Genomic DNA, 60,948 nt, shown 5'->3' on the forward strand with positions numbered 1-60,948 from the left:
AGCCCACCGCCGCCTCCCCCTCCTCCGGCTGTGGTGAAGGAGCCAGTGTAGGAGTCCGCCAGGCCGCTGCCGTCTGCGGTCCGTCCGTTCTTAGCTGCGTGAAGGTCGGAGGTCATCGTGTAGGTCTTCTTGATCGGAGTGTTGCTGCCGGTCTTACCGGGTGTCGCCGAATCCCTGACGGGGCTGGTGCTGCCAAACTTGTTACAGGTAGCAGTTAACATAGCCAGAGGACTGGAGCCATAACGTGCGTCTTCCTGTGGAGGAGGAGGAGGAGACGAGAGAGAGAGAAAATGAGACTGTCTGTCTGCAGGAAATGGCTGCTCACTGCTCACTGCTGCTGCTGCTGCTTCTGTCAGTGTCAACTCTAATAAAAAACTTATGTCTGACTGCCACCGCTGGCTTTTTTTTTCTTTTCTTTCTGCTCTCTCTGTTTTCAAAGTGGTCAGAGCAATTTAAGGCATCGAATGTTTACGCTTGCGAGGGTTCTGCTCTGCTCAGCAGAGAGACGGCATTCCCCCTCCATCTTTTGTTTCACTTAAACCGCTGTCTACGAGCCGCTCTTAATGGTGCGTTCATGTATGTGTTAAAGTTGGATAAAAGTGCGCGTGCACGCGCGGAAGATGAAGCACGAGGAACTGGAAGACAAACAACTTCTTTTTCTCATTAGAGGAAGTGGAAGCTGTTGGTCCGCTGTGTCAGGACGGCCTTATCATCGTCTCTTGTTTATCGTCTTACACGTTTAGATGTGACCATCGTCCATGATTACGATCATGCTGATTGTCAATTTAATGTATGCTGATGTATTTCCACAAACATTTTAGACCTTTTAGAAAACAAAGCATAGTCTGCTCAGCGAATCTGTATGAAACAAAGTTGAATTATGTTATTTTACTTGTATTATTCTCTTCTAGACATCTCCCATTTTTTTACGTAGCAGGTAACAAACCCTGCAGCACGTCATTCGCCTGTTACTGCTCACTTACATGTAAAATAACATCCACACAACATTTATTCAAATAACATCTAAATATCATTCAGTACGTCTGCCTGTTCATTTTCTTGAATATCTTTATCACATACTTGTTTTTCTCTCCATGCACAGAGGCATTTAGAGGTCAACTCCGTCTCAGACCTCAGAGTGAACCTTTTGCATCCTCATACACATTGTTTTTATCACAGAATTATGTTTACAGTCCCTGCGTTGGCCTCGGCTTCCATTCAGAGTCAATAGGAGATCCATTTTTTTGTTAAAACATAATTTAGAAGTGAATGCATGAGCTCTATATTAATGGAAATGTAAATACTATCAGCAAGGATGAGCAGGAGGAAGGTAAACCTGTTGTGGTGCAGCTTTACTTTACCATGGCGAACCTTCACAAACAGTAAAAGTTTATAAACAGTCATATATCCCCCAAATACCCTTAAAATGTTTCCTCATACAACTTACTTTCTATAATAAGGTTTTTTTTTAGTAACATTTGCATCATTTGTACATTTTTCTGTAATAATAATAATAATAAAGAAGAAGAATCTACTTACAAACACATTCCCTACCTCCAGAATAGATGCGGCCATCCCTGAGAAACAAAATCCTAAGGAAGCTGAGGGGGAGCGGGGAGAAGCGCAGCTCTGAGTCCCGGGACAGTTTGGAAGAAGAAGAAGTTGAGCTGAGCAGCGGGGAAGTGTTTTCAGGAGCTCACAGGGAACCCGCCCCCTAATTACAGGCTCTCTGGGCTCTTTGAAGACTCGCTAAGAAGCAATAAAAACCCAGAGATGGAGGAGAATGGACAGAGATTGGTGGATAAAGAGGGGGACATCCCACCTCCTTTAGTGGGTTACTCATCAATCACCATGTGTGGACATTATTTCAATTTCACTGACTTTATCTATTTTTTTTTTTTTTTGTTGCTTTTTTTTCCACCGGGATTAGTTCAGTGGAGTCTGAGGCTATAAGATATTTAACAGACGGATTCCTCCAATAACATCACAGAAAATGGACGTTTTTATTCACGATGGTAATGCAAATACAAATTGAAGCAATGTCAAAACATAATAATAATAAGCCCGGGCCTATAGTAGCCTGCCACATACATAGATAAATAAATAAATAAAATAAATAAAAAAAATCAGCTGACCGAGTCTGTGGTTTCCTTTCCGAGATTTTATTATTCTGGTTTCAACCCTCTCTGTTTCCAATATTCTGGAGCGCAGTTAACTGCCTCTCTCGACATTAATTGTGATGGTTAAAGCGAAGAAGGGAAGGATCCAGTCATCACATAAAATAAAGAAGAGATTATCGCGTCAAATAAAATGAGTTCATAAGGCGAAATGAAGAGAGAGAGAGAGAGAGAGAGAGAGAGAGAGAGAGAGAGAGAGAGGGAAAACAAGGCTTGTTTCCTATAAGAAAAAGAGTGAAATAAAACAAAAGAAAAGAGGAAGAAATGAACTGAATCAAAAACAGAAAGTTTGACATTATTGCAAAAAGTTCTAAAAGTTGCAAGTATATTTAAAAAAAAAAAAAAAAATCCTGATCATGATTATAATTAATGTTCAAGTCTGGAGTTCATTTTATTTCGGTAGAAAATATAAATAATAACACATTTTTCATATGTAAGTGCTCATGCATGCAAAAGAAACCACTTTTAAACACTTTTTTTATTGACTCATTCATTAAACTCAAACAATATAGATCATTATTCGTCTATTTATTGTAAAACAAAGCAGATACGTTCAGAAATGCAAAATTACATGCATGCATTTAATTATGAATTCATAATGAACCAGTTCATTTGAATAATATTTGTCCTTATGTGGCATAAAAACTAGTGTCAGTAGAGAAAATGCATAATTCTGTTCCATTTTAAAGGTAAACTATTATTAATGAAGATGTTTTTAGTAGTTGAATATGTATTTAATGACCAAAACTTTAATGTTATTGATGAAAAGCTATGTTTATGAAAGTGTCATTCAAGCTTATTTTATTTATTGGTTTTAAAAAATGTCACAAAAAAAAAGAGTCAACTTTCAGTCTGAAGACAGATTCTCAGCGCCCTTTTGTGGGCGTCTCGTTTTTTTTTTTTCTCTGAAGGAGAGCACAGAAGATTAAAATTGTTGTCAAAAATAAACATATAATTTCTGTCCTTATTTTCTCCTCAATTACAGGGCATGGTCAGAGCTGGGCTTGTCGCTCTGCAGAGTCTGGCCCTCACATGAACACAGCGGCTATATTTGGCAGTCTGTTCTCCAACTGACCTTCATTGCTTTATTTTCTTTATTCCAGGAGGGGTGTGAGCTGAAGAACAAAGGCTGCAGCAACACACAGTCACAGTTTACGCCGACTGACACACACACACACGCACACACACACACACACACACACACACACACACACACACACACACACACACACACACACACACACACACACACGGTTGTGCTCTCGCAAGACGTGTAAACCTGTCAGCTTCACCTCAAACTCAGGCCAACATGTTACAGAACACCTGCCTTGTGTTGTCTATCTAACTCTATTCAGTGTAATGTTTTGTGCAGGAATACTCTTAGAAATAAGGGTTCCAAAAGTGTCCTTCTACAAGGGCTGAGGTTCTACATGGAACCATTTGCTTCTGAAAAACCCTTTCCCGCAGAAAGGGTTTTCCAAGGGTTCTAATGGTTCCAGTTAGAACCATGTTGATCCAGAGAACACTTTAAAACCCCTTTCCTGAATAAAGGGTTTTAATAGTGTTAAAACACTAGGAGCTAAAAAGGGTTCTCCTATGAGGACAAGCCGAAGAACCGTATATGGTTCTACTTAGCACTTATATTTCTAAGAGTGTAGATAAACCTGCAAATTCAAAAGTGACCACAGAGAAGCTTAATCTTAAAAAAGAAAGCCTTAACATTTACCAAGGTGGTAACTGCATTTTTGCAAAAAGAAGCTCCTTATATGATTAAACACAATATTCAAAGCAGCATAAGGGAAAAACCAGAAAAGATATATGTATAATGCATGTTCCTCAGTATAAAATAGCAGCTATATTTTAAACAAACTTCCTGACAGAACCCATGTTTGATGCTCTGCTAACCAACACACTCTCTGTCAGTGCAGGATATATCTATCTTTGCAGCAAAGAAACTGATTAAGACACATTTAGGGCATTCAAAAAAAAGACTCCCTGTCACACAGATGGATGTAAACAGATCAACTGCAACTCAACTCATCGCTTTCATTTCCCATAGAAGACGCCTTTTTTTTTTTTCTTCGTCGAAACGAGACGACAACTTTGCACGGAAAAAAGTTGACCACTGGTGAATGACATGGAGACAGTGTCTGTTAGCGGCTTAGGCTTATACTGTATTGCGTAATGAGAAATGAATCCTGAAATAGAGAGAACAGATAATCAACACATAGAAGAAAATGCTTTATCTGGTAACAGGTGATCCACAACTGAGTTTCTTTCTTTCATATAAATGTAGATATTTTGATGTTACATGCGTAGTATGTGTCCTGAATGAAAAAAAACCAGTCTGTGTGTTTATCTAACAGTTTTCTTTACAACCTCTCCAGTCGTCTTACGCTCACATTCACGCTCATACAGCAAAAAATCCATGCATCTATTTTCTATCGCACATCATTCACGCCCATTCACATGCTGCCAGCGCCGCCACCATGGTTTGTGAGTCGTGCCAAGAGACACTTCGGCATGCAGACTGCAGGAGCCAGGGATTGAGCCTCCGACCTTTTGGTTTGAAAGACAACTCGCTTTATGAGTCACGATGAGAGTCGCTGCCTTATTCTGATTTCTGCGTCTATTCTAACAAGGTTTGATTTTCAGGTGCACTATATACCGTTCAAAAGTTTGGGCTCACCTATACTATTTGTTTGTGTGTTTTACCATTAAAAGTCACACTTTTATTCATCAAAAGAGTTGCAAAATGAATAGAAAATAAAGTCAAGACATTGATAAGGTTAGAAATAATGATTTTTAGAACCAGCAAAACTGTTTTCAACTGTTTTGTGCATCATTGCACAAGGGTTTTCTAATCATCCAATAGTCTTCTAACACGATTAGCAAACACAATGTACCATTAGAACACTGGAAATGGGCCTCTATACACCTATGTACATATTCCATTAAAAACCAGGCATTTGCAGCTAGAACAGTCGTTTACCACATTAACAATGTATAGAGTGTATTTCTGATTCATTTAATATTGTATTCATTGAAAAAAAAAGTGCTTTTCCTTCAAAAATAAGAACATTTCTAAGTGACCCCAAACTTTTGAACAATAGTATATATGTAAGTTGAGTCCATTCGTTAACCCTCCAACTCACTCTGGTGTCATAACTCATCTCACTGACGGATTATCAGCTTAATACTGATGCAAACGCGTTGTACTGCATACTGTTGAAGGAGCAGTTGCATACATTTAACATTTAAACTACTAGGTTTACCAAATAAAAAAACAACCCGTAACTACCAATACGTGATGTGATAGCAGTCATATGGACAATAACTAAATGAAACATATAATCAGGCCTGCATGGGGAACATAATGGTGCCCACCCAACGCCACGAGGTTCATCAAGCTCCCAGTGCCTACTGTACGTACCCAAAGAACGCACACCACACGGGGCAGAAAATAGTAAATAGAGCAGAGAAAGCTTTTTGAAGAGGCTGTTAAGAGCTTAACGCGTTCCCTAATTATAGATCTCACTTGCGCTCTTTTGAAGGGAACTGTAAATGGGAGTCAAAGATTCTAGATTACTACAAGTCTCGTAAAAATGAGGAAAAGTGGCCCACGGTCGACCGCTTTTTGCAAAAAATATGGGCGCTCTTTCACCCAAACCCCTCTCATTTCAGTCGAATGTAAAACATAAAGCATTAATGACGACCGAGAAGAAAAGGAACGGTCGCGTCTAAAGGCGCACATCGGTGACAGAACATGTGCCAAATGACAGAGGGAGGAAATGCCTCAGGGAAGTGTGAAAAGGTTGCCACGTATAGAACACGTGGATCTGTAGAGATGTAGGGTTAGATACGCGATAATGCACTCTGAGAAATAACAGTGCTAAGTAGAACCATATAAGGTTCTTCGGCTTGTCCTCATAGGAGAACCCCTTTTGGCTCCTTTTGGAGGGTTCCACCAAGAACCCTCTTAAATACGAAAGTCACATATCTGTACTTTTTTACATTTCACAGCAACTTGTACTTTTACTCCACTACATTTCCTCTTAACTATCTTTGTTACTCGTTACTACCAAATAAAATCAGAAGAAGAAGAGTTGGTATTATGGTCTGCATTTATATAGAGCTTGCAACCTTTGGCTCAAGGTCACATATAGACTAGCAGAGCCAGGAATCGAACCCACAACCTTCCAGTTGAAAGACAACACAACTAATCCTCACTTTTTAAAAAATACTTTTACTTCTAATTACTTAAGTACATTTCATATTAGACAAGGATATCATACTTTACCCTTTAAGGTACACACCAAGAAAAAAGCAAAGGAAAAATTATTTCTTTGCGGTTTTTTATTGTTTTATTTTACTTACTTATGATGACAATAATGAAAATCAATATTGTTATTATTTTAATATTTTTTAATTATACCCTACAATATTTCAGATACAGGCCTCTATTAAACGGTTGAGATGTCTGTTCATAATAAACCTGGTTTGCATAATTCATAAAGTACAACGTTCAGAACAAGTGACATTAAGTGTTAGTGAGTTCATGCATTTTTTCAATGAGATATAGTGACTTAAAGTGAGGTCGACCAAATGGTTGAGTAGAGCCTTAAAGGGTTAAAACACTTTATTCAGGAAAGGGGTTTTAAAGGGTTCTCTGGGTCAAAATGGTTCTTACTGGAACCATTAGTGTTACTAAGAACCCTTGAAAAGCCCTTTCTTTGGGAAAGGGTTTTTCAGAAGCACATGGTTCCAGGTAGAACCTCAGCCCTTGTAGAAGAACCCTTATTTCTAAGAGTGTATAGCAGGCAGCTTTCCTGAAACAGTAGAAACAACTTTTACCAGATAGTTTGTGTTGTTTCTAATCCAACAGCACAGAAACAAGCAGACTTAAATTGTCTATATATTGACATTACATGGCTGCTTCTACGTTCTATCTTGCTTTTTGGGCCTCAATAGCCTTCTGTTTTCTACATTTGCTTTAAATTGGCCTCTTGGTAGCGTTAGGCCATTACAGCGACCGAGTAAGTGTGTATAATTGTGGATCAATGGAATATCTCGCCGTAATGCATTTCCCTTGACATTCCCCTCTGGGCTGCAGCCCTCAGAAAATTAACAATGTTAATAATACGGCGACGGAGGGGGAAAATCTGAAATGATTAGATGTGTTTTACTTTGCTGCTGATGGAAATGTGGTTGAGAGGGAATCAGGGTCAGGGACAGACTCGCTCTGCAGCATGACTCGGTGCTATTTTTCCAGGCTGTGTGGTCAAAGATTCAGGGGAGCTTGTCAACGGAAAACGAGCGAGAAAGAAAATAGGGGAAGAGAGAGAGAAAGGCAGGAACATATAGACGAGAGAGCTGCAGAGTGGTGGGTCGTATCATGTACATTTGCACCAGATAGCCTTTTTTAAATCACATCAAGAATGATAAAAAAAAAAATAATAAAATAAAACGACCTGCTCGGCTATTTTTGGTGCATGTTGGTGGTTTTTGAGTAATCTAAGCAACAACAGGGTGCATTTCAGAACATGCTTAGTCACCATACAAGAAACTTACTAAATTTAAAGGTGCATTATGTAATAAATCTAAAGCAACTGGCCATAAAATCCTCCTAATATGTCACAGAGACTCAGGAATAATGTTCATATAACAAACTGAACTCACCGACAACAACAGTACAGACAAAATATTTGCATTAAAAAAAATATTTTGCAGACTGCAAATCATGTTTATGATTTGAAATCATGGTTTGGCATGTGGCGCCACCTACCACCGTCTACCAATGATTGCACTCAGTAGAGTCTCAGCTGCCCGAGCAACCGCGGGTTGCCAGTTACGTCAGAAAACGAAAACGAAAAGACCTTTTGAATTTGACTGTAGTAACCGTTTTTGGCCACATTCTTACATATGGCACCTTTAAAAAAAAAAAATACATATATATATATTATTACTGAGACGTTCTAATGTTGCACATTGAGATTATTATCAAATTTTTTGGGAAACAACATACTGAAAATACTCTTTATATACTTGTACAGGGCTTTACATACAAGCATCAGCTCCAGAAAAACACTGAAGTCCATCCACTCCCAAACAAACCCCAGTTCACCGCCTTCATGTTGTATACAAGCCAGCGTCTGTCCTGTAATCTCCCAGTCTGTCAGGGAGCCCTGTGGCCACCTAATGACCCCGACAGGCGTCACGCGCGCAATTGCTCAGGACGGTGCGCAATGACGGCAATGACAAGTCTACCTTCAATATCTCTTTATACATACTTTGTGAAATGACAGGGACTTTTGGAGGATTACTGTGCTTTTGACTGGACACTTCAGGCTTGAGACAGGGCTGGATGTTTTAATTGGACAGAATAAATTCACAATCACACCAGGAAGGAGTTGATTTTAGACTTAAATCAACTCCTTAAATGATTTTAGACTTTTTAGACTTAAAATAAAACACCAACACCACACAAATCATCAGGCAGACTTAACATAATCTCAGCTACATTTAATTGTGAGATCATATTGGTTGAAGTTATTGGTTTCAGAGCTTTTTAAAAAAGAAAATGTTATTTTTACAGTCAGGTTTGCGATCTTTGTGATTTTTAATTTCATTTTGAAGACTTGGATTTGACTTTAAGGACTTAAAAGTTCACTGTATACCAGTAATACTTTGCAGCACGTTGTCAAATTGTAATATGGTGTTTCAAAAAGAGAACCTAGTCCAAATTTCCTTTTTCCAGACTACTTTGTTGTTTCTTCTCCATTGTTTAATTTAATATTTTGTCTGAAACTATGATATAACAATTAAGTTTTTACATTTCCTATTGAGCAAGAACAGGTTTTTTTCCAAGTCTCTGGTTTAGTTATGGTGCAAAAACCGCAAAACACGGTGCCGTTCAGCAATATTGCAAAAATAATTATTGCAGATTCAACCTCCTCCAATACAGCTATGGAGGCCTTTTGTCCCCAGGTCCTGGGGGCAAACTGGGGCAATGTCAGCGAGCAATCGAGGCCAGCAAAAGGCAGCACGAGTGGCCTCGGAATCAGAATCAATCACAATCTGGTGAGTGGATCGTCCAGGAAAGGAAAAGTCTACCTTCTGGTGGAGTTTAAATACGATTAATTGCTGCCGAAATAGAGAAACAAAAAAAACAATACGTCTTTAATCCACGATCAAATAAAAGATTAAGTTGTCATTTTTTATCATTCACACTGTGTCCGGATGCTTCCTGGATTATCTCTTGTATCAATTATGTAGGTTTTCTTGCTGTTTTTCCTCTCTTTCTCCGTTTCTGTGAACACCGTCATGGGCAGAAGGTGCTGAGGTGAGCTGGACCACAGACAGCAGACCACCACCCTTCTGTCCTCCCCTCCTCTGGTTTAGACATATTTAGTCACTGCCCCCAGACTCTTGACAGCAGCTGGTGCTGAGGTTTGGGTGGGAGCTCATTACTCCTTTACAAAAAGAAGGGGAGGGTTTTTTTTTTTTTTTTTAAAGGAGTAAATTGAGGTTTTCTTTTTTGGTTACTTTATTTCTTACGGCAGATCCCCACTCCACGCGCTGTGTGATCTGTTCCATGTGTCGTGTGCCACCAGCAGCCTCGTGTCTCGTCCTCTCGCTCTGGAAACAACTAATCATCTCCTTGATTTGACGCAACTGCCGCCATCCTGTTCTGTGTAGAGAGATACAATTAAAATCCTTCTTTTTCTTTTTTTTTTCTTTGCCATTTTCCACAGCACGTGAAACACATTCTAGGTTGTAGTCATTCATAAAAATGACAATGTATACACGCTGTGTTTTACAGGATTGATTTAATTCATCCCATATAATACCCTCTTGCACACCGTGTCTTTACTAGAGCTGCAACTAACGATTATTTTTGTTATCGGTTAATCTGTCGATTATTTTTCTCGAATAATCGTTTGGTTCACTGTTAAAATGTAAAAAAAAAAAAACATTGATCAGTGTTTGTCAAACCTGGAAATGACGATGTCTTGTTCTGTCCACAAACCAAAATGATTCAGTTTTAGTGATTTCTTTGTTATATGGAGCAAAGAAATGAAGAGAATATTCACATTTAACCCTTTAAGGTACTACTCAACTATTTGGTCGACCACACTTTAAGTCACTATGTCTCATTGGGACTTTCGAAGGTTTCGAAGACTATTTTGTTGACATGTTATCGTTTCTGAGGAGTTGTTGTACAGAATTATGTAACTTAATTCAACAGAAATTAGTCTTATAAGGGTCAAATACATTTGTTCAAAACTCTGCTCTACCAAACAGTTGACTTGTCATTTTATGGTAAAGGTAGAGAAGTTAGCTAATGTTGGTGAAATTAGGGGGAAAAAAGGGTTAGTGTTGTTAAAATGATTGCTTTAATTTACTGATCAAGAAATTGCACAGACTGTACCTGGAATATTGTAGGGTCTAATTTTGTATATATATATATATATATATTGATTGTTGTGAATAAAAAATGCAAAGAAATTATTTTTACTTTACTTTTTTCTTGGTGCGTACCTAAAAGGTTTAAGAAACTGAAACAATCAGAAATCTTGTTTTGATCATTAAAAAAAGCACCAAACCGATTATCAATTATCAAAATAGTTGACGATTAATTCCGTTTCAGCTCTGATCTTTATCGTCTTTCTTTTTTTTAGTTCTGCGGTTCCAGCCACTTGCGACACAAAGCCTCCATCATCTCCCCGGCTCTTTTACTCCTCACAGAGAATCATTCAAAAGTTCACATTTGATGTCTTAGTGCCATAACGATGTGGTTTTTCAAGGGGGGGGGGGGGGAAGGAGGACGACGAGACGACTGGAACTATCGTTTATTTATGAAAGACATATTGCACGGCAGGAGAGGGGTAATGTCTTAAAGTGGGTCAAAGGAGTAAACGTTCGCCTGGCTGTGTTCTCTAGACGGGCGACCAAGAGTATCGGGTGTCCCCGTCTATTGAGTGATTGTGTGGAACAGAAGCGAAGTGTTCTCGACTCGCGTTTCCTCTCCTGCGGAGGAGGACTGATGTGACGGACTTCCTGGTGATACTGATCAAGAAGATGGCTTAAAGGTTAGAGAGGACAGGAGTTGCGGATTAACGCCGGACACACAGAATGTCCGACCTAGTGCTTGACATGATGGAAAAAAAGTTACAGATTTTGGATGCTGGAGCTGGAAAAAAAAGGCTGACAGAAAACAGTGAAAGGAGTGGGCAGGGCATAGAATACATAAATAGAATGACATTATAGGTAAAATAAGCAGGTCTTACCTAAAGGGGACCTTATTACTTATAACCTAAAAAACCCCTAAAATCAAAACAAAAAAGGCCAAGCCGCACCATATGTGTGCAAGAGGAAGCTCATGACTTCTCTTCTTCAGACCACCCAATGTTTTACCCACACACACTCTGCTGAAAAACACTGAGACTGGAGCAGGTTTCAATTGACCAGACTTTCACGTTGTTATTCCACAACGTCTTGGAACTCCATGTTTAATGCTCGCAGTTAATCTGTTATTTTATTATCGGGGAGAAACACCAAACCTCACAAGTAAAACAGGAAAGAAATAAAGGTACTGTAGGAACGTAGGGTTTCGCTGGTCAAGAAACTTTCATCAGGAAGCGAGATTGTGATTTTTTTTTTTCTCCTCAGTTTCGTCTCAGAGATAAACAAAGTCTCCACACGGACTCGTGGAGTGCAAATGTCGAGTTTCTCCCAAAGCTCATGGCACTTTGACTGAAAATAAAGAAGAGACCTTCCTTCCCCCACTTTGCCTGAAGCCACAGCATGTGGTCTACTCTGTTGCTGCTCTAAAAATGGCAGGCGGGCGGCCTCGGGAGAAGCCCAGAACAGCCTCCACCGTAATGGCCGCGTGGGTGTGGCCCCTCGTAGATGGCTTTTGAGGGGGCCCCTCCCGGACGCCCGCACCCCTTGCCAGCGCCCAAGGGCTCCAGGCTGCCTGACCAGAGACACCGCGATGCGTCCCACGCTGAACCCAGGCAGAGCCAGGCTAGGGTGGGCTGGGCTGGGCTGGGCTGGGCTGGGCTAGGTCAGGAACCAGGACAGGATGCACGGCGGGTTTTTTTTTATTGCAGGTTCCTGCACTCCTGCCCTCTGCTGGGGTCACAGAGAATTAAGGCAACACAAGGTTGTCTGTGGGAAGAAAAAAAAAGATTTTAAAAGTATTGTATTTTTGTTTTTCATGTATTATTGATCTATTTATCTGTACCTTAGTATTTCTTGACGTAATAGTGATACTCTCAAATACAAAAGTGAGGTTAAAATATGAAAAAAAACACGAGTTATGTAACACAATATGACATTTATGGATACGCTTATACTGTATATTGTCATAAAACAGTATCAAAGTGTTCTTTTTCCATTATAGTCTACTTTTTAATGTTATATTATATATAGCAACATGACTTGCTTGTAATGGCCGATTACTCATTTGACCACAGTCACATTTGAAGTAAAAATACAGAATAAAAGAGGAGACACTTCACATAAAACACAGACAGTCATAGGTGCCTGGCAAAGACTGACGCCAAAACATGAGACGCCAAAACATGAGACGCCAAAATGAGCCGGTAATCTGTCTTCACTGGCAATTTTTTGCGCTTGTTTTTAATGTGGTGAAGAAAAAGGCTTTAATCCCGTAAAAAGATCTCTGACAGGTCAAACAAACACAATGCGATTCCACGTATGTATCCTGTGGAGGAGAAGCCTGTCATTGACAGAAACATACAGCAGTAACAGCAGCAGCACAACTCACAGTCAAGTGTTGAATGAGGCTTTTGTCGTGTCTGTATAAAATGACTTGGTCATAAATGTTTAAAATTTGAAATTGTGGTTTGTTTCATTATATTACACTTATTAACTCTTTAACCCTTTTTTTTTTGTTTATTTTAAGCATCAAGGGGCCAGAAAAGGCCAATTTTTCCAGAATAACTTTCTTTATTTAGAATTAACCGCATATTAAAATAGCGTATTAACAATTTAAAAAGTTTTATTTAGAAAAAAGAAACACTGTAGTTGTACACAGACACCAGATTTTGAGTGTTAAATTTGAAATTTTAACAATATAACACATATTTAAAATATCATTTGTTTGACTTTTTGTCTCAATGTGGAACCATGTACAGATTTTTCCCACACTCTTAGAAATAAGGGTTCCAAAAGGGCTGAGGTTCTACCTGGAACCATTTGCTCAAGTGTGTTAGGGTTTGCCAGTTTATTATTATTTTATACTGACACCAATAAAATAAAACAGCTCTCTCTCTCTTCCCTAACTAAGGGTTCCAAAAGGGTCCTTCTAGAAGGGCTGAGGTTCTACCTGGAACCATTTGCTTCAGAAAAACCCTTTCCTGAAGAAAGGGTTTTTTCAAGGGTTCTTGGTAACACTAATGGTTCCAGTAAGAACCATTTTGATCCCGAGAACCCTTTAAAAGCCCTTTCCTGAATAAAGGGTTTTAAAAGGGTTCTTGGTGGAACCCTCCAAAAGGGTTCCAAGCAGAACCTTTAGAAAAAGGTTCTACCCCGATCCAAAAAAGTTCTCCTATGAGGAGAAGCCGAAGAACCTTATATGGTTCTACTTAGCACTCACTCTATCTCCTCTCTGGTGACAAAGACGCTGATTTGCCAGGCTTGCTGAAACAGCGTGAGGGAAATGACCATAATAACCATATGTTGATTTTTGACGTGCAATTTCTCAGCTTTCAGATAAAGTTGCAATTTCTCAGCTTTCAGATAAAGTTGCAATTTCTCAGCTTTCAGATAAAGTTGCAATTTCTTCCAAAGGTACAAAACATTGTGTAATTATGGTAATGCAAACGCTTGGTGTTAAAGGGTCTTAATTAATACATGCTATGTTATTTTTATTTAATCAGCAGGACAGGGTTTTTTTCTTCTTCTAACAGACTCGGATATTATTCCTGCACCTGTATTATTACTTGAACAAGATGCATTATAAGACAAAATGTCACTGTTTCCACTGGCTGATCTCATGCCAGTAAATACTGAAGTTATCTACAAATATATACATTGGTAATGCAAGACTTTTGCAATATGACACTAATAACTTGCAGGTTTATAAGAACATATATACAAAAGTGGATGAAGAGACTGTGTTTTAGCGGGTAAAATCGATAACATCTTGTGTTGCTCAGTTCTCACCTCACACCCAGAAGTCTGTGACTTTTTAAATTAGGCTCCAGCAGCAGCAGCAGCAGCAGCAGCAGCAGCAGCAGCTCTCTTTGAAAGTCTCTGCACATCTGTACGGCAGTGGCCCGGGGGGGGATGGCGGTGAAGGATGGTTGTCGGTGCCTTAAATAAAACGGTTAGGGATCGATTATCTTTCCTCGTGACGTGAACTCCCGGTGTCATTTAGTCCACTTTTCAACAGCCACGATGCGCTTGAGTGAAGTGAATAATCCTGCAGGGGGGGTAAAAAAAAAAGGCAAATGCGACAGTGACAGTGAGGGAAAATAAATATATTTAGCAATAACAAAAAAGCACGAATCGGGATAAAATAACATTTAATAACACACTTCAGTTGCCACTCCTTAAAGTAACAACTCTCAGACGAGTTGACGACTGAGTCATCTTAGGAACTTTAAATTTAGCAGACTTCTTTAAACACCTAGGAACTCGCCCATTTTACAGTTTCACTGGTTAAAATGTTAAAAAAAGGGCTGTATTTTTGGTTGATATCTGATGAGACGCATGTTTCTACAAACACCGTAAACACTGTCAGTGCTATAATTACTAATGATGAACGAGGGCTAAATTAAATAGACAATTACGTATGTACGAGAAACTATTTAGAAAACCGCTATGGATAAAAACCAATACGTTGGCACCTTTTTTACTTCTTAAATTACAAATACTGATTCATCCAATGTTTGAGTCTCCTCTTGACGACACATTTTAGCCTATTTGTCTCATTTGATGTCGCTTAAAATAAAAATAAAAACCTCCCATGTTGAAAACCCGTGGCCTTCATTATACTGTGGTCATCTACCATCATGCCATAAAGGATTTTTCTGTCAAAATAAACATTTTCGACACAGCCTGGATGCCACACCACACTTTGATCTTCAAATACACTCTAAGAAATAAAAGTGCTAAGTAGAACCATATAATGTTCTTCGGCTTGTCCTCATAGGAGAACTCTTTTAGAGGGTTCCACCAAGAACCCTTTTAAAACCTGTTTGTTCAGGAAAGGGCTTTTAAAGGGTTCTCTGGATCAAAATGGTTCTTACTGGAACCATTAGTGTTACCAAGAACCCTTGAAAAAAACCCTTTCTTCGTGACAGGGTTTTTCAGAAGCAAATGGTTCCAGGTAAATCCTCAGCCCTTGTAGAAGAACCCTTTCCGAACCCTTATTTCTAAGAGTGAAGGATTCTAATAAACATGATGGCATGGTCACAGCTGACAGGAGCAGCTGAAGTAGCAACGGTGGCCTGATAAACACAATCCCAGACTCAAATACGTTCCTAATACCCATAAGGTCTGTCTCTTTGGGAGATGAGTGGAGCCGTGTCACCATAGACAGTGTTTTGCTGGGACAGTGGTTACAACTCAGTGATGTTGACACTACTACAATAAAGAAAGTAAATGTTTTTAAATAGATGTGGCCTTAGAACTATTTTCTACTTAAAGGAACACTTCACCGATTTACATTTAGCTATTTAGCTATTACTAGATGAGGGTTAGTTTTTTTGAAGAATTCTGCTTCCCAACCTCAGTTCCCCCTAGGTCGAAAAACATTGGTCCGAGCCTTGAAACTGCTAACGCTAATTCTGCACTTTTTAGACCCACCCGTAGGGGGACGGGACCTCATTCCCAGAATGCAAACAGTGTCCGCCATCTTTGCTAACAGTTACGCTAACAGCTAACAGGACCAAGTGTCACTGGTGGGCACGTAACAAAAAAAAAAAAGAATGAAGATATGTCTCAACTCAGGGGAAAACTGAGGTTCAGAAGCACAATTTCCCAAAAATTCTAGCCCTATTCTAGTAACACAAAGTCAAATGCAAAACGGTGAAGTATTCCTTTAACCAAGTCAGTTGCCACAAATATATGTATATAGAAGTGAAGCTCTGGTGTGTCCTTGTGTCCAATAGGACAGAGGATGGTGGGACTGGGAAGACAACGAGACTGATGCATTCTGGATGTTGAGGTTTTTCCTACCTAATAGGTGAGGGAATCTTCTACTCTTAGAAATAAACGTGCTAGGTAGAACCATATAAGGTTCTTCGGCTCGTCCTCATAGGAGAACCCTTTTTGGCTCCAGATAGAACCTTTTTATAAAGGGTTTTAAAGGGTTCTCTGGATCAAAATGGTTCTTAATGGAACCATTAGTGTTACCAAGAACCCTTGAAAAGCTCTTTCTTCAAGAAAGGGATTTTCAGAAGCAAACGGTTCCAGGTAGAACCTCCGCTTTTGTAGAAGGACCCTTTTGGAACCCTTATTTCTAAGAGTGAAGCCATTCTATGAGATACACAATCAAGTTCTATTCGATGTCCACGTTCCAAGGAGAATTTCTTTTCATAAGAAGGCCTGAGCTGCTATTTTAAATGCAATGTGAAGTGGTTCTAGTGGAGCCAGAAACAACACCCCGAAAAATGAACAACATAATAATACAGCTGACATCCACTAACCATGTGTAAAACATCACTGCGCGGGTTAAGCCGTGCATGTAAAAGCGCACATGTGACGGTAATACGAGCCGATCTGTGATACGGTGAGTGATAACAGGGCGAAGTCAGACACTCACCTCCTGTTTTAAATCAGCAGGAAGGGGATTGGAAGAAGGGGATCGCGCTCGCTAGGTTTGCCTTTTTTATTGCTTCTCCCCTTTGGTTTTAAACAGATCTGCCTGTTTGTGGAAGTGTGGCTCGCGGTCGGCTCCTCAGCTGGCGAGGCAGCGGTGTTTAATTGCTCTTTGTTGTGGCAGATTGGAGGGGTGGGGGGGGGTGGAGGGGGGGGGAACTCTGTGGTCGTTGCTTCACAATGGCGCGTTGGTTTGCCAACACACACACGTGCACATGCACCTATTATGTGCTATGCATACTATGCACACAAAAGCATAGATCAGCATGCAAACCTAGATGCATTCAAGTGCGGCCAGAGTCGTATATATATTTTTTTTACTTACCATTCACTTTACCTAATCGCTTTATAACTGCACGACTTAGCGATGTAACAATACTCGTTTTATCAGGGATTAACTAAGTGTTGGGGGGGGGGGGGGATAAAGGGAGGGAATTACAGGGAGCATAAACAGAAGCAGCATGCTTTGTATATTTGTGCTGTTCTGTGAACGGCCAAGCGTATAATTATCACATTTCCAGGGAAGAGCTGCTGAATAATGGGTCATGGTGGGTGTAGTTGTAGGGCAGTGGTGTGGTGTGGTGCCCTCCCTTCATTCAGCCCCTCCCGATGTTTGTGTAGGGGGGGGGGGTTTAAGTGAAGAGAGGAACCTGAAAACATCTGATTTACAGTTGTCTCTGCGCGAGCTAAGCTGTTCTTAATCATCACAATGAACTAATGTTTGAATAGCGAGCGGCAATTACACGTCGCTCTCAACCAAGATCACATTGTAGCGTGGATACTCCCCCCCCCACCCCCCCAATCCTTAATGTGCTCATAACAAATTACACTGTAAATCACATGACTTAAACGCACTTCTAATTTCCTCTATCTTCACTCGTCTCGGGACAGAAAAAACTGTCTTTCTTCGCCTTGTTTACTTTCCCCCCCCCCGCAGCCCCTGCACGTGTGTGTTTACCCAAATCTAAATCTTGCTTTTGTGCTCAACTGTGGTGACATTTGTGTATTTCTGTGTAGTTTACTCCTACAATTGGTGGAATGATGTGCTCCTCTGCTCTCCTCCTCCTCCTCCTCCTCCTCCTCCTCCTCCTCCCCCTCCGGGAGGTTCTTTTCCACTGATGCACTTACTGTAAAGTGTTCCCTCTGCCTCCATCGCTGACCACATCAACTTGGCCAATCACTGATGACTCATTATACACACATAAACAGAACAAAGCACAAACAGTCATCTCAGAGTTACAGCATACGTTTACACATGCAGCACAGCAGCGTCCCTCGGTTTGTGTGTGTTTTTTTTTCTTTTTCAACCTACCACCCCCCCTCCTCTCTTTCTGCCCTCAGTGTTTCTCTACACACACACACACACACACACACACACACACACACACACACACACAGAATGGATGTGGGCAGAATGAACAGAAACGCTACGCCACTGTAATTTTTGGAAATGAAAATGGAAACTGGCACCAATTAGGGAAACCAATAAAGCAACCTCAGTTCCACAGGTCTGCCAAGTGGTCGAGGGGATTCGACGAGAGAGGATAGAGTTACATCCAAACCTTTAGGTTTGACATCCAGATAACATCATCCCATTTTATAGCGTCGACGCAATGACATTTTTCTTGCTACTACTAAAGCGAGACGTTCTATGGAAGCACTTTTGCTGATTTGTTCCACTGAAGATGAGCTTTTCTCTCTTGTTGTTGTTTTATTCTCTTACTATCTCACACATCACAAGACAAACTCAGTCAGTCAGCCCTTTATTACGTAATCACTCACCGTTTTCCAGATTTAAAATACTAACACTAATACTAAGAGCAGGATAAAACAATACACGTGTTCTGTTTTTGGGAATTAATTTCGTCAGCATGTTTTGATTTAGTTAAACACTTACTAATTGCAAACCCCTCACGGCCGCTGTGAGTAATTGGTTCCTGCACAGGGTTGTCTGTAAAGAAAGGAGAGGGGAAGGAGGCAGATGGGGAGGTGGGGGGTTGGCAGGAATGTCGAATCCCTGCCACTGTTAGACACAAAGTAATAGGGTAATGATTCCCGTGGCCCTCTGGTGCTGATGTGGTGTTGAAAGAGGGCGACCTGGGCTTCAGGGGAAGCCACTAAACACTGACTCATTCACTCGCAGGCACTCGTGGGCTATGTGGCCCCCTCGGGAATCACATGACATCAGGTCGACACGTGCACACAGGTATGGGCTTTTTAAAACACTCATTAATCACTATTTAAAGGGGACATATTATGCAAAATCAACTTTTTAATCATTTAAATCCTTATATTTGGGACTCTGGAGGTCCTATCAGTCAGCAAAGTGTGAAAAAAAAAAGAGGACTCACTCGTGTTTTTGTGGTCCTTCTCAGTCTAAGCACAGGAGATAAAACACGCGAACACTGGGACGTGACAATGCGCTAAATTCCTGGAAGTGTTGTCTCGCGGAGCTCCGCTTTGTCTGTAAAACATGCAAGAGCACAGGTGAGGGCAATGGTATCCAAAAACCTGGAAGTCCGCGAATAGTTCTAATAGTTCTTGGCTCCACAGTGCAGCACAGAGTTCTACACAAACTACCAGCCTCAGAGGATTTATCTGTCCAGTGGATACATGTTATATATGATGACAATGTGCCTGCTAGAGCCTGCAAATGATCACTTTTCCAAATGCTAACTGCTGTTAGCTCCCAGTAGCCTCTGTGGCTGATGTCATTTCCCATCTCTTAAGTTACGTTTTACTTTTTCTTAAGGTGGACTTTTAAGGTGGACCTAAAGAGATACGACTAAACAGAGCGTTCTGAACAGGGCTGTTTTGGCAGGGTGGTTGAACTGCTGTGGTGCCTCATCCTTAAGGTATTTTGACCAAAGCATGTCACAGACATGTTCATTAAGACACCAGGGAGCTAGGTTAACTTGGAGAAATAGGGTATAATATGACCCCTTTAACTTAAAACAGCATAAAAACACACAAGAAGATAGAAATAGAACAATTAATAACACTTGAACAGATTGGTTAATACTTTCCCCAACTGAATAACATGCATTAATGTCTGTATCCTGATTTTATTGCCTTGAAATTCTGATTTTTCCTAATTTATTTGCAGTATTTTCCCCCCCAAATGCCACATATTTGTTATTTTATCATCATTCTATCGTCGTTTTATATCTAACTGCAGAGAACTGAGCTGTCTTAGCCTGCATCATTCACACACGCGTGCTTACAGTAAGTATGCGAAAACATGGCGAGATATTGAATAGGACATAGTACAGTATATATGCATGACTTCCACACCAATGAAAATGAATCTCAGCACTTTTCATCAGATAAAAGGAGTCAAATTTAAGGATTGTGTTGAACTACACATCCATATGGACGTGGTTATAACTATATCACTATTTCCACAGAGACGTTGAATATGATGCATGAATATGCACATTCACAAACAAACCCTCTGTGTTGTCCTGTTATGAAATGAATCACGCACATTTACGAAAACAATTTGACTCCAGACAGTAGCTTGTTTTTCAAAAGGGGGAAAAAAAAGTCACCAAAACCAGTGGCTCTCTGTGAGGAGAAGCATTTAGCTGACATTTTTGCTTCCTTTATTGCTGATTTTTCTTTCCTCCTGGGCTGTCACTCCTCTCTTCACTCATCCCGTTCTATACATCCACTCTTTCCTGTCTCTCTTTTTTTTTTGTGCCGTCTTTCCATCATCCCCACCCTCCCTCTCTCCATCCCTACCACCCTTCCTCTCGCAGTCTCGCTCTGGCCTCGCCGTCGTCTCCCTCTCCCTCTCCTTCTCAGTTGGACTCATGTGGGACTGATTGAGCTCGAGGATCCAGGACCTCATCAAAGGCTGAGTGTGGTTGAATGCGAGCAAGCCACTGAGGCTCCAATCTCGCACTGGTTAATGAGCCTCCTCTCCCTCCCTCCTCCCTTCCTCAGCCCCCTCCTCAGCCCCGGCATACCTCCAGCGGCAAGCTCAAACGATACAACCAGCCCCCCCCACCCTCTTTCTTCTCTTTTTCCTTTTTACTCCTCCTTGCTTCCTCCTTCCCCGAGCTCCTCCACACTCCAGCAGTCTCATATAACACATCTCTCTCCTTTTTGACGCTACCTCTTTCCGCTCCTTCATTGCCAACGCAGCTTCCTCCTGTCCTCTATAATTCATCTATATTTCAGCGTTTCAATCCCCCAAATTTCTTCCCTCTCTCTTTCGTCCCCCAGTCCCTGAGCTCTCTGTCAGCCACAGTCCCTCCTCAGGCTCGACTCCAAACCGAGGCTGGCGTCTGTCTCTCTGTGTCCGACCCCCTCCTCTTACCGCCACCACCACCGCATTGATGATACATACACCCTCTCACTCTCTATAGCTGTGGACCGTCATTTTAATCACTGCACACACTCAGGCGCACTCCAGCCACACTTTGTGCAAGTGCACACAAACGTGTGTGTGTGTGTGTGTGTGTGTGTGTGTGTGTGTGCAGCTGTGCACAGGTGGGCAACTTGTACGCTGCTAAATTTATCCACATGTGCTTGTAAACACACACACACACCAGCATGAATAATTTATCATTTCCGTGTTCACTTTTGTTGTTGTGAAGCAAGAAAAGCAGGACACAGAAAAAGTTCACAAAGTCAGAGGGTCAAAGCGACCACTTTTCATTCTTTTCCAGATGTTTTTCTTTGTTTTGGTCATTAAAATTCAACAATGACATTTAAAACCTTTGTAGGAAACCACTTTAAAGGTGTGCAAAAGCGTCTGGCTGTACATGATTTAAATTCTAAAAGCACGAAAGGCGCCGTGAGTGAATAAAAACACATAAACGAAAGGGATTTCCTTTTCATTATTAAAATGATAAAATATTTTAATTAGCAAAGGTTTCACCTGAAAGAATCAGGTTTGCTTGTACTTCACTGCACACTGTTGCAAAAATAATCTCATTATGTTGAATGAAAGGTAAGATTTTGCAACTTTCTGCCAGTGAAACTATTTAATGGTGCAATTTATGGCATTTCTGTAGACAAATTATTATTTTATTATGTGTTTTGTGCATTCATTTAATTTACAATTCCCCTGTACACTCTTAGAAATAAGGGTTCCAAAAGGGTCCTTCTACAAGGGCTGAGGTACCTATTTGCTTCTGAAAAACCCTTTCCCGAAGAAAGGATTTTTCAAGGGTTCTTGGTAACACTAATGGTTCCAGTAAGAACCATTTTGATCCAGAGAACCCTTTAAAACCTCTTTCCTGACTAAAGGGTTTTAAAAGGGTTCTTGGTGGAACCCTCCAAAAAGGTTCTACCTGGAGCCAAAAAGGGTTCTCCTATGAGGACAAAGAGGAACCTTATATGGTTCTACTGAGCACTTTTATTTCTAAGTGTAACTGTAAACCGTATGAGAGGCTCAGAAACAGCTGCTATGCTTGTGATACACTGTAAATTAAATGCAGTACACATACTGAAGTAAATGCTAGAATATGAAGATTAAAAAGCAGTATTTCTTCGCACAAACACACATCACTTTAAGGTTTTTACCATTATAATGTATGTGTTTTTACTATATTTTTCTCTTTTTTAATTTCAGTACATATCCACGTATTGTATCCTGATTTACAACAAAACGGCTCGGTGTGGGGAAAAAACCTGAGGCAACAAACAGTTGAACGCGAGTTGCCACAAGGCCGTGAAAAAAAAATTCCCTGCGTATCATAACTATGCACCAATGAGTTGTGATCTAAGTAAATCAAAATGCGAGGTGTCATTTTCACTCTGTGACTGCGGTTAGGTTGTTGTTGTAGAGAAATACGTCAAACTTGCCGCACACTATCGGTTTGGTGTTTGAGACACACGGTCGTCTTTCTGCAGGAAGCCAATTTCACACACACAACATCCAAGAGTGTCACATTGTAGGCGACTTCAGTCAACTCCTTAAAAACGAGTTAGCTTTAGCTGAAATAGCGTCAAGAAAGAATATATGGTTCAGTGTACCACCAATTTGCACCGTTATTCCTACTTTCACATTTTATTTACAGCACGCTGCGTCATCTGCATTTGTTTAACTGTTTGCTTGTTGCCAGTCAGTGCCCATGTATCATCACCTTCGCACTCTGCCTCACACTATTTTTGGCCCGTCTCCCGTCTTTGTTGTGTGCGGTTGTCTGGATGAGGCAGAGGGAGAGGGCTGGGGTTGGTGGTGGTGGTGGTGGGGGGAAGACCAGCAGTCAGACCACTGCATCTGCTTCCAATTCCTCCCTGTAGACCTCCCCTTCCATCTCTCGTCTCCTCTGCACTCCCCTCCTCTCCTCATGTCCACCAAATTGCCCATTAGACTCGATATCTATCTGCCCACCTGCTTGCGGTGTGTGGCAGCTAGCTAAGACGGCGTGGCAACTAGCTAAGATGGAGTGGCAGCTAGCTAAGACGGAGTGGAAGCTAGCTAAGACGGCATCGGAGCTAGCTAAGACGGCATGGCAACTAGCTAAGATGGAGTGGAAGCTAGCTAAGACGGACTGGAAGCTAGCTAAGACGGTGTGGAAGCTAGCTAAGATGGAGTGGCAGCTAGCTAAGACGGAGTGGAAGCTAGCTAAGACGGCATCGGAGCTAGCTAAGACGGCATGGCAACTAGCTAAGATGGAGTGGCAGCTAGCTAAAACGGAGTGGAAGCTAGCTAAGACGGGACCGTACCTATGTTCCCCGGGTCCTATGTTCCCCGCTTTGTATGTGACCGGGGAACATAGGACCCTTTCTCTAACCCTAACCCTAACCCTACCCATTTTCAAAAAAGGGTCCTATGTTCCCCTGTCACATATAAAGTGGGGAACATAGGACCTTTTTTGGAAAAACGGGGAACATAGGACCCGGGGAACATAGGTACGACCCCACTAAGACGGCGTGGCAGCTAGCTAAGACTTTATCTATCCTCCAGCTCACGCCAATCACACCAGTGGAGACCACTTCAAACATTTCATGCTACTGTACATCTACTGTCTGACAGCTACGTACACATCATTGATACGTTCTTGTATCTTGTATTTATTTGTCAGAATAACGCTACGTTCATCGCGCAGCTGAAAAAACACAGCTCGTCAACGTTGCACCGTTACATCTGGTTTTACCCAAAGGTACACTAGCGTTCAAAAGTTTGGGGTCACTTAGAAATGTCCTTCTTTTTCTTTAAGGAAAAGTGCTTTTTTTCAATGAATATAACACTAAATTAATCAGAAATACACTCTATACATTGTTAATGTGGTAAACGACTATTCTAGCTGTGTTTGAAGGCTATTGGATGATTAGAAAACCCTTGTGCAATTAAAAAAAAATAGTTTTCAGCTGTGCTAACATCATTGCACAAGGGTTTTCTAATCATCCAATAGCGATTAGCAAACACAATGTACCATTAGAACACCAGAAATAGGCCTCTATACACCTATGTACATATTCCATTAAAAACCATTTGCAGCTAGAATAGTCGTTTACCACATTAACAATGTATAGAGTGTATTTCTGATATATATATATTCATTGAAAAAAAGTGCTTTTCCTTCAAAAATAAGGAAATTTCTAAGTGACCTCAAACTTTTGAATGGCAGTATATATATACAATATGTTCCCAGTGCTTTGTTTAAACATTTACTCTAAGGGACATTTGAAAAATTCAAACGTTCCTCTGTTCCAAGTAAAACCGACTGATCATTTTAACACATTTCAAAACCCGAGACAGCGATCAGAAAAGACGGTTGAACGACGCGGTCAGATGCTTTAGCTAAACATTGTCATTGCCGTCTGCAATAAAGAAAGGAAACCTACGAAACCGAAAGGTCCTCTGAGAGAGAGAGAGAGCTATTAATATCCCGACAGCAGTAAATGAGCTGTGTACGTATTATGTCCCCTTTCTCCTCGTCTTTGTTTTGTCTTGCAGTCGTCCAGCGCGAGTGTCCCCCTGTAGCGGTGAGACTGAGACAGGAGGACGGTGATAAAACTGCTGACATATACATACTGTATTTATATTACATGTGTGTACACGTGCTTGACTGAGCGGAAGGATGGCACACACATGTGTACGCTCAGTGCAGTATCTATATGTGACGGAAATAAAAACCCAGAGAATTATTTAGACTGAGGCTGACGTGAGGAAACGGTGAAAGGATGGAGATGTGGAAGAAGAAAGCAAACACCACGAGACACAAGAGAGCGAGAGAGAGAGGAACTCCGTCCGTGCCAATGAAAATACTTTTTCAGACGACGACGAAGACGAGCAAAGCGAACGAAGCAGACGACGCACAGCGCGTACGTGATGAAGCGATGCCACACACGGTGAGAGGATCCTCTCTTGACAGTCGCCCCGGTTTTGCCTGGCTGCAGCGACTGCAGCGCGACGTAATTAGAGACCATCTCCGGTAGGTCACAGTTTAGTCTATAGTGGCCTTAAAAGAGACAGAGTGGGAGTGACTGCACAGAGAAGAAAGAAGAAGAAGGTGAGAAGAAGAAGAAGAAGAAAGGACGTGGAAAACTTGAAAGAAGACGTAATAAAGACGTTTTTACCCTGAGGCAGAATCACTGCGCTGCACTGTCCTGAGGTGGATTCTGTACCAAAAGCTCCACTTTTCTATATATTTTACAGTAACAGTGGATGATTTTAATCATCATTTTAACACACCGTGATGAATCCACTGACAATTATCACTTGTTTCCTCAACTCAGAGGGTTCATAGCAGGGGGGCGTCATACTCATTTTAGTTCAGGGGCCACATACAACACAATTTGACCAGTAAAACAATAGCATAATAACCTGTGTAAACAACAAAAACTCAGATATTTCCCTTTGTTTTACATTCAATTAAAGGTGCATTATGTAATAAATCTAAAGCAACTGGCCATAAAATCCTCCTAATATGTCACAGAGACTCAGGAATAATGTTCATATAACAAACTGAACTCGCCAACAACAACAGTACAGACAAAATATTGGCATTAAAAAAAACATTTTGTAGACTGCAAATCATGTTTATGTTTTGAAATCATGTTTTGGCATGTGGCGCCACCTACCGCCGTCTACCAATCATTGCAGTCAGTAGAGTCTCAGCTGCCGAGCAACCACGGGTTGCCAGTTACATCAGAAAACAAAACCTAAAAGACCTCGGTATTTTGAATTTGAATGTAGTAACCATTTTTGGCCACATTCTTACATATGGCACCTTTAAGTATCTTTTTACAAAACATGACATTTTTTGAGGAAAAAGAAGTGCAATTTCAACAATATTATGCCTAAATTTACCATTTACACATGTGCATTAAAACCTACAGATCACAGTGGATCTACAAAGGCCCACACATTTAGTCACAAGCCGGATTGGACCCTCTGGTCGGCCGGTTCTGGCCCGCGGGCCGTATGTTTGTTTATTATAGGTATAATAAATTGTTTTATTTTAATGCATATATCAAACGCTGTGATCGATGGACTGTCTACGTTCAGCTCAGCCAATTAATAAAGACAAATGGATGTATGACATTTGATTGAAGTCTGATTTTTAATCATCTAATCGAGAGAAAGCACTCAGAGACTGCAAATGTCTGCCAATTCCCACAGTGTCAAAACACCCCCTAATCTCGCAAGGTTATTTTTAAAAAATCAACCTTCATAACCTACATGACCAGGAAATGTAATCAACATTGATCTTTTACTTTTTGAGTAATGCTGCTCAAAGTCATATAACGCCCATATTGAATTTAGCTATTTTTAACACAGATGTTGCAGATAAAAAATGCAGCTTTAAAGAAATGTATTCAGTGTCAACAGCACATTGGGAGACACTCGACGGAGGAAGTTTACTCTGTGTGAGTGCCATCCCTCACACGGACTTCTTTTTTTGCCTAGTTGACGCAGAATTCAAGGACTTGTGAAGTTATCCATGTTTCCATATAGCCTAAGAGAAGAGAGGAGTGAGGAGAGTAGAGGAAAGGAAAGATTAAGAGGGCCACTGACCTCACTAATGAGGTGTGCTGTGATGGCATAAATCATAACAGAGTGAGGCATCTCAGTGGCTCTGTCTGTCCACTAATGAACATCCCATAGACATTACACTCCAGGGCCATTTCCTGTCCTGCTGCACTCCTCTGTTGCTCCATCTACTGCATCTACCCTCGAAACATCTTCTCCCGATTCCGCTGCACAAGCGTGGAAAAACAGTTAACCGATTAGAATCATTTAACGCTTCATTTGAGGGAAATGTGAAAAAGAGGCCAAGAAGAAAAAAAAAAAAAAAAAAGGCTGAATGAAGCAGTGCAGCTTTTTACAGGCCACAGAAATGTTAGACGGGGTTTTATCACTGCTTTACATCACTGTCAGCTCATGGAAATTGTTCTTGCAAAAACCTCACAGGATTCAGACATGTGGATATTAACAATTAGGATATATTATTATTACACAGCACAGACCGGACAGTTTTCACATAACAGTCTGATAGTTACAACATCACAAAACAAATATGGTTCTCATTCATTTGAATCTTCTCTTAAATGTCACCTTTACGGTCCATGCTGCAAACGCTTGGAGCTCATTAGGTAACTTAACGTCGCCATCTAGTGGTGCCTCACACAATGGCGTGATTAATGCACAACACAATCAGATGAGAGCGCAAACTTCCATCAAGGCTGAATATTAGTTTCTGCATGTGGATCACCACCAAAAATGCATTATTTATTCCCTGATTCCCTTGACAAGACACGAGGTGATGATTCATATGTGACCTCTAAAGCAGAATATAAATTAAAAACTGATTGTTTCTAAAGGAGTGTCTCTCTAGTGGAAAAAAGTGCAACTTTGCTTCCAGTGCTTCTAGGAAATGATATTCAGTGCATTATTAAAATCACTCATCAGTGATAGGAAGTGATTCTGTGCTCTAAAGTCACATTTCCTTTTTGATTTCAAACTCATTTAATGCCCTCTTTTGTCCTTTCCCAGTCAGAAAACACTACAGAGTGCCCTTACAATGGCCGAATACTGTATTATTTACTGTACAAGATCTAGATATTACATGTTCTTTATATAAGACACCATCTCAGTTATAAGTGACCGGATGATTCATGATTCAAGATTCAAGATTCTTCATTTGTCATTCCAAGACACATTAAGACATGAGGTGGGAACGGAAGTATAGTTAATAAACAATTCAAATTAAAATTCTGAAGGTAAGGTGCTATATATGGCTATGTCAAAAGATTAAAACAAGAATAGAATTAAAGAATATATATGTAAGAATGTGGCCAAAAACGGTTACTACACTCAAATTTAAAACACAGAGGTCTTTTAGGTTTCGTTTTCTCCGCCATTGTAGCTCAGATGTAACTGGTAACCCGTGGTTGCTCGGCAGCAATGATTGGTAGATGGCGGTAGGTGGCGCCACATGCCAAACCATGATTTCAAAACATAAACATGATTTGCAGTCTGCAAAAGATTTTTTTTGAATGCAAATATTTTGTCTGTACTGTTGTTGTTGGTGAGTTCAGTTTGTTATATGAACATTATTCCTGAGTCTCTGTGACATATTGGGAGGATTTTATGGCCAGTTGCTTTAGATAAAAATGAGCTTACTAAATTACTTACCTAAAGAGCCATTGCTGCTTTGCTACAGCCTTTTTGTCAGATATAAACTGCAAAAGATACGAGTTGTGATTATCATTATTTCAATCTGAATAAACAGTAATCTAAATCAATGATGACTAAATCAATGATGGCTTTTTTATTATACATAATTAATAGACGTAGGGTTTTGAATGGAGGCCAGATTAGGTCATATAATAATAATATGTGGGGTCCAGCTGCTTCTTGCATAAAAAAAAAATCAATAACATAACAAGGCTTTACTGTAGATCTTTAAAGACACAGACCTTTAAAAGGTGACAAAAGGCAACAGCTTAATTAAACCATAATGTCAGAAGGTCCATATGGAATTCAGTCTCCAGGGCCAGGCTGCCTTTGATGTCTTTTATTTTTGAAAAATGTATATTTTTAGGTTCGGCTTCTGTCTGCCGAGCTGATGATGATGAGACAAAAGCCTCATTCATCTACATTATACGAATGGATTCACCCGTCAACCTGAGTTACAGGTACTTAATTCACTTTGGCAGCAATGATGCATTTTTTAAAACGTGAACATTGACTTTCTTTGGCGTGATGCAAATGCAGTTGATGAAAATGTTAAAATTGTAGTTTTATTTACCGACGTCAAACGCTACTTTTTTACAAAGAGGAACAAAAATATTTTTCTCTTTTTGTCAATGTCAGGCATATGATTTTGACACTGAGCCCTCAAGTGTACTGATGTCAGCCCTTTTTTTCATGTTCATGTTGCTTACTGAGTGAAGGGACATTTTAAAACTGTCATTTTTCATGCATGTGTGCAATCTCCAAAGCCCTGTGGATTTGTTGTCTTTTCAGTGTCTTTTTTGCAGTTCAGTAACACGTGAGGAACATAAGTTATTGAATGACTAACACATGAAGGGTTTTTCTTCTTACATATGGCGCCTTTAAACAATTCAGTACATTAAAATGACATTAGTTTGTTCAAGAAGTCCGCCATTTTGTGGTCACTAGCTCCTCCTCCATTTTCCACACAGTTTCAACATTTCATAAAACATTCATCAAAATTATTTTCACGCTTCTTGAAATATTTAACACTCAGGGGTGTCAAAACTCATATTCACTGAGAGCCACATTAGCATGATGGTTACCCTCAAAGGGCCAGATGTAACTGTAAGACAGAATAAAGGTAACTAAATGTAACCAAATATATTGTAAAATAAAGGTAACTACTTTGTAACATATTGATAAATAACTTTCTGTATTTATTACTTATTCAATTTCACTCGTCACATGATGCATATATACTCCGATGCCACTTTGCGGGTAACGCAAACACCGTGCATTGTGGGAAAAGTAGTGTATGGTCCACGCATGCCTTAAAGCAGCATAGACCTATTTTAACACAGATTTTAAAGACCAATTAACTAACATATATATATATATATTTTTTATGGCAATAGAAGTAGCCTATGTAGTAGTAGTAGTAATAATAATATATGTTTTCAGAGGAAACTGCCCTGTTTTTCTTTGTACTATCGCTGTTGTTGGTTGTAGGTTTCGTCTTTATTTAATAAGTTGTAAAAAAAACGCAAACAAAATCATCATCTTTCTGCTCACCTTTCACAGAGCTCTCTTCATTAATGGCGGACCACGTCATGTGCTTTACTCTGGCGCCCCCTCGCGGTTCGGCGGCGTCTGCAACACAATTCCATTGGTTAAAACGCCATCGTGCCTTTTCGGTTTGACATGTTTTGCATACAGGCCCCGCCTCCTTTTTTTTTTATCACAAACCCCCCACCCCCCTCCCTCCCTCCCTCCCTTCCACACACACACCCTAATCATAAAGCGTTGTGATGCCGGAGTGAGCGGCGCGTGCGGTGTAATCTTAATTCACAGCGGAATATCACGGAGCAGTAGATTTAGCGGACGGAGATGCACGAAGCAAAGGTAATGACGTGTGCAGAGTTTGCACTTTTATTAGCGCAATAAATCTTCATTGCAGTTTACTGATGGCGCCAACTCCCCCGTGTGTATGTGTGTGTGTGAGCAGCGCTCCATTGTGACACAACACTGTTATTATTGTGGTCCGTCTTTAATCCGCTCCGTGTCCTCCTCTCCTCTCCTCTCCTCCGCAGACACTCGCAGTGCACGGCGGCGGCGGCGGCGGCGGCCTGGACTATGTTCGGCGGTAAACGAGAGACAACAAATCAGACCATTCAACCATCTGGAAACCTGCAGCGAGGAAGAGGAAGAGGAGGACGACGATGATGATGATGGCTGCGATCAAAACTGCCTTATTCGTGTTCGTGCTCTGTGGTGAGTTCAGCCTCATCTGCGTGGACACGATTTTGGTTTCGATATAGAGATATATATATTTTTTTAACCCTGATTATATTTAATGAGTATTTATAACAGCCAAGCAGGAGCAGCAGCATGTTCTCTGTGGTCTGTAAATGATCTACTGTATAAACGCACAGGTGACTGATAGATAAGGCGCTTCATAACTTTACTCTCTGTTTGGTGTTCACTAAATTGTGTCAGAGGGGAAACAGGTGCAACTTTGTTTCGCCCACAAAGTAAATTCACAACATCAACTACTGAAGAAAACGAAAATGAAAATGAAAGTTTTGGAGCTTGAATGTTCAGAAGTGAAGTAGAATAAACAATACAATGTGTTTTAAAGGCTTTACAGACGGTAATAAATGAATCTCTAAGTAATGGATTAGTAAATTGTATTGATCCTCATGTGGAGGATACAGTGGATGGATATTTAATTACTGAATCAATATCTGCTCCTTTATGACAGTAGAATGAATGCGTGTGTTGTCTACAGCTGAAACGATTAATAATCGATTACTAAATTAATCGCCAACTATTTTGATAGTCGATAATCGATTGTTTTAGCTTCTTAAATGTGAATATTTTCTTGGTTTCTTTGCTCCACATAAACAAAGAAATAATTCAAACTGAATCACTTTGGTTTGCGAACAAAACAAAGACATTCAAGAACATCATCATTTCCAGCTTTGACAAACACTGATCAACGTTTTTTTAAACATTTTCTGACATTTTATGGACCAAACGATTCATCGATTCATCGAAAAAATAATCGACAGATTAATCGATTACGGAAATAATCGTTAGTTGCAGCTCTAGTGTTGTCATCTCGAGATTTTGGGAACACGCTCTGCCATTTTATTTGGTCCATCATATTGAAAGAATAACACTTGTAATCTCTACCGTATCGCAAGTCTTTATTGGTTAGTTGTTAGTTTAGTTGGGTTAAAAATCTAAGATTAGTTAATATCTGAGATTTATTAAACGCTTATTTAAGGAATCGCCTCCTAACTAACAACAGGATGTTTACGCTTAAAGAGGGTCCAAGAATGTGGTGTCTTTGACCTTTGATGACCTTTGATATGATCCTTAAAGCAATAGTTACCTTTGATGATTACATTCTATGATAGTATATTGCTAGTCAAACCCCCAACTCTCAAGCCAACTGAACGCATCCAACTCTCGCGAGATCGATCACGTCTACGAGATCACAGACAGTTTTAATATCCCCGCTACTTCTTCATCGTTTCCTTCTTCTGACGCTATTTCCTGTGTCTCTCCACCAACTCTTTTTCATTGGCTGTTGGCGGCATGTGTTTGCATTTGGGTCGGTAATCGGTACACACTACCCTATTGTGTCCAGATTGAGTCGGTTAGGGTTAGGGTTATATGTAACGTTATTATTTCCGTAATCTAAGCACAGTCGTCACCAAACTTTTGTTTTGTTACAGTTTGCCATCAAAGCTTTGTTATATATTGAACCTCTATTTTCCTTTCTTTTAACTGTAACTGATCGTCAGAACCCATACTCTTTGTCGGTTTACAACCTATTAGTTTGTGTCTATTAAGTAGCGAGTGGAATAAAACTTCGTAGAGACACTCGAGTTGTCCGCCGTACTTGCTCTGGTAAGTTGTAAACCAACAAAACGTACGGAACTGTGTGCAAAAGAAAGCTTTGGTGACAACTGCGCTTTGATTATGAACTGCGCATGCTCCATGGACTTAATTACGGTGGCCCTGAGGTGCAAAACAAACACAAAACGCAAATCACAAACACAAATTTAAAAAATGCAAATCACAAAACACAAACTCAAATCAAAAATGCAAATTGCAAAACAACCGCAATTCAAAAAACACATACGCAAATCACAAACGACACAAATAAAAAAACACGACGCAAATCACAAAAAACTCAAACGCAAAACGAGAGACACGAACGCAAACCAAAAACGCAAAACACAAACGCAAATCACAAAAACCACTAACGCAAATCACAAAAAACACAAACGCAAAACATTTGTGTTTGCGATTGGCGTTTGTGTTTTGCACTTCAGGGCCACCGTACTTAAAATGTATTATTTATTATTTTGTCGTGTGTCCTGAGCTTTAACATCTTAGCAGCCTTATCTTATTACTAGCTTTTAGACAGAATGTGTTTAAGACTGAATGACTGAGTTGTGAATCCCTATTTCTTTCGTTAGAGTCATATTCTTGTCTTTACAGATCTGTCATAAGTAAATTTGACATCCACCCCCCCCCCCCCCCCCACACTCGCTCTCTCTTCCTTGTTGCACAATCCAGATAGACTTAGATAGTGCTGTGATGAGCTGTGGTGCCCCCCCCCCCCGCCCTTGATCCTCTTATGTCTCCCACACTAGTCTCTCATGTCATTATCTGTGGGCGAGTTTTGTTATCAGGTCGTGGCTCGGACTGCGAGGAAAGACGTCAAGTTGTTTTTGGGTTTGACACATACACACACACTCTGGGAGTGTCGTCTAGTTTATCCAGTTTAGGTAGATTTCAGGTGTAGTAACTGGGTGTGGCAGTTGGTGCAGATCATTTTGTTAACTGTCAGTTGGTTGGTGTGTGTGTGTTTTTATTGTTTTAATATAGTTACAATATTGGTTCACACCAGACGTCTTAATCTCTCGTTGATTGGCTACTTCAGTACATTACTGTAAAATTTGTATTAAAGCCATTGTTTATTTGGGTCTTTTTGCTTCATATTTGTTTGAGAGCCAGTAAATTCACTGCATTTCTGGTATAAAATAAAATATAGTAGTTATAGTTAAAAAGAAAGGCCACTTTCAGTCATTATAAAATAATGCGTTAGATGTTAATTAATAATCAAATTGTGCTGCAGCAAACATCAATTTGAAGACGATCTCTCTGATTTGATTCTCAGTTCAAAAACTCCCTCTACACCTGGGGAAATTAACTCTCATCATAAGAGGAACCTATTACTTTGTTTTTAAATGTGTGGCATCATTTACATAATTATAATTTAGTTGCAGTAGTTTTGCAGAAGTACCTGAATCATACGAGGATTCAGCACCTGTGGCCGGTCGCCACAGGAGTCGAGATCTATTTCAGAGAGGTTTTTTTCTTTTAAATTCTCGTCTTTATAGAACTAAGATAAAAGTGGACAATGAGTTGATGCTGTTCCAGCCTCAGATCAAACATTTCTCACAGTGTTACAGTGTTTAATGTATTGATTTCCTGTTACCCAGTCATCAGTGCGGGATATTGATCGGTGAATGCATGTACCAAAACCTGCTGCTGCTGCTGCTGCTGCGACTTGACAAATTGATATTGTTACTCCTTTATGTCCCTTCTCACCACGTCTCTCTTATATTCTCTCTTCCAACAGTGCTCCACTGTGCCGTGTGTCGCGAGGTAAATCTTCCCACCGGACCCCTGTACCGCGTGGCAGGCTTTCCCCTCTCCCTGCCCTGTGTCGTGTCGGGATACGAGGGTCCGCGCACTCAGGACTTCGAGTGGTTCCTGTACAGGGACGATTCTGGTGGGTTGCAGATGGGAGTGGTGTCCACCAGAGACAAAGGTTTCCCATATGCTCCGTTCCAAGCCCGGGTGAGGAACGGGGAGGTGAGGGTGGAGAGGGACTCCGGGGATGCGGTCCGGCTGGTGATCCAGAGGCTGCGGGCAGAAGACCAGGGGAAGTATGAGTGTTACACGCCCAGCACGGACAGCGTCTACCACGGAAACTACAGCAGCTTAGTAACTGTCAAAGGTAAGATAGATGTTCTCTGTAGCCATCATTTTACTATCTTTATATTGGTAGAATTTTAGTATGATTTTTTAATCATTTTAATTAGAGGTGGGCAACGCACAACGCCGTTTCCATGACGACTGACTGGGAAAAGACGCACGTGACGTCATGTTTACGTGCCGTGACACTGGAGTCCAGGCACCGTTTAGCAGTTAGCGCCATTAGCTGTGTTAGCTCCTTTAGCGCCGGTTAGCGCGCCTACAGTCGAACTGGAGCGGTCTGTTTTATTAAAGGTAAAGAGCAGTGCTACAAATAACCAAGGTACCTGTGTACTGGGTATGTGTCCCTCTGTTTTTTTTAAGTTTAGCGTTACTTTAGAGACTCATATTAACAATCGGGAGTCACGTCATGGAACTGGCGTCCTTGCGTTAACGTGCTCACCACTAATTTTAATACTTATATTTGGGACTCTGGAGGCCCTATATGCGTAGGCAAAGTGTGAAAAAAGATGACTCGGTCATGTTTTTGTGGTCCTCCTCAGTTTAAGTACAGGATATAAAACATGCGTCATTGACTTCTGCACTCACAGCTACGTCACAATGAGACATTCCTGGAATTGTTGTCTCGCGGAGCTCCGCTTTGTCCCTAAAAAACGCGAGAGTGCAGGCGAGGGCAATAGTGTCCGGATGAGTGGAAGTCCGCAAAGTGTTCTGTTCTTGGCTGCACACTGCAGCACAGAGTTCTACACAATAGGATTTACGTGTCCAGTGGATACATTATATATTTGACGGCAATGTGCCAGCGAGGGTCGGCAAATGATGGCTTTTCCAAATGCTAACTGCTGTTAGCTGCCGGAGCCGCAGTGACGCTGACGTAGTTTCCTGTGTCTCATTTGCATTTAAAGAGACAGGCGCTCAAAACCAAGCGTTCTGAACAGGGCTGTTTTGGCAGAGTGATTGAACTGCATGTGGTGCTTCATCCTTAAGGTATTTTGACCAAAGCATGTCACAGACATGTTCATTAGGACACAAGGGAACTAGGTTAACTTGTAGAAATAGGGTATAATATGTCTAATTTAATACAGCATGCAAGTCCCTTTTTATAGGGAGGTCAAATCCAGTCTCAGCAACCTTATTTAATGAAGATCACCCGTCCTCCCATCTGGCTTTCTGCAGCAGCTTGATGAAATAACACAATTGTCTCTCTGTGTCTCCTTCTTCTTCCTCTCCTGCAGTGATCCCCGATACGCTCCAGATCAGTTACTCCCGCGCGCTCACTGGTCAGCCCGTGCCAGAGGGGGCCATGCTAACGCTGACGTGCTCCGGCAGCATCCAGTCAGAGCAGCTCACCCATCTGTCCATCACGTTTGGGAAACGTGGGGAGAGTTTGGGCGGCGGCGGCAGCGCCACCGCAGGGGAGGTCAGCACCGTTCGAGAGATCATCTCCGTCGACAGAATGCTGGGGATCGTCCCCGGACATTCGTACAAGAAGCGCTACGATGACGGCGAGATCACGCTGGAGAAGAGGAACGGCGAGGGCGGACAGGGCGTGTACGTGATGAGGATGAAAGCGGTGCGGCCGGACGACAGCGGCTCGTATTTCTGCGAGGCTTCACAGTGGATCCGGGACCCCGATCGATCGTGGCAGAAGATAGCGCAGAGGATGCTGGATATTGGCAACTTGACCGTTCAGCAGCTAGGTCAGTGTGTCACAGAAACTGTGCCAGCGCTCTGTGTTTGTGTTTGTGTGTTTGTGTGGACGTTTTGCCAAAGCCATGACGGCACGTAGCAAGTGCCAAGGTCAGACTGGAACAAGCACATTGCACAATAGTTGATTGTACTAATGCTACGGTCATTGTTCAGTAAGGCAATATTTGACAGTCAGAAAAAAGGATATAGGACATATAAGGATAAAGGATACAGAGTCAACACAGTAAACGCAGTTTAGTTTCTACTTATCAGCTCTGCTCTCTTCCTCTCTTGTTGCCAAGGAGCTGGTTTCATTCATCCTGGCCTTTCCTGCTGTTGAGCGCATTGGGCTTTTTCCAGGTTTCCGACTCTCGATCTTGCCGTTCGTGTTGCTTGGAACTTAACCAAGTGTCTCGCTTGCTGACTCGACGGTTTAAGGTTTCTGATTTGCTGTATGAAACTTACTATTAGAGAAGCACACACACGCAAGTGTTCTCTTTCTTTCTTTCTTTCTTTCTTTCTTTCTCTGAATCCCAGTTAAAGCAGGGCCTCTCTGTGTGGCGTTAGCATGCTGTTCACATGTTTGTGTGGGTCTAAAAAACGCAGATCAGGGTGAGGTTAATGGGATATACTTAAGCTTGGTTTATATTCACCGCAGTGTGTCCAGTGAGAGGCTGCTGCGAGCCAGAACTTGCGTCATCTCCGCTGCCGTGTTTGACGTAAGGGCCAATTGTTGAAGCACTAAGTAGCTCACGTCTGAATTTGTCTAACTACATAGACGACGTGTCCAAGGGAAAACTGGCTTAGTCGATTCGTCTTTCAAAGCAGCTTCACCGACCAGAGGGATGATCACATGAGTTCACGGCACTGGCCTCACATGAGTATGAACAAAAGCTTAATGCCTCACCACTACATTTGTGTGTTAAAATGCGTGTAAATCTGCTGAGGTTACGGCTGCAGACCACACTACCCCAGTTTTTTTTGAAAACCAGGCATGAACTGGAACGATCGGCATCAGATTCGATCCAATATTGGTCAAAATTAGGGCTGCAACTGAGAAACTAACTAAGAAAATGTTGATCGGTGTTTCAGCAAACCTGAAAATTAAGGTTTTCCTCGAATGTCTTGTTTTGTCCACAAACCAAAAAAGGTTTCAATCATTTCTTTGTTATATGGAAAGAAACCAGAAGCCGGAGCAACTAATGAAATACATTCAAAGACCCTGGTAAATGTTACCACTTGTGGAGGATCTACAGTGTGTTGAGATTAAAGGAGGAGCTTCAAGATCCATTCATTCAAAAACCTATATCATTTCATAATAACGTAATAAAACTACATGCTTGCTGCTGCTGCTATGATAATAATGTGATAATAGGTGTCCCACAAATCAGGTAGAACATGAGCACTTACTGATGAGCTATTTTATTATCAAATACATAATTGAAAATTTTTGCTTGTTCCTACTTCATAGGGGAAGATAATTGTTATGGAGGCGGAACATGATGTTTTGGAAATGGCTGCTTATTGCTAGGTGATGAGTAGATACTCAAGATTGTGATCCCAGGTGGTATCAAACATCCTTATTAAAAAGTCTGTAGATGTGTTTTCTCCTTAGATGTGAACATTAATGTAGTTGCGGATCTATATGTTGGCCTTGTGATCGACTTCTGACGAGCCAATTCTTTCTTTACTTGCTTGTAATTGTTGACTTGTTCTTTACTCTAGATTAAAAAAGTACAAAAACCACTCTTAGTGCTAAGTGGAACATTATTTAGGTTATTTGTCAGCACTGAAATGGGAGCATAAGTTTAAGCATTAGAGCTCTTCAATGCAGTTATTGTCACGCTGACCGAGCAACTACTAAATTCTCTTCTAAATAATAACACACTGGTCTGACATGTTTTCCATTGTTCACGTAAATAACATGTCTGTTATTGTGCTGATGGAGAGACACACAGTACACACGTGTGCCATATTATTCTATTGGTATATTTAATTCCTCTCTCTGAATACAACACTGAACCACTGATATAGAAAGGCCAATACTTTATGTAGAAACTATTAATATTCCATTAATGTTCTTTCCCAATTTCTGGGTTCCATACTGTATTAACAACTCCATGGGGTTTAAGGTGTTTTAGCTGTGCTCGAGGTGATTAATCCCCTTTATTCTGTCCATTAAACATGTGCTGTATTAAGAAGCTTAATCACAAACGTGTGATGTTCTCCGTGCCTCTTTATAACACTTTTACTGCCACGGTGGATTTTGTGGAACTAGAACTTTCTAAATGTGTCTCTCTCTTCCTCTCCAACAGCCGAGTCTCTGAGCGTTACTTCCTCACCCAGAGGAGAAGTGACCCTGCAGGTCGGATCCCCCCTCATCCTGACCTGTGAGGTGTTGGGGCTGCCGTCGGAGGTGAACTCAGCCGTGCTGGTGCAGTGGATGAAGAGGGGATCTGTGAGGAGTGATGCAGTCGTTCCCGGGGGAGTGGAGGTACTGTCATTCTCACTTAATACTTATGTAGACTAAAAATCTGTATAATTTAACCTTTAGTCTTTTTATCCTCTTTTACACACTTGAAGACGTTCAAGTGCTGTAGGCAGAGTTTTGACAAGTTAGAGAATTGACTGACACGACAAAGCTGAATTTAGGTTTTCATGACACTTCTTTTGGCAATGACACGGCATATTCTGTCGTCACAGCTTCCAGAAAATGGCTTGTAATAAATTCAAATTTGCACACATTGACACTAACTGTATTTCCATGTTCAGGTGGAGGTGGCCCGCATGAGCACAGACGGCATCGTGAGCTGGGGAGATGACCTCAGCAGAGCCAACGGCGGCTCCATGGAGAAGGTGGCAGAGGGGAAATACTCTCTGAAGCTTTTCTCAGCCCAGCCTGTGGACACGGGCGTGTATCGGTGCGTGGTGAGCGTCTACGCTGGGAGGAGCGACCCCGGCCCGTCCACGCCGGCAACGCTCACTCAGAAGTCTGAGGGAGTCATCGTCAACCTGAAGACCAAAGGTGAGAGGCTGATACACTTAACTTAATCTCATCCAGTGATTGTTCTTGTGGAGTGAACATAAGCATACGACAAATATTTGAAAATGAGCAGTCACTGGGTTATCTAATGCTGGTTAGCTTGTGAGCTACCAAGCTAGTATCTATCTATCTATCTATCTATCTATCTATCTATCTATCTATCTATCTATCTATCAATTATCTATCTATCTATCTATCATGCTAGTTAGCTTGGGAGCTACCAAGCTAGTATCTATCTATCTAGCATGCTAGTTAGCTTGTGAGCTACCAAGCTAGTATCTATCTATCTATCTATCTATCTATCTATCTATCTATCTATCTATCTATCTATCTATCTATCTATCATGCTAGTTAGCTTGGGAGCTACCAAGCTAGTATCTATCTATCTAGCGTGCTAGTTAGCTTGTGAGCTACCAAGCTAGTATCTATCTATCTATCTATCTATCTATCTATCTATCTATCTATCTATCTATCTATCTATCTATCTATCTATCTATCTAGTTAGCTTGCAAGCTACCAAGCTAGAATCTATCTATCTAGCTATCTAACATGCTAGTTGGCATTCTAGCTATTAAGCTAGTATCTATCTATCTATCTATCTATCTATCTATCTATCTATCTATCTATCTATCTATCTATCTATCTATCTATCTATCTATCTATCTATCTATCGTGGTAGTTAGCTTGCGAATGTAAGCATACAAGAAATATTTGTATTTGAAAATGAGCAGTCAATGGGTTATCTAATGTCCATTTTCTGTTCTGTGTCTGCCTGTCTGTATATCTATTGTGCTAGTTAGCTTGTGAGCTACCAAGCTAGTATCTATCTATCTATTGTGCTAGTTAGCTTGGGAGCTACCAAGCTAGAATCTATCTATCTAGCTATCTAACGTGCTAGTTAGCGTTCTAGCTATTAAGCTAGTATCTAGCTATCTATCTATCTACTGTTCGAGTTTGCTTGCAAGCTACCAAGCTAGTATCTATCTATCTATCTATCTATCTATCTATCTATCTATCTATCTATCTATCTATCTATCTATCTATCTATCTATCTATCTATCTATCTATCTATCTATCTATCGTGCTAGTTAGCTTGCGAGCTACCAAGCTAGCATCTATCTGTCTGTGAAATTACAGATTCATAGCTGCTCTATCAACAATGGTTTTACCAAAAAAAGGAGTAAACAATATTTTTATCATAATACTTAAGGTTAGACTGATGAGACTTGATTCTCTGCAGTGTGTTTCTCGTTTGCCTAAAGTTGAGACCTGCCTGTGTATGAAGCTGATCTCTAATAAAACCACTTCCTGTCTCAGACGTGGCGGTCTCAGCTGTGGCTCAGCTCCCCCGCGGCCCCCTGTTAAAAAGAGGCAGCACCATCACTCTCATCTGCAACGCCACGGTGAAAACCACAGGTCCTGCCCAGGTCCAGGTGCAGTGGCTGCGCTGGCCAATCCCCGCGCCCGTCGTCAGGGGTTCGGTATCTGCTGCTGCTCCACCTGCAGATCCACCTGTCGCGGAAACGCCGAGACCGATCGCTGCCCTCATGCACGACGGCGTCGTAAAGATCCACAGCAACGGCAGCGAGGTCAGCATCGACCGCTTGTCCGCAGTCAGCTACAGACTCAGGGTCCACCAGGCGGTGATGGAGGATCAGGGCATGTATGCGTGTCACGCCGAGGTGTGGGGTCAGGATCCGCATGGAGGCTGGTACTACACGGGAGTCAAAGCAGAGTCCAACGCATTGAACGTTTATCTGTATGCCAGAGGTGAGTGTGTCATATTAGTGATTTATATAAGAATCATGTCTTTATTTAAAAAGTGTTTGAGCAGTTTGTTTTTATCCACATTTGTTCACTTAGAACTACTCATAATAATTTATGTATTATTTATTTAATCAGTGTGCAGACTGTATCCTAGTATATTTATTATAGCTGTTCATTTTGCAGTAACTGTTCCTAGAGGGACTTTTTATTGCAAAATTAACAGAAAGATAAAAGCAAAACACAGAAAATAACAACAAATGGCGCAGTCCAGATAAGTCAGCCTGATTCGAATGAGCAGCTCTTTCACTTTGCTCGTCATGATTTAATCCTTTTTTTATTTTGAGATCGAACACAGGATTAATCCCTGTTCCCTGTCACTCACATTTCACTGAATGTACCAGCTTTTTACTCTGAACCATGGATGTTATCTCCATTTCCTCTATTATGCATCATCTCACTTGTCCCTGTCATGTGATTCCCTGGCAGCAGTCATTTTGAAACTAATGAAAACGTGTATAAAAACTGGTATAAATGCATCCTCAAGTCTGTTTTTATTCTAAACCCAGAACGGAACTTTACAAAAGTTGGTCCACAGATACCCATTGTGTTAGTTGCTGACCTACTTTTAGTGAACTGAGAGTACATAGGTCTTTAAATAGGTCACTCCTAATAATTGAATCCCCACAGTGGACTGTGTTTGTAGTTGCTGCAGCAGCAAAGTCCATTAACTTGGTCAAGTGTTGTTGTGCAAGTGTTCAGTTTTACATCACCGCATCGTTTCTTCTTATTTCCCCAGCCGGCGACCTCCTCCTCATCCCTCTGGTCGTCGGCGTCTCCTCCGCGTTGCTCGTGGGCATCGTCATCATCGCTACGGTAACCTGTTGCTTCATGAATCGCCTGGCAAAGCAGCGTGCTCGGAAATAGAGCCGCTCTGAAAATCTGATGGACCTGATGGATTAAAGGGCCAAGAACTGACTTTTTGAGACAAACTGAAGTATTTTTGTCACGTTGATATCTGATTTTTTTTGTTTTTTTTTTCTGTGTTCTGACCTGTTTAACAATCACTGCCAAGTTATTTCGGTTTTGTATTTTCTTGTATTTTATATCCAAACCTTCTCGGAAAAATTGAAGTGGTTGCTGCGTCACACAATATTAGACTCAATATTTACATTTCTGGAGACGCCACTTTAGCCATAATTCTCCTCGAGTGGTTGTTTTTATCCCTTTGTCCCAAAAAATCTTTCTGTTTTAACTGGAAAAAAGTTATTGTGACAAGGTCAAAAGTAAAGGTTTGTTTAGGGTCAAATGTGAGGAATCGCTCACATTCTGACTAAAGTCATGGTTCGATTCTTAGTGTACTTTTGTTTTAACTCAGCTCTTCAGATAATGTTAATAGTAGTGCTGGACACTAGGTTAACGCACGTTAACGTGTGGCGACTGACCTCAAAAAGACGCGCGTGATGTCATGTTTACAGGCCGCGACACCAGTCTTAGCTCCGTTAGCTGCATTAGCACTGTTAGCGTGCCTACAGTCGAACTGGAGCGGTCGGTTTTATTAAACGAAAAGAGCAGCGCTACAAATAACGGGACCGTACCTATGTTCCCCGGGTCCTATGTTCGCCGGGTCCTATGTTACCCGCTTTGTATGTGACCAGGGAACATAGGACCCTTTTTCAAAAAAAGGGTCCTATGTTCCCCGGTCACATACAAAGTGGACCTTTTTTGGGAAAAACGGGGAACATAGGACCCGGGTAACATAGGTACTACCCCCAAAAAACTAGCGTACCCGTGTACTGCGTATGTGTGCCTCTGTTTTTAAAGTTTAGCGTTACTTTAGCGACTCATTTCAACAATCCGGAGTCACGTAAACATGAGGTAACACTCGTCTTTTTGCGGTCAGTCGCCATGGAAACGCGTCAGGCGGTAGCGTTGAGCACTAGTTAATAGTTAAATAGGTTTTTCTTTGACGCCGTACCCGTTGTTTCTTCCTAAAACATATTGTTTTACCCCCGTATGAACATGCATGGTTGAACCCACTAGCATCGCCACTGCCAGTCACACGAATGCTGATGGGAGCAGATTCAGATCCAGGAAGTTAATATGAGCAGGGACCTTGTCAACCACTCGCAGTCCAGCACCAAAGCTGCATGCATGTAAACAAAGTCACTCTCCCTCTCTCTGTTGCTTAATAAGGAAGACGCCGGCTGGGGACTTTGGTTATGCCAAGAACAATTAAGAAGTCATTCTAAACACAAAGCATTCCTCGCCTGTGACCCTTCAAGGTGGAGTGTTGTCTATATTACAGAAACATGGAATGGATGTCCATGATGCACTGACGGAAATATGAATACAAGTTTATTTGAGCTGTTTTATTTGTCATTATTTAAACTGTGCTGTGTTGCTATATTTGTCATTGACAGAGCTCCTGTTTTAAACAGCGTCTATTGAAGCACTTGTGACCCATTGGTCTCTGGCGTTTACTTGATTTTCTTGCAGCAGGAGCCTTTTTTTTTCCCCCCCGTAACCGAGTGCTTTTTTATTTTTCTTCTCAGTGTTTTTACTTCCCCTGCTCTGAGAAAAAAAAATCCCCATTTTCTTCACAAGAAAACCATTGTGTTGTGTGTTTGGGTGACTCGTCCCCGAGGTGGAACTTTCCTCAGCGCTGCAGTCATATGACTAGATAGTTTCACTCTTGCTGTGCTCGTTATTATTATTATAACAAACATATAGTTCCAGCCTCACATTTGCGACTGCTGAGACCTATGATGTTTGTAGCTCCTGTTGCTAGACAGTAGGAGTCAGATGGATAGATGGTAAAATCCAATATGCAGCTCTCTAATTGAATTCTTTTCTAAATTTGCTTGCATGTTGTGTCTCCTCATTGACCGTCTCTGTCTCCTGGTTGGTTTTCAATGTGCCTTTAGTCTAAGTCTATCCTCCCTTAACCTCTAAATATTAATGTTCACAAACATTAAGGAACAAAAATCACATCTAAGCCACTTTGTTTCCCAAAATAACCACTGCATGATTGCACACACACAGATGCATGTGACAGCGCTGAGTGGCTGCAGGAATTTTAGATGGACGCGAGTGAGTATCGCCTCCTCTAATCCCGGTTTATAGCTGCAGCGTGTCCTGCTGCTGCCCTTCCCCTCCCCCCTTCGCTCCGTGTCTGAGGCAAATGTGGCTCAGCCAATGGTACGAGGTGCACAGCATGCAACATGTGGAGAACACGTCCCATGACGTCTAACCCTTTGTTTCTTGAAGTCGCTCTGTTTTTGTTTGGATTGTTTACTCATGCTTTAACATCCCCCTTGCTGGAAAGTTATTTCTCACGGTGCTTTTGGCAACGCTGTCAGTCGATAAAAAACAATAAATCACACCGTCACTCTGTTTTTATGAGTTTCCTTTCAAAAGAAAAGCCTGTTTTCAGCAGAAGTTTTCACGTTAAGATGCCAGTGCTGTGGACATTCTGCGGGGAGGAAAATAATCCAGTCTGTGCGAGGAAGTGTTCATGTGCGAGTGGAAAAGTATTTTTTTTCCATCTATATAGACTGAAAACAAACCAAAGCATTTCTTGTGGTTGCTGTAATTTCGTAAGATAAGCGGTGCCAACAGCTCAGGTTAACTCTGCGGAAATTCCTGATCAAACCCCAAAAAATAGATTTTTGTCCGTCTGATAAAACCCAAGACGAGAAGTATGGCTGTGAAAAGCCGGTGGTTAAACATTAAACCGGATGCATTAACGCTGCCTGTGTTCCTCGCTCGATATGTCGTATCGCAGCTTTCATCTCATCAATTTAATAGAGTATGTAGTTGAGCGAGCGCATCGCAGATACATAATTAATAACGGGCTGATCGTATCTCTGCCGTCAGTTCGCTGCCCACTTTTAAAGTGGTTTGCTGGAATCTCGCCCCCGCGCAACAGTTTCTTTGTGTTTATCCGGCAAAGGCGACGTTTCAAATTGGATCGACAACAATTATGCAGATGAGACGGAGGCTTTGGCTCAGAAATTGGCTGTCGATGATGAATTCATCCAACAGCAACGTGCAGTTGTTTTAATGTTTCAGTTAAAAGAAAGCTGCAGGGAAAATTAGTCACACCAAAAAAATAATAATACAAGAAACACTTAAAGTAGAGTTAATACTATCTGAAATGATGTCCTGCTGTCTCATTATCTATTACAGTGTGGGTGTCAGTTTACAGAGCATTACATCACTAATGCAAACACTGTTCCAATCATAATCCGTCTCTTCCTGTATGACTTCATAGGGAAACGACAGGCAGACACAGAGGCTTTGTGGTCACCTGATAAGATGTTATGTTCACTATGGTTGGTTGGTCGATGAACCTGCTCTTCTGACCAATCCCAGGCCATCTCAGTGACAACTAAGGCAGGATTACAAATGCAACACACACGCGCACGCACACACACACACACACACACACAGCAAATGCTCTGCGACAAAGTCTGCTGCTGACATTGATTTGGATCAGAAATGTAAAACCGAGGACTGAAATATGAGCCACTAGAAACTGAATTTGAATTTGTATTGTTTAATTTGACTCATTGCATTGGAAAAATTCAATATATTTTCACATTCAGTTCTCAAAATTCAATTTCAGTGTTACAGAACTGTGACAGACATCTGGGTACTAGTAAAGGAAGAGCAATCGAGCGCCCCTTAATCATTGGACGGCCCCTTAATCATTGATTTAATAATTTGGCATTATTTCCACCGGACATTTTGGCCTGTGACAATCTTTTTTGCCAGCCAAATTCACGTGACAGCGGCCAAAAGCCAGCATTACATGCTCAAAATTATAGGTGCTGATTGGCAGAAGAGGAGACCTGTGTATCTGCACTCGATTGCGCATCCTTTACTTGTACCCGGATGTCCGTCACAGTAAATTGAAATTGAATATTGAGAACTGAATGTGAAAATATATAGAATTTTTTCAAAGCAATGATTCAAATTAAACAATACAAATTAAAATTATGTGATTCAAATTCAGTTTCTTGTGGCACATATTTCAGCCCATACAAAATGAACAAAAAAGTCATAGCTTTTAGAAAAGCAAGAAATAATAAATTATTACGTACACATGTAGTCTACAAAAAAACAGTTGTTTGGTCTGGGATGGGTGGTTAATAAAACATTTTTAACGCTTTATATTAACTGTATAACTTGAAAAAGTAATTGCAGAGCAAACCTCTACCAAGGTGGCGTCAATACACTCCCATCTATCTCACAAGGTTAACACAAAAGTCCTGCTTCAATAATCTAATAATTTATTCCTGGGGCATAACCTACATCCCCAGAAAATCTAGTTGAAACGCATCCTTTATTTTTGAGTTATGCTGCTCTCAGAGAGACAGACAAACAAAACGTAAGCTCCTCAGCAGAGGTAAAAAATATACAACAGACAACAGTAATACTCACATCTTGACCCAAGAAAATCTGTACATACAAAAACTTTTCAAAACTTTCAAGATTTCCGTTCGGCAGCAGACTCATAGCTGGTAGGTGCAGGACCAGGATCGAGGAATCACCAGCTCCCAGAACGTATTCTGATTTAAAAACAAAAAAACAAAAACAGGAGTTGTATTAATTAACATCCATCTCTTATTACATAATAATCTTAAACATCTATTTTTAGACAGCTGTTATCTGTGTTAAGCCAGTGTGTGTGTGTGTGTGTGTGTGAGTGGCAGCACAGGCTGCAGAGAGAAGGCCTCAGCAGAGGAAACACTGTGGTGTAAGATGGAGTAAGATGGACAGCTGTGTCCAGCTGTCGTGAAAATCCGTCACATCTGCGACTTCATCAAACTCCAGTGTTGGAAACGAGGGAGGGAGGGAGGAGGGTATTTGTGGGTTAAAAACATGTCAGAGTTTTAAAAATAATCATTTACTCGACACATGTTTACTCTCCTAACACGTGTGCGGCGTTGGTTATTGCTTTACAAATAAGTCAACGCACAAAATAAGTACTGCAGAGATCAACCGTCTGTTTATGTAGAAGACCACATTGGTGCATCTGTGCAGCTTCTTCCTTTCGCTGAGCTTAAGTCAGTCGAGCGGGAAAAGTCGTTTACGTCCTCAAACACCACGATAAATCAATCTCAGAAGAGACTGGCGGTGTAAATACAACCATCTGCCGGAGGATACTTTCTGTTCGTCAGGTTTTATTAAAGTCAAATTCAATTACAGGAAAAATAATAAAGCTAAATAAAAACCTGACAAAAACCATGAATGTTGAAGCATTTATTGTTGCTATAAAACATAGGTGTGTACCTGAGTATTTAATGCACCGGAATTACAAAGAAGCTGCAGAAAGAAAACCTGCATGTTTCTCATACTTAATTAACCCATGGTAATTAAAATCCTGTGGGAATAATACACAACTCCTTATATGGACATCCTGGGGGTGTGTCTTTAGCGGTCACATATTCAGGCTTTAATAAATGCAGGGTTTTTTTCATTCATTCAAGTTGCTGAGTTTTTAGTAGCGATATAAAGTAGCAAGAATTGTGCAGAAGTCACAAAAAAGACTGTTTTTCTTTTATTTTTTAACTTTGAACTGTGACCTATTTCCAAATTACACAAATTCAATCCGATTTTACACATTTTGAGTACATTTTTTACAGTACACGCAGCAGATAATGCACTCACTCATGTAAGGCGAGTAGACAGACACGTACCTCTTCCCGTGGACAGTGTATTTGAGCGTACCACTCCTGACAGTACAGACACACCTGCACGCCCTGGCCGAGGAAGAGACACGCCCACATGATGACGTTGAACACGGGGCTCTGACGCTTGTCGTTCATGGTGAAGTTGAACACCACTGGGAGCAACAATGAGAACATGTATTTATCTGTGAGGAGTTGAACATTAACTCTGTGTTTGTGTTACGTCTATGTGAGGGGACAGTGGGTCAGACTGGGAGAGCGTTTAACGAAACAAAAACAAACAAAACAAACAGAGAAGATTGAGAGCACAGTGCAGCAGAGTATGGACAGTAACATGTACATCATGTTCCTTTAAACATCTCTGTTCATATTAAAGTGAACATTGGTTGTACTGAGTCAATGCTTCACCTCCAAATACTGCAAAGAGGCAGAACATGACGGGGTAGAAGAATCCCAAACCCATGGCCAAGGCGTACTCATGGACGACGGCGGAGACAATGAACACTGAAAGCATGCCAGCTGCTCGGAATTTCCTCTTTGACAGCTGCAGGGATCAGAGAACAGAACACATCAGAGCTCCAGGGGTCACTGGGATTTCAGGACGAGGACGCGGTTCATAATGTGACATGTAAGTGTGAAAAATAAAAATCCATACATCACTTTTTCCGTGACAGGACTTACCAACAGGAAGTCTCTGTATCCGTAGTAATACAGCCAGTCATGAACCACCACATTCCAGGTACGGTAATAGTTGGCAAAGGATGTAGAGTTCCACCAGTCCTGCAAATTTATATATAAAAAATAATTATATAATAACGTGTATGGATCAAAATAATTAAAATATTATGTTAAAATAAATAAAGTATTTTCATGACCTATGTTGATAAAAGAAATTACATGATGCAATATTTGCCATGTTGACACTGGATGGATGTATTATTTGATTTTTGAAAGCAGAGTGAACTTTGGCGACATTCCATTTGCTCACCAGTCAAATAACTCCAAAAAAGTGCAAAAAGAGCATGATTAAAACGTGTTAACGATTATTAAAGACAGATGAGAGCACGGGGCTTCTTTATCACCGTGTCATTAATGATTGTGAATCCTCGGAGGACACACATCAACCACACCATACGCACCTTGTAGAACATTCTGTCGGCGAAACGCAGCAGCTCCCCGAAGAGGTTGAGCCAGCAGTGCAGAAAGGCAAAGAAACACAACAGAAGGAGCATAATACCTGAGAAACACACAAACAGAGCGGGTGTAAATACTCTTTTACTTGTGGCATTGCTCCCTGCTTTCACATAAGAGTTGTAACTGAACACTGAAGCTTTTGTAGCAGCACTTACTTGAAAAGCTATTCACTAAAAGAGGGTAATAAAACATGTCTTTAAATAACCTGCATCTGATTACAGGATTGCATAACGACGTCATAAATTGTATCACCACCATCACTCACGTCTGACGTTCTGCTACATGCCTGGAAAATCCACTTCCACTACAAAAACAGCTTCCTTTCGTGGGCGTTTGGAGCTGATTGAAAAGCACAATATACCTGGTAATATTGAGTGGAAAACGGCAAGAACCATTGTCCGAATAGTGAACGTCTGGTTGGTCTCAGATCTGAAGACGGGCACACAGAGGCGCACGAGGATGAAGTGGCCGTAAAACAGGCAGCCAAAGATCTACAAAGAGATCATCATCAACAATGTTACAGCATTTACACGTCATACCTTACAAAAGAAATAAAGGCTTATAAAGTAGTCTAAATAAATATTAAAGCTATTAACCACATGTATTTTATGATTTTATTACTTAATCCAGCTCAGTATGACAGTAAAAGTATCAAAGTTTACCATGGCGAGAGTGGAACCAACATAATTCCATCTTATGTGGGTGTTTCTGGGAAGAAGAAAAGACGAGTATGTGAATGTGATTCCAGTGGAGCAACATCAGACAGTTATTTATGTTATATGTCATGTTGCTTAATGACAGCAGCTGTTCTTATTCCACACAGACAAGATGCATTTTTCAAACATAGAGATTAGAAAGGGACCGTACCTATGTTCCCCATAGATAGATAGATAGATAGATAGATAGATAGATAGATAGATAGATAGATAGATAGATAGATAGATAGATAGATAGATAGATAGATAGATAGATAGATAGATAGATAGATAGACAGACAGACAGACAGACAGACAGACAGACAGACAGACAGACAGACAGACAGACAGACAGACAGACAGACAGCTTGGTAGCTCGCAAGCTAACTAGATAGATAGATTGAAGGGAATGGTAATAAAGACATAAACTGACTGCAGCTTTAACAGGCATTAATATTACATTTGTTGAGGAAACCTCTGTTTTGTCTCACCGGGGATACGACTCCCTGTAGATGAGTGTAGGACAGAAGAGGAAGTACAGGTAACTTGATAACGTTGGGAATTTTGGATCTTCTCCTGCAAAAAAAAAAACAAAGACACTAAAGTAAGAATGACCATCAAAGTAGAAGAAATCAATTTTTCAAAAATCTGGCAAAGGGAATTCCGAGTGACAAGTTTTCCTTCAGTTGATTAAAAAGAGCTAAAATTGCTCTGAGGTGAAAATGTACGTGTGCCACTTGCTGCTAATATAGCAGCAATTAACATTTCATTGGTGAATTGCAAAGCAATTCTGTGCCTAAATGGAGAAATTTGCCAACTAATTACTGTCTTTGAAGTTAACTGATTTGGGTTTATTGCCAAATCGCTAAGCCATTAAGCCAAATGATCTTCTCTAATGTTTATAATATATTTCCCTGACTGATTTTGCTGTACTTCAGTCTCGTTTTCCCACTCTTGCTGTCATTTAAAACGTATGAAAGGTTATTGGTGACAATAGAAACGTGAATATGATACAAAACTCACGTTGATATTTTGCAGTTTCCTTTTATAACCCCGTATAAACCGAGTCAAACTGTGAAGTTTGTATTTTCTTCTCTGCAGTGAGTTCATATTCATATTCCTGACTATTGGTTTTATGCCCCGTGTTTCGCAGATTTATCTCTCATTAATAGACTTTTAAAACAGACGCTCACTGAGCTACTGCTATGTACACACTCTCCCGGTTGTTTATGTGTTCTGTATATGTGTATTCAAGGTTAGTTTCACTTCAGCATAAATCATTAGATGGCGACCTGCTGAGATCTGTTTTAGTCATTTTCTCAGGTGCCATTATGAGTAATGATACAGCCCAAGGAGCAAATGCACCCTACATCAACACAATACAGTACCTTCCTTTGGCGTATTCTTCATTATAGCAGGAGCAGTTTCTCTGATGAAGGAGTAGCTCTTCATCAGGAATCGAATCTGTAGGGAAATTGATACAGATAGATTTGAAGTAAGACAATGATGTATCGGTAATATTAGTTACTGCGTCGTCTGTCTCCATTACGTTCACGGGGCACGGGTGCCTGAAGAGGACAGTCGACATCATTATGGCCTCATTCTCACTTCAGGTTTAGTACACATTGACCAAACAATATATTACATATTTGTGCAATCATTTCTCCCGTGTAGCTCTGAAACACATCATTGTAGCCTTTCACAAACCGCAGTTTAGGCCGTGACGCGTCATCAATCTGCAAATAGCGGGAAAACACTTCTTCCATTTGCACAGCTGAGTGGTTTAAAGTCGTTTGTGCAGCTTCAGAATAAACAAAGACACTGCATGGTACCATGTCAGGTAAGGATTCAGGTCTTAAGTTTTCCAAAAGCATCAAAGCAAGGGAGATTACCTCACTTTCATTATCTTCGAACTTAAAGGTGAAGTAAGTAGTTTATAGTGACATCTAGAGGAGAGGCTGAAATTTACAACAAAGAACTGCTCCTCTGCTCACCCCCTCCCTTCCCTGAGCGCTACGGTGTCCTCAGCCGGTCAAATGTCGTCCTCGTCGTCTTTCTCCGTGTCAGCAGATGAGGTTCGTGAGGTGAGGGAGAGGGCGAGCTACCGCGGCCGTAGCAGACGAAGCGGAGAGAGAGGAGGCGGGACTTCCGCTACAAGTAAAGCGACGCTTGATTTGTTCTCTCGCGTTTGCCTATATAGGCTCCCGTAGAAACATGGCGTCGTGGCAATGCAGTAGCGGCCCGCGACCATGTTATTTTACATGACTTTTTGAAACACTACGAAAATGAAACAAAGAATATTATACAGCGACTAGACAATGCAGGAGCACATAATATGTATACAAAAGTGGATTTTGGGTTATATAAACCCATAAATACTACACAGTGTCCCTTTAAATGGGTTTGTGAGGCCAGGGCTGGTGTAATAAAGAGGATGAAGAGGGTTTTCCAGCACGGCGGCACCACTGTCTTTTTTAGTGGATTCCAGTTGGAAGGCCGCCATCACTGACCAGCAGGCTCTTCTTATCACAGTTCTCCTGCTGGTGGCAGAGCTGCTTTTATAATTTTGGAGTAGCAATTAATGTAAATTTATCTACTATTAATTATATTTTTAATTGCATTATTATGTCATTCCTAGTAAGAATTTATCAGCTTGGGTTCTGAGCAGCTGTTCACGTTGCAATAAAATCCTGTATGCGATAAAAACACACTGCAGGAGTGGAATAAAAAATGTGACACTTTTTTTTTTTGAAATTTAAGGAACCTTTAAATCATTGAACAACCTGACCCAAGCTCGGCTCTGCTGCCTCACCCTGGGAAACCTGATGTTAGCCTTTGCTAAATCAAGCCTAATAAATATATAATACTGCCACAAATGTAGTGTATGCACATGAGAAATTGTCAGGCAGAATGAAAGTGGTTTTGTTGTGCGACTCTGCTCTAGAACTGAATATACAATGCTGTATCAAGGCATGTCAGGATCAATGAGTCACAGAAAATGACATTTAGACGGTGACAGTTTGCCAAGAGTTTCATAAAATGGCAAGTGTGATCTAGTTTTTGTCTGTTGGCATGTTTACTGTTCTACTGATGTACCTGCTTTTGTTTATGTGTTTAAGCAACTGACACAAACACATGCATTGACTCCTATTCCCTTGGGTAGCCTAACCAAAGCAGTTTGGCTGCACCCATGGTAAATTGCCGTGGGAATAATACACATCTCCTTATATGGACATCCTGGTCTTTTTGTTCATAAAAATGAGCCAAGGGAACTTTCAACTGTGTGTTTAAACATTTTGAGTACTTTTTGCTCAGATGTGTTTATATAGTTGGTGAAAATGAGTTGAAAAAAAGGATATAAGATAAGATGCTCTATATTGCACATTCTTATTGTCTCTCTATGTATATGTTTTAACATAGTAATGGAAAAAAGCAGCCACAATTCTATATGTTCTAAGGGTTAACTATATCCAGATAATGCCAAACCCTAACCTTAACTTAAACCACTTCCTCCAGAAATGAGCTTCTGTCTAAATGGGACCAGGTTTTGGTCTCCATGAGGACTAATGATCCTGACATGTTCAGGGTGTATGCCAGAAAAAATGTCCTAAAGAGGTAAGAGATTCAAGTACACACTCACATACACACACTGACCTGCTCTAGTATCACAATGAACCGCGAGGCTGGCGGCAGCTCGTGGTTGACAACCACGTAGATCGGTAACAGTCCGAGAACGCAGGTCTGTGCGGCAGACAAGATCAAGCCTGTCCCCAGTGAGAGGCCCAGCTTGGAGGGGAAGACGTGGTAGACTGATCCCCAAAACACCAGGGAGTAATAGGGAACGAGCAGAGTGTAGACAAACATCACAACCCAGGCCTGGATGACTGTGCCCAGCTTCCCAAAGGCAAAGAAAAGTAGGTCAAACTCCAAGACCAACCTGGGATTTGGGAGAAAAGGGAGACGAGTGAGCTTTATACTATCAGCAAGTACGTTTCAATGCTGACACTGGTGATAATAACTAAGTTATAAGGAGCAGGAAAATAACAGGTTGTCAGTGTCATCAGGGTGATACAATATTTTAGTTTTAAACTGGGCGACGATATGATATTAAAGCATGAATGACCATTAAATGCTGAAAAGACCCCTCTGATGATGATAATAATAAAATAGAAATACCCTCTCTTTGCAGCAAGATTTTTTAAAATTCAACACACGACTACATTCAGGGGATGTTATTTTTCACCCGATTGGTTTACCATATCAAAATCAGTGTTAACTGAGGCGGGGGAATTCATTCAAATCCTTTGCATACACCAGAGTTGTCTGCCTTGTCTGCTGCCACGTGCTAATGTGAGGTGCATAAAAATTTATCTCGCAGTGCAACCAAATCACGACTGTGCCGCCCGAGGCAACAGCAGCAGCAGCAGCAGAAATACTCCGAGGGATTGACGGCACAATCAACTACCAGAAGAGCAGAGCAGTGGGGCAGGTGATTGAAGCGAGTCAGAGGTTTGTGAAAAAAAAAATAAAGCTTCAGGATAAAAAAAAAAAAAAAGATTTCCTTTTGGATTAATTTCAGAGTTAGTTAGTTAGTTTACCAACATGTGACCCACCTGCCCTGGTCAATGTAGTCGACAGCCAGCGTACTCAGGCAGAAGATGAGCAGCACGGCGATGAACATGTGGTAGATGGTTCGGATGTGATTGATCTCAAAGAGTTCACTGATGGACAGGAGGACACAGAGAAGGAAATATGAAATACTGTCATTAAAAACACATAAATGTCGCTGTATTCTACATATATCTATAATGTCCATGTGTACATCTCAGTCTGTTATTTGGTAAGGGTAATCAATAGAAAACACATTTATTTTCAAAAAATGCTGTGTATAATGTGGGTTTGTGGTTGTAAATTTGACATTCCCTGACATCAATGCAGTCTTTTATTATTATTATTATTATTTGTATTTTTATTTAAAACATTCTATGAAAACAGGTGGTTATATACGAAGAGGATTAGGGCCACACAGGAGTCCGGACTTTAAACTCAGATTTCTGACTATTCGCAGAATTCTGTGTTTCTCAGAAATGTTGGGTTTAACGTCAGAATTCCGAGTTTTAAAGTTAAAATTCTGAGTTTAAACTCAGAATTTCTGACTTTAAATATTGGAATTCTGAGTTTTAAAGGTGAAATAAGTAGTTTATAGTGCCATCTAGAGGAGAGGCTGAAATTTACAACAAAGACCTGCTGCTCTGCTCACCCCCTCCCTTCCCTGAGCGCTACGGTGTCCTCAGCTGGTCAAATGTCGTCCTTGTCGTCTTTCTCCGTGTCAGCAGATGAGGTTCGTGAGGCGAGGGAGAGGGCGAGCTACCGCGGCCTTAGCAGACTAAGCGGAGAGAGAGGAGGCGGGACTTCCGCTACAAGTAAAGAGACGCTTGATTTGTTCTCTCGCGTTTGTCCTTACAGGCTCCGGTAGAAACATGGCGTCTCGCTGCTAACAGTGGCAATGCAACCGCGGCCCTCGACCATGTTATTTTACATGACTTTTTGAAACACTACGAAAATGAAACAAAAACTATTATACAGCAACTAGACAATGCAGGAGCACATAATATGTATAAAAAAGTGGATTTTGGGTTATATAAACCCATAAATACTACACAGTGTCCCTTTAAAGTCAGAATTCTGAGTTTAAGCTCATCATTTTGACTTTAAGACTCGGAATTCTGATGTTAAAACCCTACATTTCTGATTTTGAACACAGAATTCTGAGAATAAAGTCAGAATTCTGAGTTTAAAGTTAGAACTTAAATATTATTTTTCCTGTGTGGCCCTTATCCTCTCCCGTAGGTCATATTCAGTACTCTGAATAGGAAATAAATTGTCAGTCAGTCTGTTGCACTTACTCCAGCAGTGATGGCCTCTCCATAAACACTTTGCCATCATCCATTTTCTGAGATCTGAAACAAAACAAGAAGAAGAAAAAAACCTCTAACAAACATGCTGCACAGTCAAGGAGATGTGGTTAAATCGAGTATCTAGCAGACACATCCTCACCTTTTTGCCACATTTCCATTCGCAGCCGGCTGAATGTTGGTGAAGGGCTGAATGGACTCAGTCAGAACTTTGTCAAGAACATCACTGAGCTGATCCTGAACCTGCTCCAGGACTTTTACCTTCAACTTCTGCAAGAGGAAAATCACATTTAAGATATTAGTTTTTGTTCAACACCTTAGGGACTTATTGCGTTACACATACGCACATTATACTGAATTCAGTTTGCTCTGCGCCGTCTTAACATTTTTATTTTTCTCATCATTAAAATAAGGGAGACAGAGTGGCTGTGGGAAATGAATACCTGTGCGTGTTTCTGCCACTGTCTCAGATCTTCCTCCTGTGCCTCAGCCTGACTCCCAACTGCAGAGAAAATACAGCTTTATATATACGTATATATATATATATATATATATATATATAATATTGCATCTGAACTACCAAACAAACTACCAAACAAAAAAATAAGCTTAAGGTTCATCACACCCTGTGGTCATATTTCTGCAGCTGAAGTATTTCAGCTTAGCCAACACACAATTTAGTTTAAGGGCTTTAAGTTTATTAAAGGCCTCAAAATTATGTAATTTTTTAACACAGATGAAAAGATTAGTTAATATTAAGTTTTTATTCTTTTCAATCTGTAGATAATTACATGAAAAACTTGTCAAAATACCAAAATTATAGACTGTACCATGACTGGAGGGGTCATCTGACTGACGGGCATTAACGTTGCGGCGCCACGGTCCCTTACTCGTCTCCGTGGTCGTCATGGTTACCACTGGAACACACAGTATAATTAACTGGGACGATGGGTGAAAGATCATGTGCATATCAAAGTAAAAAAAATACATTTCATCTGGAGCCACCTGATGAGAAAGATGTGGAAAAAGAAAAAAACCTAGCAATTTGGCTTCATATATACAGGTAGCTCATGTCCTGTATGTTAAGACTAATAACTGATATCAAATGTTTGGGGCCACATGCAATCGAATATATTGTTTTTAAACCAGGAGAAGAGGTAATTGTGAAGAAATGTTTTTCTTTAATTTTTGTTCATTAAAATGAGCCAAGCAAATTTGGACTTATTTCCAATTTTCACAAATTCAATCCGATTTAAAAAAGAAATAAAAAAACTAAATTGTACTTTGTATTCAGGTGTACGGAGCCCCCGAGGTGACATGACAAAAAAATAAATAAATAAATAAATAACTTGAGTTTCCCAAAAATTATGAAAAAAAAGGCAAATTTTTAATAAATTTTTTATCTAAATTTTTAAAAAATCTCCAGTTTGAAAGTCGAGATCTCGAGTTTCCAAAAAAAAAATCAAGATTTCAAAAAATGAAAAAAAAAATCCAAAATTTTTTGGGAAACTCGAGATCTCGACTTTCAAACTCGAGATTTCAATTTTTTTTTTTGTCATTTTTTTTATCATGTCACTTTCGGGGGGCCCGGACAGGTGTGTTTATATAGTTGGTGAAAATTTAAAAAAAATCTTTTTCATCAGATTGGCTATAGGTTGTGCTGAACAAAGGATATACGACACTATCCTGCACATTCTTACAGCCTCTGTAAACACATTTTAACATAGTAATGGAAAAAAGCAGCCTAAATGCTCTGTGTTCTAAGGCTTAATATTAAAAAAAAACTTAGTGCAACATATGCTTGTAAGTTCCAACAATCTTTTCCTCTGTGTGATTCATTACAAATTTACCCTTTGTTGAGGTTTGATGATTTCCAGCCAGGAACTATAAATTAAGAGATTACACATCAGGTCACTGGGCTCATTGCTGGCAGCTTGCCTCACACTATTAAAAAATTAGTATTCCTGACGAGCAGCAAAGTACGGGAGGTGAGATTACTCACATGAATCCCAAATTGGGAAAGTGCCGTCTTTCACACAGCACTGTCTGAAAGCGTGATCATGTACTGTGTGTGTGTGTGTGTGTGTGTCAGTGGGGTTTGAACTGTGGTTACCTCCAGTGGTGTAATCAGTGGTTATTTTAGGTCAAGACAAATGTAAACAATGAGTCTCCAGTGGAAGTTCACTTGGTTTTTTGAGATAAGACAGAAGTGTGACAGAGAGATTGACCGAGTGTTATAGTGAAGACACGGAGTGACCTCATTTTCTAATCCATGCTCCATGTTCAGTCACTCATGTGCAGAAAATGTCAAATTGCAGATAGATAGATGAGCTTTGAACGGACATGCAGATAATGTATGACGTGATGGTGGGGGGGGGGGGGGAGGGGGGGAGATTAGGAAAAACATGTTTTGAAACGGATGAGTCATTACGTAACGATTCTTTGCAGAGTAAGAGACTGTGAAGTCATCCAGATCAGGAGAGTTGATGTAGGCAACTGAACTACAGTAAACTCACGCTTGATTTCTATTTTCTACAACACAATGTGGATATTATTGTTTAAAATGGAAATACTGAGTATTAGGCCTGGATCACTGATAACTTGATAGCATCATTTTCTTAAAAGGTTCCCTCTTAAACCAGGGATCTGCAACCTGCAGCTCTTGAGCCAGACGTGGCTGTTTTAGCCAAGTGTTTTAATATTTTGTGCATCACATCCAATGTCAACGGCAAACGCAGTACTAAAAGGCCTTAACAAACTTAAATGCAGTAATATGTACATGAAGAAGTACACATAAAGACCTCTCCATCTTTGGCAGGTCTCAAGCCTGAACTACACACAATCCAAATATTGCTTTGTTTATTTGAAAGTGGATTCATTTTAATTTCATTAATTTGCCACAAACAATGGAAGGACTAGGTGTTTTTCTCCACCGTATAAAAGGTTGGGTAAAAATAGCAATGAAATGTCAACAGTTTTCTTTTTGTAGTTCTTAAATTTCATGGATGCAACAAATCTATATATTATAATAGATCTCTATTAAAAACAAAAAAAAATTTTGTGGCTCCACATTCCTTTTATTTGGGTGGAGAGCGGACAAAAATGGTTGCAGATCCGTGTTCTACTGTAAACCAAACTTCATTGTGATGTTGATGATGGGCATTTTATTTGATACATTTAGCTATAGCCGTCATATTAGCTCCAACTTAAAATATCTTAATAGAGAGTCCAAAGAGGGAGCACGGCACATAATCTGAGATCCTCTAATCAGATGAGACAGGATATATAATCATGTAGGACCTCCTCAGAGTCCCTACAGTATTTCCAAGTGACTGACGTATCTTTTTAGAGGAACAAATCAATATTTTCGTTAACAGACTGTGTCACTGACTAACCTCAAGTGATTGAATCCCACATTTCACTCAGAACTCACATTTAAAGTGACCAGAAAACTGTTATTGTTAGACATTTTTACTAAGTCAGTCATGAGTCATAATGAATTTACCCACTACTTGGTTTTTAAAACTACAAATTATACACATTTGATGAAATCCTAATAAAAGTGACAGATGACAGATGTGTAAATCAATGCCATTGTGTTGTGTTTGTTTCTGTACTCACGTCGTCTTCCTGCCTCAGGCTCGGTCACTGGTCCTCAGGGCGAGATGTCGTTTCAGTCCTTGATTCTGAACTGAGACAACTGCTGTAGCAGTTTTTAAGCACAGTCTATTTTGTCTGCTGTCCTCTCTCCTTCCCTCTCTCGCTGCTTTTTTGAACCTTGTCCTATTGGCTGACACGCCAAACCCTCAGGTGTCCAACCCCAGTTCACCTTTGACCACTTAAAAATATACTGTACATTGGCAGTGATTTCGATTTCCAACCCCTGCAACACCACTCAAATATGTTCCTTTCTTATTGATACTTATCTTGATACGAAAAAAGGACTGTTAATTTTAAATTAATAACACAACTTTTCTGTCACGTTATTTTTGTGACATGCAAAGAATTTTTTTTTTTACAGCATCACAAGTTAGATTGTAAAGCAATCGCTCCCCACAGGATTGTAAGCTTACACAACTCCAGACCAGAGCACTAAGAAAAGCTTTAGCAATAATGAATTGAAGAAGACATCTTGTGTGCTGCAGTTAAAAGTTTTTAAATGGATATAATTTGCATATTTATAGATCCCGAGGGGATAGATGTACTTCCTACCTTCCTGGAAATTAAACATAAAGTATGAAACTAGTCATAGACACTATAGAGTTCAGGTTGATATCATTTGTGCTCCATGAAACCAAACAAATATTGTGTTGTGCAATCGCATAGTTTACAGTCCCAGTTTTTTAACCCTGAGCCAATAATTGCAACAAACATTCCGTCCCTGTTTTACAATCGTACATCAAGTTGTGAAATATTAAAAACATTAGGAGAATTTGGTGGGTTTTAGTGTTCTTACTTCACACAAACAACATAAACCTATACGGACTGTGCATGCATTATTTAACAACAACAAAAAACATCTACTTTGCACAATGAGGATATTCTCAGTAAAACAATGTGTGCTTTTATTTTGAAATCCATGTTTTTCCTTTATGTTCTGCTATGATATTATTATTATTATGTTGTGTGCTCTGAATTATCGTAAGGAGGAGGAGGAGGGAATAAATCAGCCACAAGTGAGACGGTGAGATTCAGTACAGCATTAATATAGATGCCTTTGTTTTTACTGTGCACTCAACTTAACCATGAGTCAAGGTGACATTTTGAAGTGCAGCATTTTTTTTAATTTACTTTTTTCCTGCTGCTGATTAGTTTTGTCCTGAGATGACACCGAGATAAATCACACGTGTTACAGCTGATTTTTTACAGCTGCTTTTATATCAGCGGGGAAAGTTTCTGTCAGCGTAGATATGCTTTTCTATACAGAAGCAGAAAAATAAAAGGCTAAAAAGAGATTTAAGACGGTGTAGTAATGATATGTACACAGTTTCATCTTTATTGAAAGTTCCCTATAACAGCACTGTTTCTCAGCAGCTACAGGAGAGAACTGCATGCACTAGATCACGCACTGGAAACCGACCAACATACGTACATACAAACACAGACATGGTGCCGCTGTCGTTTTTAAACCACTCAGTCATTCTCGTCATATAGTTCTACTTCCTGTATACGTAGGGTACAGCGTCACAGGTCACTGACCTCGTCATATATATATATATCTTTTTTTTTTTTCTTAGATTGGTTACAATTACCGAAAGACAAACAGTCAA

At 40.6% G+C, this 60,948-nt stretch overlaps 3 protein-coding genes across 3 annotated transcripts in view; 1 reads left to right on the forward strand and 2 right to left on the reverse strand.

The window, feature by feature from the left end:
- sp7 (Sp7 transcription factor) overlaps positions 1 to 1,575 on the reverse strand; it is a gene marked incomplete at both ends in the record, with an annotated part of 2,662 nt that extends 1,087 nt beyond the window's left edge. Inside the window, 2 exons of the mRNA XM_083892856.1 lie at positions 1 to 254; positions 1,555 to 1,575. The exon at positions 1 to 254 is cut by the window's left edge and continues 1,087 nt beyond it. Coding sequence (XP_083748982.1) covers positions 1 to 254; positions 1,555 to 1,575 — 275 coding nt within the window. The remainder of the gene's footprint in view (positions 255 to 1,554) is intronic.
- Positions 1,576 to 12,089: 10,514 nt separating this feature from the next.
- igsf8 (immunoglobulin superfamily, member 8) lies at positions 12,090 to 42,103 on the forward strand (the record flags this gene model as incomplete). The annotated part of the gene is made up of 7 exons (XM_083892610.1): positions 12,090 to 12,246; positions 34,322 to 34,702; positions 35,916 to 36,380; positions 38,685 to 38,863; positions 39,142 to 39,394; positions 40,730 to 41,182; positions 41,976 to 42,103. 7 exons carry the CDS (start codon positions 12,090 to 12,092, stop codon positions 42,101 to 42,103), a joined length of 2,016 nt encoding a protein of 671 aa, XP_083748736.1.
- Positions 42,104 to 46,636: 4,533 nt separating this feature from the next.
- On the reverse strand, positions 46,637 to 56,587 carry soat2 (sterol O-acyltransferase 2; the record flags this gene model as incomplete). The annotated part of the gene is made up of 15 exons (XM_083892611.1): positions 46,637 to 46,752; positions 47,884 to 48,029; positions 48,283 to 48,418; positions 48,556 to 48,654; positions 49,014 to 49,111; positions 49,430 to 49,559; positions 49,731 to 49,776; positions 50,255 to 50,339; positions 51,152 to 51,227; positions 53,418 to 53,700; positions 54,377 to 54,484; positions 55,670 to 55,723; positions 55,821 to 55,948; positions 56,122 to 56,180; positions 56,509 to 56,587. The coding sequence occupies 15 exons, from the start codon at positions 56,585 to 56,587 to the stop codon at positions 46,696 to 46,698; spliced, it is 1,584 nt and encodes a 527-aa protein (XP_083748737.1). The 3' UTR covers positions 46,637 to 46,695.
- Between the last annotated feature and the right edge of the window lie 4,361 nt (positions 56,588 to 60,948).

This window comes from Microchirus variegatus (genome assembly GCF_963457635.1).
Source record: "Microchirus variegatus genome assembly, chromosome: 7".
In the NCBI taxonomy this organism is placed as follows: Eukaryota; Metazoa; Chordata; class Actinopteri; order Pleuronectiformes; family Soleidae; genus Microchirus; species Microchirus variegatus.